Source organism: Arctopsyche grandis, chromosome 1 (genome assembly GCF_051622035.1).
Source record: "Arctopsyche grandis isolate Sample6627 chromosome 1, ASM5162203v2, whole genome shotgun sequence".
Classification (NCBI taxonomy): domain Eukaryota; kingdom Metazoa; phylum Arthropoda; class Insecta; order Trichoptera; family Hydropsychidae; genus Arctopsyche; species Arctopsyche grandis.
This window is the reverse complement of record NC_135355.1, coordinates 8944959-9017047: the sequence shown is the minus strand read 5'-3', so window position 1 is coordinate 9017047 and position 72089 is coordinate 8944959. Positions and strand designations below refer to the sequence as shown.

The following is a 72089-nucleotide window of genomic DNA, read 5'->3' as shown; positions in this document are numbered from 1 at the left end:
CCGGCTGTATCCCAATCCAATTTCCTGAAAACTCCCTCAAGCACCGCGTTGAATAACTTGGGCGAGATTGTATCTCCTTGTCTTACTCCTTTTCCTATGCTAAATCTATCTGTACCTGAAAAAATTTTAACTGAAGCTGTGGCATTCTTATATATTGTAGCTAACAGTCCCACATAGGGTTCCGGCACTCCCTGTGTTTTTAGAGCGTTAAGTACTGCATTATGACTAACTGTATCGAAGGCTTTCTCATAATCGACGAAACCTAGGCACAGTGGCCGTTGATATTCGTTGGCGCGCTCGATTAGTTCGCCAACTACTTGGAGGTGGTCCATTGTGCTGAAATTTGCCCTAAACCCTGCCTGCTCTATAGGTTGGTTCTCGTCGAGGATATTCTTCAGCCTTTCTGTAATAACCTTCGTGAAGAGCTTGTAGACCGCTGAAAGTAGACTAATGGGTCGGTAGTTCTTGATATCGCTTTTGTCGCCTTTTTTGTGTATTAAAATGATAGTTGCGTTATTCCATCCTTCTGGTATAGCTTGGTTCTGGATGCATTTGCTGAAAAGCCTAGCTAAGATATTAATTAGGGGGGGGCCGCCACATTTTAGTAAGTCGATGGGAATATTATCTTCCCCTGGGGTTTTACCATTCTTTGCAGTTTTTAGCGCGGCCTCTACTTCGCTAGGCAATACTGCAGGAACCCTTTGGCCGTGTGTCGATTCCAGAGTGGGGAATTGGCCGTTGTCGTTCTCGTATAGTTTTGCATAGAACGTGTAAACTCTGTCTATGATTTCTTCTCTATTCCTAATTATTACTCCGCTCTCTGATCTGATTGCGATCATTTGGTTTTTGCCTAAGAAAAGATCCTGTTTGCACTTTTTCAGGCTACGGTTATTCTTAATGGTATTTTCTATTAGCTTGCTGTTAAAATCCCTGACATCCCTGACTATTCTCTTCTTAATTTCCTTATTTACTAGATTGTATTCTTGCTTATTATTATCCCTATCTAAATTCCTTTTATGCTTAATTAGGTTTTTTGTTTCCGCTGAAATTTTGCTTAATTTAATCTGTTTCCTGAAACCACCTAATTTCTTACCTGTTGAGGTTAGAACCGAACTAATTACAGTGTTCAATTCCTCGATGTCTGCTTCTGGGTTTAATTTCCCGTATCGATTTCCAAGTTCGAGTTCGAATTCCTTTTTCCTAGACCTTAGTTGAGCGAAATCTGGAGAGTTACTGCATCCTTTTATTAATTTCCTACGTTCGCAATTTATATTAATGGCCATCTTGGCACGGACTAATCTGTGATCGCTGCCTATATCTACTTTACTTAAAACACTAACGTCTTTAACGGAGTGCAGGGCATTTGTTAGGATGAAATCGATCTCGTTTCTGTCTCCTTTAGGACTCTCCCAAGTCCACTTATTGTTGGTGTTTTTCCTGAAAAATGAATTAGTGATGAAGAGCCTGTTGTGTTCTGCGAATTCTATGAGGCGATCGCCTCTGTCGTTTCTTTGGCCGGTACCAAAATTGCCTACTGCTCTTTCTGTGTTTGCCTTTTGTCCTATTTTTGCGTTAAAGTCGCCCATGATTATTTTAAAGTGGTGGCGGCTATTATCGTATGCGCCCTGTAGTTTTTCGTAGAAGTCTTCTATTTCCTCGTCTGGGTGGCTAGATGTGGGGGCGTACACTTGGAAGATTTGACAAGTGTACCTGCTCGAGATTCTTAATACTACATAGCATATACGTTCCGATATGTCGTTTATTTCTATAATATTTCTTTCTATTCTCTTATTGATAAGAAACCCTACTCCTCCTATTCTACCATTTGGTAGCCCTCTCCAGTAGAGACAGTTACCACTTTTTAGGATTATTTGGTTTTCCTGTTTTCGTCTTACTTCGCTAAGTCCTACTAAATCCCATTTGATACTTTCTAGTTCATTCTCTAATGCAAGCACACTTCCTTCACTCGATAACGTTCTTACATTGTACGTGGCTAAATACAGGTTTCTATTAGCTAAGCTATCATCCATCGTCACTCTTACCTTGTTGGAGGTTTGGATATTATTTTTCTCGCATTTATCCAAGATGTGTTGAGAAAAAGGCGGTACTTGAGAGAGATTTCCATTCAAGGAGTGAGTTCTTACCGCCATAAACTCTTCTCTGTGGTCAGCTTTGACATATAGTCATCCTAGGTATCACTTGGATCACTTATGAGTTATTACATGCCATTTAACAGGGTTACTTTGTAAGTGAAAGTAGTTAGTTATGATAATAATAGATTAGCAATTGTTATACTACTTTTTTACAGATCTTTATCGTGAGACGCCTCTTTGGAGACAACGGATTTATATATGTGAGTGCGGTTTGCAATTTAATATTTTAATAATAACTTTAGTAAAGTATATAAAATTACACGAATTACTTTAATATAATTTAAATATGAAAAAGAACTGATAGACAGTTGGGAAACACCGTTTCTGTTTGCTATTATTCTATTAAGTAAAGTTCGTTAAAGATTTTTGGCTGGAAGCAATTATGTGGAAGATTTATTGCTTCTGTGGGACCGACTTGGCTGGCGAAGGACCCTTTTTTTGTATTCAGGTAGGGAGATGTATCTCGTTTGACACCGATTTGACACAAAAATTAGCACAAAATTTTTCGAAATAACTGATATAAAACCGCTTTTTACGACCGATTTGCTGTTTATTTTTACACATAAATTATACTAGGATGCAATTAGTAAAATAAGTGATTAGATGGTTAAGTTAAATTTCGTGCAATAGCCGGGTTTAAGCGAGTAATAGCGGGAGGAACGCAGAAGCACGTCCTCCTCACATGACACGAAAGACCGAACTCCATATATATATATATATATATATATATATATCATCATCATCATTTACAGCCATTCGCCATCCACTGCTGGATGAAGGCCTCTCCAACACGCTTCCACTCGTCTCTGTTTTGCGCAACACTCATCCATCTCATTCCGCACATTTTCCTAATTTCGTTCACCCATCTTCCTTGCGGTCTTCCTTTTACTCTTTTGCCTTCTCTCGGGTACCATTCAAGCACTTCTTTTGTCCACCTTTCGTCCATCCTCCTAGCTACGTGACCCGCCCATTGCCATTTCAATCTCTTCACTCTATCCACTATGTCCACTACCCTTGTCATATTTCTCACCCACGTGTTCCGCTTCCTGTCTTTCCTCGTTATGCCAAGCATACAGCGTTCCATACTTCTTTGAGTGCATTGGATTTTATTTTGCATCTTGGCGTTCAGTGTCCAAGTTTCACATCCATACGTCATCACTGGCAAAACGCATTGATCAAAGATGAGTGGCATTTTTGATTTAAAAACAGCATTCATCCGTCCAAATGCACTCCACCCCAATTTCATACGTCTCTTTATCTCTTCATTTTTACTACCAGACATGTCAATTATTTGACCTAAATATAAATAATTATTTACTACTTCTACTGGTTTATCATCTAAGGGGATGCTATCAGGCATGCAATAACTATTGAACATTAGTTTAGTCTTATCTACGTTAATTTTTAATCCTACTTTTCTACTTTCCCTGTCCAGCTGTGTTAGTCTGATAAGTAGGTCAGCTGAATCACGAGCTACTAAAACTATATCGTCTGCGAACCGAAGGTGACTCAAAAAGCGACCATTGATGCTTACTCCGGCTGTATCCCAATCCAATTTCCTGAAAACTCCCTCAAGCACCGCGTTGAATAACTTGGGCGAGATTGTATCTCCTTGTCTTACTCCTTTTCCTATGCTAAATCTATCTGTACCTGAAAAAATTTTAACTGAAGCTGTGGCATTCTTATATATTGTAGCTAACAGTCCCACATAGGGTTCCGGCACTCCCTGTGTTTTTAGAGCGTTAAGTACTGCATTATGACTAACTGTATCGAAGGCTTTCTCATAATCGACGAAACCTAGGCACAGTGGCCGTTGATATTCGTTGGCGCGCTCGATTAGTTCGCCAACTACTTGGAGGTGGTCCATTGTGCTGAAATTTGCCCTAAACCCTGCCTGCTCTATAGGTTGGTTCTCGTCGAGGATATTCTTCAGCCTTTCTGTAATAACCTTCGTGAAGAGCTTGTAGACCGCTGAAAGTAGACTAATGGGTCGGTAGTTCTTGATATCGCTTTTGTCGCCTTTTTTGTGTATTAAAATGATAGTTGCGTTATTCCATCCTTCTGGTATAGCTTGGTTCTGGATGCATTTGCTGAAAAGCCTAGCTAAGATATTAATTAGGGGGGGGCCGCCACATTTTAGTAAGTCGATGGGAATATTATCTTCCCCTGGGGTTTTACCATTCTTTGCAGTTTTTAGCGCGGCCTCTACTTCGCTAGGCAATACTGCAGGAACCCTTTGGCCGTGTGTCGATTCCAGAGTGGGGAATTGGCCGTTGTCGTTCTCGTATAGTTTTGCATAGAACGTGTAAACTCTGTCTATGATTTCTTCTCTATTCCTAATTATTACTCCGCTCTCTGATCTGATTGCGATCATTTGGTTTTTGCCTAAGAAAAGATCCTGTTTGCACTTTTTCAGGCTACGGTTATTCTTAATGGTATTTTCTATTAGCTTGCTGTTAAAATCCCTGACATCCCTGACTATTCTCTTCTTAATTTCCTTATTTACTAGATTGTATTCTTGCTTATTATTATCCCTATCTAAATTCCTTTTATGCTTAATTAGGTTTTTTGTTTCCGCTGAAATTTTGCTTAATTTAATCTGTTTCCTGAAACCACCTAATTTCTTACCTGTTGAGGTTAGAACCGAACTAATTACAGTGTTCAATTCCTCGATGTCTGCTTCTGGGTTTAATTTCCCGTATCGATTTCCAAGTTCGAGTTCGAATTCCTTTTTCCTAGACCTTAGTTGAGCGAAATCTGGAGAGTTACTGCATCCTTTTATTAATTTCCTACGTTCGCAATTTATATTAATGGCCATCTTGGCACGGACTAATCTGTGATCGCTGCCTATATCTACTTTACTTAAAACACTAACGTCTTTAACGGAGTGCAGGGCATTTGTTAGGATGAAATCGATCTCGTTTCTGTCTCCTTTAGGACTCTCCCAAGTCCACTTATTGTTGGTGTTTTTCCTGAAAAATGAATTAGTGATGAAGAGCCTGTTGTGTTCTGCGAATTCTATGAGGCGATCGCCTCTGTCGTTTCTTTGGCCGGTACCAAAATTGCCTACTGCTCTTTCTGTGTTTGCCTTTTGTCCTATTTTTGCGTTAAAGTCGCCCATGATTATTTTAAAGTGGTGGCGGCTATTATCGTATGCGCCCTGTAGTTTTTCGTAGAAGTCTTCTATTTCCTCGTCTGGGTGGCTAGATGTGGGGGCGTACACTTGGAAGATTTGACAAGTGTACCTGCTCGAGATTCTTAATACTACATAGCATATACGTTCCGATATGTCGTTTATTTCTATAATATTTCTTTCTATTCTCTTATTGATAAGAAACCCTACTCCTCCTATTCTACCATTTGGTAGCCCTCTCCAGTAGAGACAGTTACCACTTTTTAGGATTATTTGGTTTTCCTGTTTTCGTCTTACTTCGCTAAGTCCTACTAAATCCCATTTGATACTTTCTAGTTCATTCTCTAATGCAAGCACACTTCCTTCACTCGATAACGTTCTTACATTGTACGTGGCTAAATACAGGTTTCTATTAGCTAAGCTATCATCCATCGTCACTCTTACCTTGTTGGAGGTTTGGATATTATTTTTCTCGCATTTATCCAAGATGTGTTGAGAAAAAGGCGGTACTTGAGAGAGATTTCCATTCAAGGAGTGAGTTCTTACCGCCATAAACTCTTCTCTGTGGTCAGCTTTGACATATAGTCATCCTAGGTATCACTTGGATCACTTATGAGTTATTACATGCCATTTAACAGGGTTACTTTGTAAGTGAAAGTAGTTAGTTATGATAATAATAGATTAGCAATTGTTATACTACTTTTTTACAGATCTTTATCGTGAGACGCCTCTTTGGAGACAACGGATTTATATATGTGAGTGCGGTTTGCAATTTAATATTTTAATAATAACTTTAGTAAAGTATATAAAATTACACGAATTACTTTAATATAATTTAAATATGAAAAAGAACTGATAGACAGTTGGGAAACACCGTTTCTGTTTGCTATTATTCTATTAAGTAAAGTTCGTTAAAGATTTTTGGCTGGAAGCAATTATGTGGAAGATTTATTGCTTCTGTGGGACCGACTTGGCTGGCGAAGGACCCTTTTTTTGTATTCAGGTAGGGAGATGTATCTCGTTTGACACCGATTTGACACAAAAATTAGCACAAAATTTTTCGAAATAACTGATATAAAACCGCTTTTTACGACCGATTTGCTGTTTATTTTTACACTTAAATTATACTAGGATGCAATTAGTAAAATAAGTGATTAGATGGTTAAGTTAAATTTCGTGCAATAGCCGGGTTTAAGCGAGTAATAGCGGGAGGAACGCAGAAGCACGTCCTCCTCACATGACACGAAAGACCGAACTCGTCATATATATATATATATATATATATATATATATATATATATATATATATATATATATATATATATATATATATATATATATATATATATATATATATATATATATATATATATATATATATATATATATATATATATATATATATATATATATATATATATATATATATATATATATATATATATATATATATATATATATATATATATATATATATATATATATATATATATATATATATATATATATATATATATATATATATATATATATATATATATATATATATATATATATATATATATATATATATATATATATATATATATATATATATATATATATATATATAATATATATATATATATATATATATATATATATATATATATATATATATATATATATATATATATATATATATATATATATATATATATATATATATATATATATATATATATATATATATATATATATATATATATATATATATATATATATATATATATATATATATATATATATATATATATATATATATATATATATATATATATATATATATATATATATATATATATATATATATATATATATAATATATATATATATATATATATATATATATATATATATATATATATATATATATATATATATATATATATATATATATATATATATATATATATATATATATATATATATATATATATATATATATATATATATATATATATATATATATATATATATATATATATATATATATATATATATATATATATATATATATATATATATATATATATATATATATATATATATATATATATATATATATATATATATATATATATATATATATATATATATATATATATATATATATATATATATATATATATATATATATATATATATATATATATATATATATATATATATATATATATATATATATATATATATATATATATATATATATATATATATATATATATATATATATATATATAATATATATATATATATATATATATATATATATTATATATATATATTATATATATATATATATATATATATATATATATATATATATATATATATATATATATATATATATATATATATATATATATATATATATATATATATATATATATATATATATATATATATATATATATATATATATATATATATATATATATATATATATATATACAGTGGCGGACTGGGACTGAAATCAGTGCATGCCAGGAGTCAAAGGGCATATAACAAAATTTTCTTCTTTCCACCACGTCAGGGACGTCATTTCAGCTTTTTCTTGGGGGGGGGGGGCAGGCAAAGATTGGTCAAATTGAATTTTTTTTTCAAAAAATCTTTTTTATATCGGAATAAAAATGGAAAATATTCTTTGAATACACCTAATTGAGTTATAAAATATGAAAAAAATAAGCTTATTTTTGAAAAAGTAATTATAAAAAAATATTATGTAAAGAGAAAAAAGCGCCGCAGGCGAAAATTTTTTTCCACAAATCTTCACATGGTCAACATTAATCGACCATCAAACTGAGTCATCAATTAACTTAATTTCTACCAACTGTCTTTTCACTTTATCTATGTACATGTACGTAATAACAATAGATAAAGTTTTGTTTTGTTTCTCTTCAAAGCACATAGCAGCGATTATTTTATTAGTTACCCTAAAGTAACATACATAAGAAATAAACGTAGCATTCATAGATCCGTAGTATCTCATTAATCATTAAATTCATAATATTTTCTAAATTCACACTATTCCTTAGTTTAGAGGGGCGAGTGCCCCCCTATGGCAACCCCAAATTACGTCCCTGAAAAAAATGCATAATATTTTCAATGAATGTTAATCGAAAATCGGGATTTTGGGGAGGGGGCCCCTATCCTATATTTCTATTTACATGAATGTGTCTAAATTAGGAATAGATTTTATATTCGGAAACTGTTTAAAATTGTGTATTTAAATCTTACTATATCATCGAAGTATAATCAAATGTTATTTTGAAAGTATGAAGTAAATTTAAATCGCTGGTTGATGATGAATCGTCCTATCAAAATTGTTTTATGCAATTATGTTTATATTTTTCACGAAAATTTGTTTATTCCCATTTTTATTTCAGTAGTTAGTTGTTACATAGGTATTGGTATATACATAATATTGAGGTTGGAAATGGGCCCGGCAAAAGGGCCCACGCAAATGTTGAAACTTACATTTCGAGCCTAATAAAAAAAGTTAACCGATCCTTGGGCTGTTAAAGCAGGTATTAGTTGTTTGTGTATATCGTAAGAAATTTGTTTTGTTGAAATACCCAAACTTTAGGTCCCAAAGTTGCAATATCCTATAAATAGTTAAAAAGTTATTTAATTTTACTGAGGGCCCATATTTTCTAACAGATAGTGGGGCCCACATGCCATCGGGCATGTTCGCTTGTATGGCCAGTCCGCCACTGTATATATATATATATATATATCATCATCATATATATATATATATATATATATATATATATATATATATATATATATATATATATATATGTGTATGTATGTATATATGTATGTACATAAGTATCTATCATATTATAATATAATACTTGAGCTGAAATATGCTTTCCGTTTTAAACTTTAATTTTTGATCCCTGGTGTAATATTATAATTATTTTAATAATTAAAAATATTAATTATCAGTAGTTCTTAATCATTATTATTATTTAAATCAGTTATTATTGTTGTCTTATATCAATCTTTACATGTATTAAATGAAAAATTTATTACTCAATTCCGTAATAAATTCGATAATTTATTATTAATATAATATGAATTAGTATTTTTATTATCTACATTTTACAACTAGGAATTGAGAATTTAAATATCCAAATGACAAATGAATAATTTGTTTGGATGCATAATTAACAGTTATAAAAACATAATAATGTCATATAATATCAAATGACATTTTCAATGATTTACCGTCAATAAACATCGTTATTTAAATAATAATTATTTGCTATACTTACATACATACCTTATAATTTTTTAATCATATTTAGTACTCGATCTTGAATGCGCTTACTCATCATTTTCCCATGAAAATGCAACTTCACACTGTCAGTACAAACCACATCAACTCTCATTCAAATATTAACATTTAATTTTAAATTGCTTTAAAATTAGAATAACGTCCTTAACATTCAATCGCAACATTGAAAATATTTGCAAACGATATGTATTTTTTTATATACAAAATGAGAAAAATTTATGGCGGTCTCATTTGTCGAGAGAATGTCAAGAAGCCCGTGGACAAGACGATGATTATTTTATTATTATGACGAGTCATAACTATTACGAAGTGTGCCAGTAATTGGCCGGGACATCTGCATTGACTGCTGCTCGTTCATATGTCGAAATTCGAAAGGTCATTTGTACTTGCAGACCATAAGCCAAAATGACCCATCGATCATTGTATGTCAGAGTCGTGATTTGTATGCGCTCCCCGCGATGCAATTTGAATGGTGATTTGATCCGTTAAAGACTGATGCTAAGTCTGATTCTCGAGCTCAAATCAATGCTAATGAATGTCAGCTAGGTAAGTAGTACAAGTAGATGTTGTGTTACCCATCGATTCGAATGATTGGTCATTGTTGTATAAATGGCAAAATATACCTACATATCTTTTCGTACAGTGTCGATTCGGTCCGTTTAAACTTTAAATGCAATGCTGAATTGTATAATTTAATAATATGTAATTAGGAACGGTCCATTGGGGAATTATAAAGAAAAAATACATACATACATATATGTATATTATCATCATTATTCACAGCCATTCACCGGCCATGTCACCCCACACATTTTTCTAATTTCATCAACTCATCTTCCTTACTGCCTTCATTTCACCCTTTTACAATCTCTCTGGTACCATTCTAGCTCTTGAATATACGACTCGTGTCACTTCTCACCCACGTTTTCCGTTTACTATCTCTTCTCGTTATGCCGAGAATACAGCACTCCATACTTATTTATTAAAATCTCGACGTTCTTATTACATATGTATACATATTTAACGTTTATTTATTTAAAGTTTAACGTTTTTGACCATTGTGGCATTACAGGAAGAACCTAATGCGCCACAATGGCCTACATAATAAAATATTAAAATAAGAGAGGGAGAAAGAAAAAAAATTAACAGATAAAATAAAAAGCAAAAGCAAAAAATTACAAAAAAAAGAAAAGTAAAAAATAATACAGCATTTAACACAATCATAAAAACCTTTATAGTATTAAGTAAAAATACAAAGAAGGGAATGTCTTGCACCTCCAGCCTGCTCCGATAAATAAGAACAAGCTACAAATACAAAACATCCCTGCGAGGCCCAAATGGAAGAGAGTAAATTAAGATTCCACACATACATCACATTCAAATTAAGAGAATAATGATGAGCGTAGGTTACCAGATAAATATGTTAAAATAATATCCGAAAATCTACGCGCACTTAAGTGGAAAATATTGCATTCAGGCACGGCAGCAACGATTTCATTGAGAAGTTGAATAGCTCTTGGAATAGGAGCCATTCGAAAAAGAGCTGTGCGAGCAGGAGGTACAACCATCAAATGATGATGTCTACCACGTACATAGTTATTGTATAATATTCGGTTCGGTGATTATTTCGCACAAAGCGATCTCGCGCACGTCACTAAAATCTCGATCACGGAACGTCTGGCACCCAAAAACTCTATTCATCGAGAGCTACCCACGCGAACTATCATAGTAACGAGGATTCTAGTTCCAGATATTCCGTATTCGCGCTTTTCATGGCAACGAATGTCGTGTGCGCTATCACAATGTGCGAAATAATCCGTTTACCATAATATTCCAATAAGTAATACGTACACACTTGCATGGTTCTTGGTATTTGAGCGTGGGTACTTGGGTTTTAAGCAAACAGTATTTTTATTAAATTAACACATTTTGATCGTATACTTCGGGTGCGAAAACTATTAACAATATAAATAAGTAGTTTTAATATGAAAAAATAGCATAAAATATTGAATTGAACGACCGTGGATAGTTCGTGATTACATACATAAAGTAATGTGTTATACATATGTTAATATTATGAGTATGACTTTATTTATTTATATTTTTAAATTTAAAAATGATCAGGTTAATTTCGGGATTAATTATCGTGGAAAATCGTTCAATTTTTCATTTAAATAATTATAAAAGTAAACAAATTTTAAGTGATTTTCGAGATTTTCATATCTGTTGTGCCAAATTTAAAAATCATTTGTTTCTATGATTGCAGATTTGCGTAGGTATTTTATACACGAAAATCCTATCAATATCTCGAATTCTGTTATTTATTTTCCTCTCACTTATTCAACATGAATGTGTGTGTAATACATTATATTGTACTTCATGTCGTTGACCTGAATATTTTGAAATTGCAATTCGAGGAATAAGAAAGATGTGGCATTTAAAATATGGCCGTTAAAGATGCTCCAATCATCTTTTAAATAACCGATTATTATTGTTGCGAATGAAAAAAACGAACTCGATCTTTCATAAATTCAACCTTGCGATTTCTTCATCGGGAACGATTCGTAGCAATCGACAAAATAATATTAATTGTGTTTGAGTACATTATATATGAGTGTTGTATTTTTTTAATAAATTAAATCAATTGCGTGTTTTTATTTCAATGAAGATTGCCTTTTGGAATGCATTATCTCATACGTTAAACAAATTATAAAAGTACACTTATGTATGCATGTTAGTTGTTTTTTTTTTAAATAAATCAAAAAAAATTGGTTTGTTTCATCAAATGCAATTAAATTAATGTAAAATTGCATGTTTTATTCGATAAAAAATCATTTGTCTGTATATCACGATTGCTAAAAATTTGAAAGAATTTAATGATAATCGTGATTTATTGAAAAAACAACGTATTCAATCAAAATCTTTTCATTTAATTGATTTATTTCTTATTATGGAAACGTTGTTTGTTGATTGAAACCATTGAAGTAAGCACAATGGAGTTTAATTCTAACACACATTTTTATTACAATATTTTTTATTTCATTAAATTAAAAAAAAAAAAACTAAATAGAACAAATTTAACCAATAGGTTATATGTACTTTTACCTTTGAACTTTGTAGGATTGGTCACTTGTGCACACTTTATGAGATTCTTCAACCAGGATTTTTTTTTCACAGTGACCTTGATTTTCACTTGGAAGCACATCCTTCTCGACCAGTGATGTAAGATCCATAGTTCCCATTGAGGACTTATTTTTTGTCGAATTTTATGATTAAACTTGCGACCTCGAGGGACGCACTTGTGAGGTAACTTCTTTGACCGGTACCTCAAGGTTCAATACAACAATAAATCAACAACGATAAATAAAATCGAAAATTTCCCACAATAACACATCCGATGTCAAAATATCTCCAAAACATTTATTTGAATAAGTGATATTGGCAAAGTAGGTTAACAGTATTCTAATAACTTTTTTGTCACATAAATTTAGATACACGCTATGCGTGTTTTTATTACAAGTAAAAAGTCATGATATCTCAATAAGCTAAGGCGTCATTTTGAACACCCATGTACTATTCATAATTATTACAGGCATATTTTTAAGGTACTAGCATTTGACATTTGACCTATTAGCTTCACGACAGATTATGATTTTCAACAGTACGCATAAGAAACAAAGACTCGTTTATAATTATTACAGGCATATTTTTAAGGTACTAGCATTTGACATTTGACCTATTAGCTTCACGACAGATTATGATTTTCAACAGTACGCATAAGAAACAAAGACTCGTTTATAATTGAATGGGCTGGTTGGTAGATCATGACACCTATGACTATTATGATAATGATGATGGCATCGATATCCTCTCACACCACTTCGGACAGGACCTTGACTCCATGACACGATTGTACCACAGTCGACAAAATAATAAAAAACATATATATTTAACCATCTTTTAATCTGAGGTGCAACAGGATGTCTTTTTTTAATTCGAAATTTCTTAATGGTCCACTCGAGATCTCGACATCGTGTTTTTGATTTTAAAATAAAATATGTTCGAAAATTTATCGATGCGATATAAACAAAAACAATTACCTTTACGATCCATCAATGTGTTCACATTGTGCTAAAATTGATTTAATGTGTACAATTAGTCAATGATAAATATTTGAACGTCTGTATCGAAATACGCGGATATTTCAAAGACAAACATCTATTCTTACTCTGGCTAGTTTTATTATTTGCTTTGTATCGAAACGAAAATTATCATAAACATGCGATTGAAATTATAATGGAAAATATGATTTTGCGAAATTCGTGTTTCGAAGCATCGTTATTGAGACATAAATTTTTCACTACATATTTTAAACAAACTTAAAAAAGTTATGATCATTCAGAAGCTTCAAAAATTTAACCATGTTATTAAATAATATATGTATGTATGTATATACTCAAGCTTTTTTTTATACATACATATGTAGGAAAATGAACTAAATAAAGTAAATCGTTATATTTTGTTCATTTGAAAAAGGTTAGTATGTATTTTGTTTTGTTCACAACTCTTTTTTGAACTTCGATTGCATACATATTAATTGTAATATATTTAAATTATTTTTATTTGCGATATCGTTTTGACCTTATATGCAGTCATCAGTAATGACATTTGCATATTGTTATAGTCGTCATTCATAAAGGCCAGGACTTGTGCGCACTTTCTACCACAAAATCTACTTGTATGTTTATAATAGTTATTTTCGCAGACCGGTAAAGGTCAAAATTAAACTCGATAATAAAAGATTACATCTTTTTGTAACACCTTTTTATTCAAAATTATATCAATAAATAATTAATTTCTTGAATTATATAGCACTGGAAGGAGTACCCCACATTTTGTTATATCTATATTATAATATATCTAATAAGATATATTATAATAAGTATAATATATATATATAAGGCCATCCAGTTCCTTAATGTGATTGATGGGCATTTGGACCTGTTTAATTGTCAAGTTGATGAGCTGGTTAGTTTCTTGAGACTATTTGAATGAGATGAGTGATTGAAATTTGTATTGTTTTTATTTTGTTATTTTTTTTCTTTTGTTTTGTAAATCTGGTGTGACGCTTTGGGACAACCTCTCAGGTCACACTGGTCATTTTATTGTTATTATTATTATAAATAAATAAATATCAGTAAAAGATGCAAAACAAAGTATGTACATACTAAGATGCAAATGCAAGTGCAAAACTTGATATTGCTGAAAAGATCTAATGCTCGCGGATAAGTATGAAAATTATCTTTTGAGTAATAGAGAAATATTATGAATTCAAAATAAGGTAGACCAAAGAACGATACCATTCACCGTCATGACCCAATCCTCGGTAGTTTTTTTTTTTTACTATAAGTATTTATAATGACGGTGGACCTTGGTATTTAAAGGGTTATTTGTGACATTGCTTTTCGTTTTCTAACGGCAGTAGTTGAAAAAAGTATCCCAATGAAGATTGTAGTTACTTTGTGTGTAAATAATCGATTAAAATACTAATGAAACTACATAAATCCTTGAATTAACTAGTGAGTAATGTACGCCGTTATCTACAATAACACCATAAACATTAATCGAACGTGAGAGACTGCGCGTTGTTCAGGACTAATTGGAACTATGTAGTTAATTCTTAACCGTATTGTTGAACCTATTAAAACGTGGAAAAATTCAAAACGGCATTGAGAATCTGACTAAAGTCTAATTTGGTCTAAATTACCTAAAAACACACAGCCAAACGTACTCACGCATACACATATCTGTACGACAATGACCGAAATCGTGGCGTTTTCCCACAAGAATTAACACGATATCCATGCACCATCGGCGTAATTCGGTTTTGCGTATTGCACAACGTTCACAAACGCTGGCAGATAAAAAAAATCGCCAACATTTTCCACTTATGTAAATTAAATTAAATTGAACTGTTAATTACGACGCTTGCATCATTACATGAATCCCTAGTGACGCTGCATTTACTATATGTACAATAGCTTGTCGAAAGTAAACCAATTTTAAATTGATTGATTATAATTAGTATTATGCTAATATTATAATGATTCTGTTCATCATTTTTAATAAGTACGATATAGCACATGTCAAGCAATATTGTCTTTATCAAATTTAATCATGACAGTTATTACCGTCGATTGTGTTAGAAATTTGAAATAATAATTGTATTTACGCCAGTCTTTTTCGATTGTTATCCGTGTGCAAAATATAAGTCTCACACTACGGAAAAAAAAAAATGTCGAAGAAAGTTATCTTATATTTACACAACTTAACATCGAATTCATAGTTCATCGACCGTCCATGAATTATGAATAAACTGACGCAAAATAATAACAAAAAAATGTCATAAATTTCAAAGCTTAAGATGTGAAAGTTACATTCTCAAAATCGTAACGAATTTTGCGTTTAAATGTACTTTGAAATCAATACTACATGTTATTATATTATAAATGAAAGAAAATAAATAATTTTAATGAGCATTTAAATTTTTGAATTTGTAATAAAGCTTGCCTAGTGGCGTATATAAATAACTTTTTACAAAATAAAAATCACCAAAACCGTAGACAAAATATCATTGATTTTGAGAATTGCAATAAAAGTCTAGTTATTTTATTATAAATTGATTAAATATTAAATATTGTTTATATGCAATTTCATAATGTATAGATATTAAATGAAATAAAATATTTGTAAGCCTTAATGTTCATGTTAGAATGGCATCAGAATGAGGTATATGGGTTAATGATTAGATTTATTGTCTTCAGTTAAAAATCTTCGACAATAAACTTGTCATTTTGTCACATCAAAGTAGACAAAGGCGAATCCCCTAGTATGGAATAAACGTTTATCGATCCACAGTGGGTTCGTCATGCTTATGTATGTATGTTAATTTCGCGTCCATGTTCTAAATCGCCCTTTATGTCTATAAAAAAATGAGATAAATCTCATTTTTTTTATTAATTATGGGCGTAATATACATATTAACGTGATTGCATATTTTATAATAATTTGTCGGCAAAATTATGATCCATCGCGAAAATGGCAGTAACGTCGATGATTAAACATTGCCGCCAAATAAACGGAATATGTTGATGTAACGGCAACGTTATGAAATTTTGATTTGCAATTAGCACTGACCTCTCACATTATAATGTAGAATTTACGTAACAGTGACTACTCTTCTTATTTTTGAACTGGAAAAATATAAAAGCCACTAATTTGCATACACAAAATCAAAACAGCAAAACAATATGAAAAAAATTATGTGTAGATCTTGTTTTAATAAATTAATTTTTACACAAGTTAACCATTCATTATGAGTAATAAAATATCGCGTACAACGTTCTTAATTATTTGAAATTTGCACGTTTTAAATTTGAAATCAATGATAATTGATTCATTCATTCAATGAATCTTGAGATACGTGAGAACTCGATAAGACGCTTTTTTACTATTTGTCTTGTAATTCAAATTAAATATTACGAAATATTAGTGAAATTTGTGCTTGCTGAAGACTACGGCTACTGACGTATCAAAAACATATAAATCTCGAGATAATTCTATCGCGTTTTTCGTTGTGAAACGCAATGACGTTTACAATTACGACCATCATTACATGTAATAAATAATCGTATGTAATATAACCTATGTATAATCCATTATTTTGAATAATTCTCATTGGACAAAGCCAACAAGCTCTTATATGTATGTATATGTACATATGTACATATTGTAATATCTGTATTAATAAATCCACGCAATATTGATGGTAGGTTAATATCTCAATGCTTTAAATCCATTATTTTAACTGATTATAAAGGATACATATAATTACATTTTTTTCCGACGTAATGATCACATTATATTATTTATTATTACGAAAGCGCTGACTAATTATAGTAAACGATGTGTGAATATAACGAGGAAATTAGCCGTCGTATTAAATAATCGATTGTATGGTAGGAATTATCTTCAGTCTCAGACAGTTTCCCAAATATAATATTACATATACATACACATACATAAGATAACAACAAAGCAACCATCAGGAATGTAACACAATAGGTCACGGGTCAAAACTTTTGAGAAATAATAGTTTATACACGTTGCAAAATTAATTCAGAATAATAAGAATGTTGTGCATTCACGTTTACACGAAAACTCATAAATATACCCGTATTGAACATGGTTATTTTGGAATTTCCCAATTTTCACCTACGATCACGAACCCCTTCTTTCACTTAATTGATCAACGATGGCCACAGTATTTCATGTGTGTACCTCTATTTTATTTATTCAGTCATTATTATTCCCATATCTCCAACTATTCAAATATTTTCTTGTTTGTTTTTATTTTATTTCATCGTTTAGGAATATCATGTTTTTTTTCCAAATATGCGCTTATTTCAAATATATCGGAATTGTATGTTAGTTCTTAGCTTCATATTAATATTTATCGATATTCAATATTCTCGTTATAATAGATTATTATTTAATAACAGCCCTTTGCATCAGTATGTAGTTGTATATACAAACATATATATAAATGTACGTTGTCATGGAACTGTAATATATTGTTGAGGTCATAAGAAAATTATCGATTTAAGTGAATATGAGGATGAATAATATTCATAGGATATTCGCAACCGGATGACTACACAATGTATATGTATACATACATATGTATTAATTAAATTGTTTGAAGTTATATTGTGAAACTTGAGAATTCACAAGCTATGATTATTATCTGATTTAATCGAATTTGTTGCATACATAAATTTATGATATCCGTGAGATGACAAGTATGAGAATACCATTTGATATTTTATATTTATATTTGTATTTTATACCATTTTATATTTATATTTGTGAAGAAGAGCACATATAGATATTTTAATTTTAGAAGAAGGTCTCAGTTTTAAATACTATCTTTATATAGTATTTTCTATGTCAAGTTTATCTCTGTTACAACCCTTTCCTGTTTGACCTTTGAAAATTGGAGTTCAGTGTGCAGATTTGAATTTTCGGACATTAAAAAAAAAATCTAATCTAAAATTTTGGTTATCAGAAATTTTGGTTAATCGATTAAACCAGTTCTAGTCAAAACTGTCTAGACTGGTCAAAAATCAGTCATCAAAAATCAACAATCAAAAAACTTTTTACACTGAACCACTGCTTTTATCATTACAATACAGAATTTTTAGTCAATTAAATTTTTTTTTTGTCCACATGTACCTCGACATGTTATTAAAAATCAATATACATATTTAGTAAGCAATATACATATTTATATAGATATATATTTTTTTTATTAGGAAACTATAGCATAGTGCAGGGGCTCCCAACCTACGGCCAGCGGGCCGGAACGGCCCGCTATTCTATTCGCTTCACTATTTTGGTAGAAGATATGGCTTTCGGGGTTCCGGGTAGTTTTGCGCGAATCCAAAATGACCCTTGGGATTCTCTTAATTTAGTATAAAAAAAGGTACATGGATAATTTCGCACATTGCGATCGCGCAAACGATAATCTTTGCCACAAAAATCGCGAATACGGATTATCTATTTTCGATTGGAATTGATCGATCTTCAAGCAAAAGATAGCTTGAAATCATTATTTAAAATTGAACTTTAATCAAATTACACGCTAAATAAATAAAAGCATTAAAAATAATTATATCAATTGTTGGTATTACGTCCATACGCGAATAGATGTTTTCCAAAATTAAATTTACTAATACGATATATCGATCATGCTTAACCAATTTTATTTACATGAACGTCAAAATTTCAAACTATATAGATATTAAAAAAAAAAATTATTTAAAACAAGCGCAAACAATATAAAATCTACGCACACGTTCCATCAATATTAAAGATATGTAAGCAGTGGCGGACTGGCCATACAAGCGAACATGCCCGATGGCATGTGGGCCCCACAATCTGTTAGAAAATATGGGCCCTCAGTAAAATTAAATAACTTTTTAACTATTTCACGTGTGTAAAAATTTATAGGATATTGCACTTTAGGTATTTCAACAAACGAAATTTCTTACGATATACACAAACAACTACCTGCTTTAACAACCCAAGGATCGGTTAACTTTTTTTATTAGGCTCGAAATGTAAGTTTCAACATTTGCGTGGGCCCTTTTGCCGGGCCCATTTCCAACCTCAATATTATGTATATACCAATACCTATGTAACAACTTCCTACTGAAATAAAAATGGGAATAAACAAATTTCCGTGAATAATATAAACTGAATTGCTTAGAACAATTTTGATGGGACGATTCATCATCAACCAGCGATTTAAATTTACTTCATACTTTCAAAATAACATTTGATTATACTTCGACGGTATAGTAAGATTTAAATACACAAATTTAAACAGTTTCAGAATATAAAATCTATTCCTAATCTAGACACATCCATGTACATATATAGAAGTATAGGATAGGGGGCCCCCTCCCCAAAATCCCGATTTTCGATTAACATTTATTGAAAATATTATACATTTTTTTCAGGAACGTAATTTGAGGGGGGCACTCACCCCCCTAAATTAAGGAATAGTGTGAATTTAGAAAATATTATGAATTTAATGATTAATGAGATATTATGGATCTATGAATGCTACGTTTATTTCTTATGTATGTAACTTTTGGGTAACTAATAAAATAATCGCTGCTATGTGATTTGAAAGAAAAAGATTTTATTATTTCGAAGCAAGTACATTTTGGTTTTTAAGTGAAAAGACTGTCGGTATAAATTAAGTTAATTCATAGTTTTTTAGTGACTCAGCTTGATGGTCGATTTTTGTTGACCATGTGAAGATTTTTGGAAAAAAAATTTCGCTTTTTTCACTTTTTATATAATATTTTTTCAAAAATAAGTTGATTTTTTTCATATTTTAAAACTCAATGAGGTGTATACAAAGAATATTTTCCATTTTTATTCCGATATAAAAAAGATTTTTTGAAAAATAAATTCAATTTGACCAATCTTTGCCTGCCCCCTCCCCAAGAAAAAGCTGAAATGACGTCCCTGATTGTTTTCTACCGAAAGTAAAAGCCGCTTTTATGCCGCATTATTTTATGATGCATTCTATTTACCTAGGACAAGGGTTAAAACGAAATATACAATGTAATTTATGGATCTATTTTGATTTTGCCATTTTTCTTGTATCTAAATTTGTTTATTCCCATTTTTGAAAAATTTATTTATTTTTTACCCTTGATTTTTAGCGTGATGGAAAGAAGAAAATGATCTTATATGGGGGGGAGGGACAAAATTTTTTTTACCCTGGGTGGGCCCCCATTGACTCCTGGCATGCACTAATTTCAATCCCAGTCCGCCACTGTATGTAAGTATGTATGTAAGTACATAAGCTCCGTTTTTTTTTTTGAAAAAAATTACGTTTTCCTTTTCAAAACCGATCAAAATACAAAGTGGTTTGAAAAAAAAATGTAGTAGAAGTGAGAAACAATGTTAATGTTGATTGGTAATGGACTGGAGACGCGCCGATACTAGCTTTTAAGGTACGCTGGACAAAGTTTCAGATTATTGTATACCTTAGCAATGTGAAAAAAAATCCCACATAAGATTTTTTTAATATGAAATCATCTCGTTTATATTATAAGGGCGAATAAAAAAATTAAAACTAATAAAGCGGTGTTTAAGTTAGAAAAAACATTCGAAAATCAGTAAAAAAGACGATTTTCACACACTTTAATGGGCTGGCGGTAGTGCAAATCATTTTTACAGAATTTTTATATTATTTTTTACGGATTTTCCATGATACAGACCGTCTCTTTCAACATAAGCTGTTTCCAAATTCCTAAACTCGGCTTTTGATATACACATTAGGTATAAATTCCTGCAAAATTATTACACTTGTGCAATTTTTTTCAAACTGAATTCCAATATGATTTTTATATCATCTGGCCTAACATAAATTTTGAAATTCAGATCTGGCTCATTTCCCAAAAAGGTTGGGGACCCCTGGCTTAATGCACTGTCTCTGTGGTCAGCAGACGTTAGACTACAACCCGACTCGAAATGAATCTGGTCTGCGAAATGTATCGGAAATATACCTTTTCATATTTTCAGCTATAATTGTCTTCCTCTTTCTCACGTGTACAAATATTTAAAAAAAAACTTTACATGTAATCAAGCACGTAAAAAAATAAAATCGAGCTTTATAATTGGTATGCATTAAGTAAAATATAGATAATCTACAAAAATGTTATCAAACCGTGTCGAGAATGCGAACCCGGAAAAGTTTCTTATCTTGTTGGGTTTATTGCACCACTAGAGCTTCCGAGCAGATGCGCACTAATGCTCCTTATATGTAAGTAAATCTATGTATCTATATGGTTTAGCAATAAACTATTATGTCATATGCCAAGAAACAAAAAAAAAAATACTCGCGTAAAATCTCAGCAAAGATCAAACACTCATCTTACTAACTGGATAACCTTATTCCGATTGATATACGCGACCGTTCAATATCTGTGTCGTTCGATCTCGTATATTGCAAAAATTGCATTCGACGACTTTTGTACGCTTGTTTTTCGAATTATCGACTTTGGGAGAAAGCTATTAGAATTCTTGGGTAACATTGAGCAATATAATATGTAGGCACGCATCGGATCAGTAGAGTACGCGGCAAACGCGATGGCTTAATTTGCATGTGTATGTACATACATACATACATTATACATATGTATGTAGGTATTACAGATCTTCGCTCGGGTCAGATTTAATTGAATCGACATGTGAAGTCACGAAAACACGATGATATTTTGAACTATAAAGTACATCGTCGGCATCAATGAACAACTAACGAGAAACAATGGTCCACACCATGACCCATTGACATGCCGCGTAAATGGCGAACACCGAAATTTTGAACTGAGAAGATTATTTAATCACAACCCAAGGCTGCATCGCGTTGACCTTTGGGCTTCGTGATACAAACACCATTATAATCTTAAGACGTTTTCATATGTGCAGATTTTGGTGTTGATTGATATGTGATTCAATTTGTACATTTTTAACGCTACAGGAAATAAATAGTACATACATATATGCCGGAATGGTCTCGTGATAAATAATACGTTAAATGGCAAATTCGTACGTGAAAAAAGTGTTGACCTAAGGTAAAAGAGGATACACTGCCTGAGCTAAAAAAATTGAACAATGCTCATTGATAATAATTTGGCTTATCAAGGTCGCGCATGATTGATTGAACTCTAATATTTTCACGGTATTATATAGTAGGTCAATAGGTATATTTTTACGTGTGCTTTATGAATATCTTTTGTTGAATATGATAGACGCTAAAATGCTTAACCCTATAATTAATCAGGTACTCGACACATACACTAAAAAATATCAAATGCGAATCTAAGAAATATGTATGTACATATGTACATATATACTTCAGTATTCTTGGTTGTGGTACAGGGACGTCATTTCAGCTTTTTCTTAGGGGGGGGGGGGCAGGCAAAAATTGGTCAAATTGAATTTTTTTCAATTTTGTTTTTATATCGGAATAAAAATGGAAAATATTCTTTGCATACACCTTATTGAATTCTAAAATATAAAAAACAAAAAGATTATTTAAAAAAAAAAATTATAAAAAAATTATGTTAAAAGTCAAAAAAGCGCCGCAGACTAAAATTTTTTTCCAAAAATCTTCACATAGTCAACAAAAATCGTCCATCAAACTGTGTCACTAAAAAACTAACAATTAACTTAATTTCTACCGAGTGTCTTTTTACTTTATCTATGTAGGTACACAATATGTACATAATAACAATTGATGAAGTTTTGAGATCATGCAAAAATTCGAACTCAGAATTGATCATATATCACGTTTTCATAATCTAGAAAATTGTGTGTGACTGAGTGTGTGTTTTTGTGTGTTTCTGATTGTCTCTTTATTATTTTTATAATTTTATAGATGTATTTTTATAATTTTATATATCATCATCATCATCATCATTTACAGCCATTCGCCACCCACTGCTGGATGAAGGCCTCTCCAACACGCTTCCACTCGTCTCTGTTTTGCGCAACACTCATCCATCTCATTCCGCACATTTTCCTAATTTCGTTCACCCATCTTCCTTGCGGTCTTCCTTTTACTCTTTTGCCTTCTCTCGGGTACCATTCAAGCACTTCTTTTGTCCACCTTTCGTCCATCCTCCTAGCTACGTGACCCGCCCATTGCCATTTCAATCTCTTCACTCTATCCACTATGTCCACTACCCTTGTCATACTTCTCATCCACGTGTTCCGCTTTCTGTCTTTCCTCGTTATGCCAAGCATACAGCGTTCCATACTTCTTTGAGTGCATTGGATTTTATTTAGCATCTTGGCGTTCAGTGTCCAAGTTTCACATCCATACGTCATCACTGGCAAAACGCATTGATCAAAGATCCTTTTCTTCAGGCAGAGTGGCATTTTTGATTTAAAAACAGCATTCATCCGTCCAAATGCACTCCATCCTAATTTCATACGTCTCTTTATCACTTCATCTTTACTACAAGACATGTCAATTATTTGACCTAAATATAAATAATTATTTACTACTTCTACTGGTTTATCATCTAATGGGATGCCATCAGGCATGCAATAACTATTGAACATTAGTTTGGTCTTATCTACGTTAATCTTTAATCCTACTTTTCTACTTTCCCTGTCCAGCTGTGTTAGTCTGTTAAGTAGGTCAGCTGAATCACGAGCTACTAAAACTATATCGTCTGCGAACCGAAGGTGACTCAAGAAGCGACCATTGATGCTTACTCCGGCTGTATCCCAATCCAATTTCCTGAAAACTCCCTCAAGCACCGCATTGAATAACTTGGGCGAGATTGTATCTCCTTGTCTTACTCTTTTTCCTATGCTAAATCTATCTGTACCTGAAAAAATTTTAACCGAAGCTGTGGCATTCTTATATATTGCAGCTAACAGTCCCACATAGGGTTCCGGCACTCCCTGTGTTTGTAGAGCGTTAAGTACTGCATTATGACTAACTGTATCGAAGGCTTTCTCATAATCGACGAAACCTAGGCACAATGGCCGTTGATATTCGTTGGCGCGCTCGATTAGTTCGCCAACTACTTGGAGGTGGTCCATTGTGCTGAAATTTTCCCTAAACCCTGCCTGCTCTATAGGTTGGTTCTCGTCGAGGATATTCTTCAGCCTTTCTGTAATAACCTTCGTAAAGAGCTTGTAGACCGCTGAAAGTAAACTAATGGGTCGGTAGTTCTTGATATCGCTTTTGTCTTTTTTGTGTATTAAAATGATAGTTGCGTTATTCCATCCTTCTGGTATAGCTTGGTTCTGGATGCATTTGCTGAAAAGCCTAGCTAAGATATTAATTAGGGGGGGGCCGCCACATTTTAGTAAGTCAATGGGAATATTATCTTCCCCTGGGGTTTTACCGTTCTTTGCAGTTTTTAGCGCGGCCTCTACTTCGCTAGGCAATACTGCAGGAACCCTTTGGCCGTGTGTCGATTCCGGAGCGGGAAATTGACCGTTGTTGTTCTCGTAAATTTTATATATATAAATATAAAATTATTTTTATCTCAACTGGAAGTAGTATTTTTACCCTATAAGGGCCTCAGCACACTTGCCGGATCGTCCGGTGCGGCCCGTAAGCTGCAGGTAGCCGTTCCGGACGATCGCGGCCGCATTGAGGGGGGAAACCGCAATCCGCCTCGATCGTAACAATTTTTAAAATTTCGTCCCATGCTCGTCTCTTTGCCGTCCTATCACTGTAGCTTTTGTCTTTCAAGTCCCAAAGGCATACTCTACTTTGGACTTCTAAATGAATCTACCGGTGTCGAACATCGTGTAGTACTCAAGCTATACACGAATGCGCGTGCCGACGAACGACTGACAACCGCACGCGGAATTATAACATCCGCAGAGGCTTGCAGTTCGCACTACGGGCTTGCGGGTGGTCCGCATAGTGTGGCGGCTATCGCTCATTTATATGAAAACGGACGTACTGGCGTACGCAACGGGATAACCGCACCGGACGATCCGACAAGTGTGCTGAGGCCCTAAGATCGAAGCTTTTTACTTTATCTATGTTTATGTTTTTCTCGGAAACTTTTCGGCGTATTGAACTGACATTTCATATCTAGTATTATAAACTTAATGCCAAGTTATATATAAAAATTCGTGAACACCCGTTAAGTGGCAGTTTACGGATTTGGCAGTTTACAGTTCACCGAAGGTGATGAAAATATAATAAAAAAATCATTAAATTTAATTAACCAGAAGTGGGATTTTTTCCTTTTAGAAAAGTCAAAAATGTTGTGAACACACGTTTTTTTTCACCACACCCCTGAACGTGTCAAGCTGAAATTTTTTATTTGTATTCTTTATGTACTAACTTTGATAAGGTTTTGGTCAGAAAGCAATTTTATTAAATAACTAAACCTTTTTTCGGACTGAATTCGTTACACATGAAGATTAAATCCATCTCATTCGTTGTTTTTTGTGAGAATGGACGTCTGCAAATAAAAATACGAGAAATAAAATCATTTGTGATTGAACCGATTCAGTAAAATATTAATTTAAAACTTTTATTGAAAACAAGAAATAAATACGAACTTTCGGAAAAATAAACGTTACCCGTCTGTTTTTGCGACAAAATAAAGTAAAGGAGACCTTTCTAACGATTCGCTCCATAGGATGAACAATTTCTAAGAATTTTACCACTTCAAAACCAAAATATACTTGCTTCGAAATAATAAAATCTTTCTTTTATTCAAAGCACGTAGAGCGATTATTTTATTAGTTACTAAGCTACCCAAAATTAACATAAGAAATAAATGTAGCATTCATAGATCCATAGTATCTCCATAGATCATAGTATTAATCATTAAATTCAAAATATTTTCTAAATTCATACTATTCCTAAATTTAGGGGGGGGGGCGAGTGCCCCCCCACGCTCCCCCCAAATGACGTCCCTGGAAAATTGCAGATTAACAGTGGGAATACCATCGTTGACTTTCACTTAAAGTAAATCTTCTTGCAGTTGTATTTTTGGTTCGGAAATAATAAACAAACGACCGTTTCAGTTATATGTAAATAAAATAAGGTGAACCTTTCTAACAATTCGTTCCACTGGTCGAACAATTTCTAAGAATTTTACGTAAGGAATACCATTTTACTTTTTTACATAGCTTTATTACAGCGATTCTATTTCTGGCCTAGTCCATGCTACTCAAAAGTAACATTAGAAATAACCGACTTCATTTGAATTTATAGATCGTACTATTTCATTAATCGTTAAATTCTTACTATTTTCTAATTTCACACTATCCCAAAACTAAGGGGAGGCAACTGCCCCCTCCCCATGCCCCCCCCCCAAATGACATCCCTGTTCTGGTAATTATCCTGAAAAATGGAAATTATCTAGAGTCATTCCTATTCATAAAAGTGGCTCTAAAAATGAGGGTGAAAATTACAGACCTATTGCTATCAGCTCGGCTATTCCCAAAATTTTTGATAACATCCTTCACCGTTTGATTCTTATGCAGTTCAAAAGATTGTTGTGTGATGAGCAGCATGGTTTTTCACCATGTCGTTCCACTACCACTAATCTTGCCTGCTTTTCAAATTATACCATGTCTAAAGTTGACGGTGGTTAGCAAGTTGATGTAGCCTACTTTGACTTTCGTAAAGCATTTGATCATGTCAATGATGACGCTCTTCTGATCAGATTAGCTGAAGTGGGATTTTCTTCACATCTTCTTAAACTCTTTGCCTCTTATCTTAAGCAATTTGTTAGATGTGGTATTTATGAATCTCCTTCATTTTTTACGCGATCTGGTGTAACTCAGGGGCCCACTTTAGGCCCCTTACTATTTATAGGTACAATAGTTATTAACAACCTCCCTAGAGTGTTACGCAATGATTCATGTATCTTGTACGCTAAATACGAAAAATCAGTTTAATGTAATGTAGAAATTCCTCGAACTTTCCCATGACTACCAGCCTCTCCAGACTCTCTACATTCTTCCTGGCCATATAGCCAAAGTATGAAATAACTCTTTTTCTACATATTGTGAAGTCTCTCTGAGACTTCCAGCTCTTTGAGGATGGAGATGTTCGTGCGTCTTGCGGTCCATGATATGCGCAGCATCCGTCTCCAGCACCAATTTGGAATGAATCTAGAATGTCCCTTTTTCTCTTTTTCAGTATCCATTGAGGAATATGAGAAGTATAAAAAACAAAATTCGATAAAGCCGCACACATACATCTCCACACATACCGACTATGAAAGCATTTTCGATACAAGTTTGAGCGCTAATGTAGGGAGACTCAAACAAGACAAAAGTTCTACTTCCGGTTGCTAGATTTTTTTTTAAACTTTTTATTATACAATATCACCATACATTAAATTAAAAAGTATACAATATCAAGAAGAGAGAAATATTTTAAAAGCTCAAAATAAAATAATGAAACATTTTTAAAAAATAATACTACTTCCGGTTTAGGAATTCTAACCAAAACCTTGACAAGTTAGTACATAAATAATAGAAATATAAATTTTCAGCTCAATACCCTCAGTGGTGTTGAAAGAATCATGTGGTCAAAACATTTTTGACTTTTCTCAGAGGAAAAAATCACACTTCCAGTTTATCAAATTTGTTTTTTTTTATTTACATGAAAATTGATACTGGAATTGTTTGGTGATGAACACACATATTTAAGGGTCGAAAAAAATAATGGAAGAAAAATCAAACAAGAGTAAACTGCCACTTAAGGTTTTGTATATTATTAATTTGTATATTATTAATATTGTATATTACTCAATATTAATCTTAAACTTGTAGATATGAAATTTGAGTTCAATACACTGAATGGTTTTGGAGAAAAACCTCGATTCTCTAAAGTAAAAGTACATATACTATGTACATATATGTACATACATATCAACTTCCAGTTGAGGTAAAAATATTTGTGTATGAAATTTATCATTTGAATTACATGTAAAATGTTTTAGTCTGATCCGTTGAGCGGCTTAGGCGATAGTTGAATCAAAATTAAATAAAAAGAGCACCCCACTTCCGGTCAACTTAAAAAATTAAAAAAAAAAATTACGTCGTATAAATAAGCATTTCAGTAACCAATACTATGTAAGTTTCAGTTTGATTAGACTAACAGTGTTAAACCATGAAAGCGTGATCGATTCTTTGTCAAAATTTCGAGTTCGAATTTTCGCATGATTACAAAACTTCATCTATTGTTACTACGTGTACGTATGTACGTATATACGTACATAGATGGGAATATTTACTAGTAAATTTAATAAACCAGTAACGGACTACCTAATACATTTGTATTTTAAAATATTAAATTGTAAATTAAATTGTCTGATCTTCTTGGAAATATAACCGCAAAATAACTTTGGGAAAACTTTATGATGAACTTTATGGGAATTTCACATACACATCATGTCTCTTTCATATATGTATATGTATATGCACATGCATACATACATAATCCTAAACTATGGACAGATGTGGTTGACCTTGTGCAGATCGGCTTGGTGCTAGCGTGATAATTTGACATAATAAACGAATTTCACAATAATTTTTATTTTGCTTTTTTAAATTTGAATCAAAATTAAAATTAAATCTTGATTATTTAGCTCTAGTTTGAAAAATAAACCCAAAACAAAATAAATTTCGGGTAAAAAAATGCGATATTAAGAATATATTAAAAATACATTTATTGAAACAGGTTTACGTATATCGATGAAAATTAATAGGTACAACAATATGCCATGATTTATAATTAAATATAATACAAAACAATCTGAACACTGCCAAATGATAATACTATCTCGATAAATTTTGGACGTCGAAAATGCAATAAATTTGCGTAATTAGTAAATGAATACGTATGATTATTTGATTTAAGTTGAGATTATACATATACATGCGCATGTACATACATACATATGTACATGCGCATTATCAAAAGCGGGAAAATTAACACGGATTCGTCACGTACATATAACACAATAATACAAATTTTCCTTTCACTAATAAACACAAATTGTCATAAAATACGTTAAAGTTCAAACGCAGCCATCAACTTTACATTACGATTAATTATTTTTTTATCGTGCGTCATGACACTATTCAACTTTAAATTACTGCCACATAAAACAGACATGAAATTTTAAAACATATATTACAAAATTTAATGAAATTTCAACCGTTTAAAAATCCATACATACATTGTAAATAATAAAATTAAAAAAAGTCAATAGAAAAATTTACATAATAATGCGATGCACCTAAACCAGTCATGGATTTAGCGACTTTTCATGCATTTCAATAGATACTTAAGAATTCCTTCATCTTCAATGTTAATTTTATTGTTTTAAATTTTTAATTTTTAATACTATTATATTGTACATATGTATGTACACATATGTACATACATATATAGTACATATATCCATAGAAAATCTGTTTTGGTTTAATTACTATTTTGATTAATGTCACTAATACTGTAATTAATACAATAATCAAATTAGCATACCATAAGACTAATAAATTTATATATTTTAACAGTGCTTAATTATTACAATTTAAAATAAAGTTAAAAAATCGTACCTATTTTTATCGATTTCAATATTCATTCGCATCGTTCGATTAGATATAAACAGTTACAGTAATAAATTTGACCGAAATATGTAATACAATTTTTTCACAAGCCTCTGAGATTCTTATTATCAGATCATAAAATGGCATATTGCATTTGGGGACAAATTCTCAGCCAAAACGATATTGAACCCGGTGTTACAACGGGTTGCACCATTATTTCGCAGTTCTTGCACTACCACAAGTACGATATGAGGTAATTCATAAAAATGCAAATAATTTATATGTTAATAAGCTCGTGTGAACATTCATAGTATGAGAGTAAAAACAGCACGTTTTTATGATTGCACGTATTAGAATAATTAAATTGTGCATTGTAAAGGTTATCGTGCTTTACCGACTCACTTAATTAAAAAGTGTTTTATTACATTCATAATATTTAATTACGCGACGAAATTTTTAAATGAAATCATATATTTTTTAAATAGCTTTACAATTTTTTTATATATAAATTTAATATGTACACGATCAAACCTGGAAATAAAAATATTTGCAAGTACATATTAACTGCATACATACATATGTATGTCCCTATGTCGTCACGTATAAAATATCATACTGGAGTCAATGTTGATAGGTCAAGGTTCAAAGTTTTATATATTACAAAGTCACGAAACCATAGCCAATGCACGGTTTAATTGTAATGAAAATTACGTACATACTTATTTTTTTTTCAACAACTTCATTACATTTCAAATTAAACGATGCTTTTCGTTTAATCAAACGCTTCCATGGGACCTCTGAACTACAGCTAAACGTTTTCCTTATTACGTAGCAAAAATTTAAATATACATACACTCAACAGTATTTCAAATTGCGAAAAATAAACAAATTAGTCATAAAATTACTCGTGGGTGTTGGCGTTTTGTCACATCAGATTAACGTCACAATTTCATATGAAAACCTCGTGTAAAAGTGTGCCATTGCATTATTTTTACTTTATTTGACTAAACATTGAGAATATGTACGTCACAAAAAGACGAACGCGTACAAAGTTATATTGTTTTGAATTAAACCTTAGATGATCTTTAAAACTCTCAGTTTATATTTTTTCTCGGTACTTAGCTAGGTGAGACATAATTTATACTTTATACAGCATGTCTTATGTTTATAACAGTCATCGGTTACCTATGTATGTATGCCCCGCGAGTTACCAAGTGACTCATTTAACAATTTCAAGTCTGTTAATCGGTTAAGCCTTAACCGACATACATTGGTTAAGGGTAGAATTTTTTTTCGTATATAAGTAATTACTAAAAAATTACATATATTAAAGAATATGCGTCGGTTTTAACCCGTCCGATTTTGATCGGCAGCCAAAAAAGGTTGCCGATACGTGGTTTAGACATTTACATTTAACTATGACTTGTATGTATGTACGGACTTTAATTGCATGTCTTCGCTTACACAAAAATGATCTACATACATACATACATATGTATGCACTTTAAATAAATAATCGGTAACCAAGTTTTTCTCTAAATCAATTGAATTAATTCTAATTTTTCATATTTCACTCAATCCTACTGTAACAACTACATGTGTATACATATATGTACAGTGTTTTAGTCGGGGCCCTGTGGCACTTCTTTTTGAGCCAGGTCGCCGCCCTGGAACTTTGATTGATATGAAAATTGTTTTATGAGTATAATTAAAAAATATTTTGGCTAATATTTCATATAAAATTTTGTATACAAATATTGTGAGCAGACTCTCGTTATAACATTTGGTGACCACAAAAAGTAATCTGATCATGTTCAAAACGTATGTGCTTTTTTATCAAAATCCACACAAAACGCACATACGCACTTGAAGATAGATACAATAAGGGAAATAAAACAAAAACAAAAAATAATACTCACAAAAACGGGTTTGCAAAATCGAATATGTTGAAGAGGATGCCGTATGGAACTACCAATATTTTGAACTACCAATATTAGGATACATATTTTTTAAGTAACGAAAAAAGTAAGGAAGGGGGGTTGTAAAAATGACACACCACCCTGGTACTTTTTTATTTAGCTCTACACTACTGTGTATGCAGTGGCGGACTGGCCATACAAGCGTACATGCCCGATGGCATGTGGGCCCCACTATCCGTTAGAAAATATGGGCCCTCAGTAAAATTAAATAACTTTTTAACTATTTCACGTGTGTAAAACTTTATAGGATATTGCACTTTGGGACCTAGAGTTTGGGTATTTCAACAAAACAAATTTCTTACGATATACACAAACAACTAATACCTGCTTTAACAGCCCAAGGATCGGTTAACTTTTTTTATTAGGCTCGAAATGTAAGTTTCAACATTTGCGTGGGCCCTTTTACCGGGCCCATTTCCAATCTCAAGGTTATTTAATATTTCCAACCTATGTAACAACTACCTAATGAAATAAAAATGGGAATAAACAAATTTCCGTGAATAATATAAACTGAATTGCTTAAAACAATTTTGATAGGACGATTCATCATCAACCAGCGATTTAAATTTACTTCATACATACTTTCAAAATAACATTTGATTATACTTCGACGATATAGTAAGATTTAAATACACAATTTTAAACAGTTTCCGAATATAAAATCTATTCCTAATCTAGACACATCCATGTATATAGAAACATAGGATAGGGGCCCCTCCCCAAAATCTCGATTTTCGATTAACATTAATTGAAAATATTATGCATTTTTTGTTTTCAGGGACGTAATTTGGGGGGGGCACTCGCCCCCCTAAATTAAGGAATAGGTGAATTTAGAAAATATTATGAATTTAATGATTAATGAGATACTATGGATCTATGAATGCTGCGTTTATTTCTTATATTATGTTACTTTTGTGTAACTAATAAAATAATCGCTGCTATGTGCTTTGAAAAAAAAAGATTTTATTATTTTGAAGCAAATATATTTTGGTTTTTAAGTGGTATGCCTTGGGTAACATTCTTAGAAACTGTTTATCCCATTGAGCGAATCGTTAGAAAGGTCGCCTTTACTTTATTTTGTCTCAAATGTGTATCGTTTATTTTTCCGAAAGTTTGTATATTTTTTTTATATACTGATACATTTTGATGGTCGACTTTTGTTTTGCGACCATGTGAAGATTTTTGGAAAAAAATTTTCGCCTGCGGCGCTTTTTTGGCTTTTTACATAAAATATTTTTATATATATTTTTTCAAAAATAAGCTTATTTTTTCATATTGTATATTTTCAATTTTTATTCCGATATAAAAAAGATTTTTTGAAAAAAAATTCAATTTGACCAATCTTTGCCTGCCCCCCAGGCAAAAGCTGAAATGACGTCCCTGATTGTTTTCTACCGAAAGTAAAAGCCGCTTTTATGCCGCATTCTTTTATGATGCATTCTATTTACCTAGGACAAGGATTAAAACGAAATATACAATGTAATTTATGGATCTACATATATTGCTTTTGCCATTTTTCTTGTACCTAAATTTGTTTATTCCCATTTTTGAAAATTTTATTTATTTTTTGCCCTTGATTTTTAGCGTGATGGAAAGAAGAAAATTTTGTTATATGTGGGGGGGGGACAATTTTTTTTAACCCTGGGTGGGGCCCCCTTTGACTCCTGGCATGCACTGATTTCAGTCCCAGTCCGCCACTGTGTGTATGTATATATATAAATATGGATTTATCTCTTGTATTGTCATTAACATATAATACAATAGTATCGGAGACCGGAGTGAAAAATCAAAATTTTGTATTTCTTACGATGAACGCAGAATAAATCTTGTAAAAGAACTTGCGCCGCGACGCACTCTTGTACGTTTACAAAAATAGGTGGAATTAAATGGTTTGATTTAAATTTTTCTATCGCACTGTAACCGAGTTTTGCGAGATGCATCACAAAATTGACAATGTGGAACGCGTTAAATTTATACTGTCTTGATAGCCCTTGTGCTCTTTGTTGTTTAAAAAGATTGGTTTAAAATGAAAAAAAATCCAAATACATACATTCTAAGTCTCAAGTTGAGACATATGTAGAATGTATGTACATATGTTGAAACTCTCGACATACATATACATATACATATGTACATATATCTGTACCAATTTAAGCATCAATTGTTTGATTCGTATTTTTGGTTAGTATTAACCAGATATCTGAGTTAATAATAAGCAAATTATTATTTTTGTCTAAAGGAAAACTTTGAGTTTAAATGGTCACGAAAGGGTTCACATACTTCGGATTTCCATTCCATTCGCATACTTCGGATTCGGACTTCAATAAAAAACGATACAGTGCTTATTCTTACTAATAACTTTTTACCATTTTAAATGTAATAATTATTATAATTCATTACGAATATATCCTTTAAATTTGTCCATTGTTTTAAGTATTTAAGATACATATAAGTGTATTCTATATTGAAGATTCTGCCGTTCATAAGTCTGAGACCTGAGTAGCTTTTGTATTCATTCGAAATCATTTATAACTATAAATAACACACTTGCACGAAGATAAAAAATACCGGAAAATTACATTCGCGTGGTCTAAAATATATTCGAATTAAAAATCTTATTTTAGCGATATTCGATATATTATACATATGTACAAATTTACTATATACAAATTTATATGGTAACAGACATTTTAGCAATATTTTCATAGCACTAAAATACAAAATCTCCACTAATTCGTACTCAATGATCACAATAATTCATAAATCATGATACTAATTATTACTTTATTTTTTATTCGATCACATATTTTTGAGAGAAAAAATGAATTTATTATTTGTTTGTATTTCAAAACCGTTAGTATATAAAAAAATAAGCATCATATTCGTAACCAGTGGGCTTGAATTAGGAAATATTGTGAGTTTTAGCCTATTCAAATAAAAAAAAGCTAATTTTTTTTGAGTGCTTTAGTTAATAAAATTTATTACTTGTTATTATTACCATTTTTATTATTATTTTGTAGACACCATTATCATATGATAAATATACGTTTGATAAAAATTAGTCGTCATGTTTCCTTCTACTCATTGTATGTACATATGTATATTGATTGGACGCATTCTATTTTTTGGACCAGTGTGCGACGCGTCGTATCAAGATGATGTTTTTACTGCATTGTTTTTTTTTAAACAATATGTATGTACATATGTATAAATTTAGCCACAATGACACATTGGGACAACCTGTTATGTCACTGTGGTATTAATTTTTTTGTAAATAAATTTATCTTCTTTTTGAAAATCGTTTATATTATTAAATAGGAGATAAATAAGCGCTTAAGAGTCTTCACATAGTAAGTATGTACCTATAAAAAAATCTTTTTTTCATTAACCCTAGAGAATCGAGAAAAAAATTCGTGTTTTAATAAATTAGTGCTATTTAATATAATACATTATTTTTATACAAAACTAGCTGAACCCGGCATGCGTTGCAATGCCACAATAACGCATGCAATTCCCGTTTCCGTTCCTGTTCCAATTTGTCGGAAAAACGCAGGCGGCGAACACATTTGAAACTATTCAATTGTTTGTTCATTTCTCCCTTACAACGCAGGTCGCGACGCGAAAACGTTTGAAATGATTGCCTTGCAATGACACTCATTTCCGTTTTTCCCGTTTTCGTTCCCGTTTTTGGGCAATTTTACAAAAACCATCGCGGACATGCATACAACAAATCCTGAAAGTTTCATCATAATCGGTTGAGTGATTTAGGATCTTATACGAGACAGACAGACAAACAGACATTCAATTATATATATAGATAGACTATATTATGTGTATAATCTAATATATAATTTCGAAAGAGACTTTGTAACTATAGTTGGATGGGAACTTTGAATACAAACAAATTCGATTTTTTTTTCGATTCAAAGGATTTGAAGGCCCCCGGCCCGAAGTCCCCGGAGGCGAAGGCTCCCGGGGCAAAGTGTCCGAGGGCGAATTCCCCGAGGGCGAAGTCCTCGGAGGCGAAGGACCCGGGAACGAAGTCCTCGGAGGCGAAGGCCCCCGGGAGCGAAGTCCTTGGAGGCGAAGGCCCCGGTGCTAGCACCGGGATTTCAAATGTATAAGAAAAAAAGTTCAATTGCATGTTTTCATATTTCATAAACGTTCAATTGCATTTTGCAAACTCTCCCGATGTTTCACGCAAAAAATACTCCCATATAGGCGTACTAATTTTGAGAGTTTGGCTACATTTTTTAAATTTTCGGTTCGCATCCATAAATTTCTAAGATTAAATAAAACATCCGAAAATATAATTAAATAAAGTACTTCTGGTTGACGGATGCTTACCAACTTTTATACATAACTTGGTAAAATTTCAGTTCATTAAATTAAAGGATTTCTTAGAAAAACCTTGATTATCTAAATTAAAAGTACTACTTTCGGTTTAGGAAAAAATATTGGGGTATAATATTAATAATTTCTATTACAAGTAAGAAATTTCAGTCCGATTTGATGAGTGGTTTGGGAGATAATTTAATTCAAAAACTTAAAAAGAAAGAGGACACCTATAAGGGGAGGTACCATTTACGATCAACTTAAAAATTTGAAAAAAAATTACGGTGTATCGATAAAAATTTCAGTAACCATTACTAAGTTTCAGTTCTATAGAACGAACAGTGTTCAAAAAATCCCCAAAATACACAGACACACAATAAACATACAGACACTCACATTACATACAACACAGGTGCACACAGATTTTTTCTAGATCACGAAAACGGGATCAGTGGTCGATTATGAGTTCGAATCAGTTAAAATATGCTTCAAATATCATTGCAGTTGATCAAAATATCTGCGACACAATACAGGCCGTTCATACCATTTCGTGGAAACGGCAAGCCGGCGTCGAAACTTGTGGCAAACAAATGGACTATGACTGTCTATGATTATGGACTATGATTGCTCGTCCCACCATCGTTCATTACATAATGTTGTTTTATGTTTTTTTCCATATTATTTTTGTAAAAATAATATTTTTAAAGAAATTTCTGCCAGCACCGTAATCCCGGTATTCAGACTAGTTTCAGCACCGGGATCCCGGGATTGGAAGCCTTATTCTTGACCATTATTTTCCGGCATTGAACATTTTTTTCTTCAATAATTTTAACATTGTAGAATACTTTATAATTAAATAAATTGGAAAACTTCCCTGAATGCTTGTTTACAGCTGAAAAATAATTTCAACCAAAAATAATTTGTTTTGATTTGAAGCAATCAATCAACCGGCGATCTTTAGCACCTAATGCATAACTGTATACAGAGGGAAGTCCACACTACAATTGCATATACATTTGTATATCGAAAAGTGAATCGTACCGGGTGTAAGGTGAAGGTGAACGGTCATCAATGAGCCGAAAATCGGTGGGGGTGAGGGCGTATGCTGCGTCTGCGGATAACAATCGCAAGACGAGTCAGTCAGTGTGTTACGTATAAATACTTTCACTGAATGTCGACGGTGAACATTCGCACGATGATCGCGGGCCCGGTGACACACACCGGTTAGGGTGCCCGCTAATGCACATTGACATCTAATACTACATAGAGAATCGTTGTATAGTGTCCCGGTATATTGCGGTGACCACGCGCCGGTTCTAGTGTTAGTGCAAACGAGAGTCGAAAGCTTCTTGCGCGAGGAGCTTTCGAGAGCTTTCGCAAACTCGCGCGATTGCCGATACTGTGAATTCGTACTTTTAAATACGTGGTAAGTGATTTTCAGTGACGATCCAAATTGCGTTTTAACTCAGTGATATCTTAATTAATAATCGTGCTATATATATGTAGAATAATTCGTAGTATTAAGATATTAGAGCGAATCTTGAATTAAATATGTTCTTTACTTACTTTGAATTTTATGCTTTTTTACCGCGAACAATCCAAATTATGTAATCTGAGGGTTCAATTTGGAACCAATTTTTGAAATTTCTCAATAGATAAATTAAAGTTCCTTAGTAGCTTATACATATGTAAATATGTACATACATATATTTATTTATGGTGTAGTTGTCTTATTTATTACACATACCAATCTTTTTAATGTTATATGATTGAACTATAAATTTGGATTTGAAAATTCAGTTTGAAAATTTTTTATTTTATTGTTATATGAATTAAAATTCATCAAATTTTGTTGTTGTCAAGTTAACGTATGTACATATATGTACCTATACATACGGATGTAACACTGTTTTTTGGAACTAGGTACGTATTTACTTATGTATGTATATACACACTACATGGCAACAGTCTGCCAAGTAAACTCTATATATCTGTTTCAAGAATACCTTATTTTAATTTAATAAGAAAAATTAGCTAGTTACCACTATTTATATTTATACTATAGTCCTTCCGCTCTAGGAATACACTTAGGTAAAACGCACTGCTGTCCCTTACATCCCAACCAATAGCATTTTGCACATACAATGATTTATTGTCAGCATTGTATGTGCAAATTGCATTGTGCATTCCTAAGTGTCTTATTACAGCGGACCAACTATAGCAAAACATAAATAAACCGCTCTAACAATTTTTTTACAAATTTTTAATTCGTCTTGCACAAAATGGACTTAAAATTTTTCTATAGAAAAATGTACATATAGTACATACATGCATACATATATCCATTATATTTTCATATGTTTGATATACATATTAGAGTGTCCCCTCATTTTGAAGAGTACATTTGATTTTATTGATATTACAATAAGTATGTTTGATGTATTAGTTTAAAGATATGTTTGCGTTAATACATGAATTAAATTTCATATTTGGGGTGTATAAGAAAAAAATAAGATTAAAAAATAAATGTATAATATAAAATAATAAAAACACTTTAACAATTTATCTATTAAACAAAATTTCTTAATACATGTATTAAATAAAATTTCTCTTAAAAATAAGGGCCACTCTTAATATATGTACATACTGTAATTATTTCATATATAGGTAGTCTGTACACAAATGTACGAAAAAAAATTATGATCGATATTTGTGCTATGAATTTTAGCGGTCTCCGTCACGGGCCCGAATTTGAAACGCCCGATAACGCAAATATCAGAAGGCAAAGATCGAAAATCGAAAGATCTTAAGTCGAAAGATAAAAAAAGGGGGCATGGTAAACGGTACATACTCACTTAATATTGGCGAGCAGGATACTACAGGAACAAGAGGAACATGCTTTTCCTCCCGTATTAATGTGCGCGCGTAAAATACGGGAGGAAAAGCCTGTTCCTCTTGTTCCTGTTGTATCCTGCTCGGGCAAATTAAGTGAGTATGTACCGTTTACCATGCACCCTTTTTTATCTTTCAACTTAAGATCTTTCGATTTTCGATCTTTGCCTTCCGATATTTGCGTTTTCGAGCGTCTCACATTCGGGCCCGTGAGGTAGACCCGAATTTAAGATTTATATTATACATTTATGTAGTAATTCTATTAATACATACATATGTATTTTACGCGTTTATCAAATTATTTTTTATAATATTTGCTTGTATATATGTACATATATATTATAATAGTTGCTAATATAGTTAACTTTATATAAATCTTATGTTGCAATGATACCATAACACTTTCAAATTTAAAAAATTGAAAGTGAAAACATTGAAAAAATTTAGGTAAGAGTTTCTAAATACATATAGTAAGATGCGTCTTCTTTGTACATATTGGAAATAAGAATAACTGTCAAAAAACATTTAGAAATCAATTTCCCACACGAATTCAGTTTAAATTGTACGTCAAATAATAAGAAAAATGTTAGTAAATAGGTTCGTGCATTTAAGAGGTGGGCATCCATCAACTTGATTGATTTTTCTGCGTGCTACGCCAAGCACTATGACTTTTCATATTGAAAACGGTCGACTCTGAACCGCACAATCATTAAAGTAGAGGAAAATACCAACGCAAACATCCTTTCGACTTTGGATTGTGTAAAAAATAAGCCCCGGGGGCTTTTAACGGAAAGCCCACATGTGCGAAATGTCGATGAGTTTGAAAGAGGTCACTGAAATCGGTCCTCTTCCGTTGTGCAATCATCTCGTTCGCTCACGTTGCACAATACAATCATTATCGAGCTGGAGAAAGACGTTATAGATGGCGAAAGATAAGAGAGAATTGCCGGCCCAAAAATTTCTCATCTCGATTATTATGCGACAGTGTCGCAACCGCTTGAATGAGTCGAGACAACAGTTGAGAAGCTGTGGGTCAAGGTTCGATTCTTCGACTTTCTTCTACTGAATATACTATTTTTTTATTTTGCTATTGAAACACTTTCAATTTCAATTGAATGGATTGATGGCGACACGTAATTTTTTTTGATTTGTTGTTTCTTAAATAAATTGACTAATTCATGAATGTAATATTTGGTTTGAAAAAATGAACTCTCTTGATATTGTCATCTTTTAAAAAATATTTTTATAAATGAATATTAAATGTAAAATTCATTGAATTGTCAAAAACAATCAATAATCTATTGAACTACGAGATGATAGTTAGTACCTTTATTAAATACTTATTCTTCAAGTTTGTCGTATTTTTCCGCATTCCACGTTTTTCTTAGTTTTTAAAACAGCTCATCAAAATCAGTTATTTATAATAAAATCATATAAAAGAATACAATAAAAATTTATAGACAACCTTCGAAATTATTGTTGGAAATTTGAAAAAGAAAAATCTAAATTCAAATTACACTAATTTGTTTATTCATATTGACATTGACTTCGAATAGTGTTTCTCAAACGGTAAGCGCAGACAATGTTTAATTCATCTTATGTATGTAAGTATGTATGTACATATATGCATATTGGTATACTATTCAGTGCTTTTTGTGAACAGAGGAATTAGTGAATATTATTCATAAACAGTTGACAAACTTTATATTTAATATAGCAATGAATATTTTACATACCTATAAGATGGACAAAATTAAGTGAATAAATTAAAAAAATACATATCTACCTGTTATTAGAAAACTTTACATATACTTATCAACGTACATATAAAATTACCTATTTGGCAATATTTTCCCGTGTCCTGATTAATTTTAATTAAAAAATCATTTAATTTACCTTTATAGTTGTTTGTACCTATTTTTCATTTCTGAATTTTTTTTTATTTATTATAAAAAAAAATTATTTATTATAATATGGTATTTAATATTCACAGTCGATTTGTGTGAAATAATATTTTAATATTAATTTGCAATGCGCTTAATAATAACTACGTCACGGTATTTTTTGGGTTGCGCTCACAGCTGCGCGTTCATGTTTCTAATAACACAGCTAACACCATGCATAGGGAAACGCAAAATAAAATTTAAAAAATGAATATAAAAACGAGGAAAATTTTGCAATTTTCACACGGCTCAGTGAACGTCCAACCTTCAGTTACTAACAGTCACTTTTTGAGACAACATTCTGATAGAATTTTCGAAGTGCTCTTAGGGAAGAAATCGCTTACGCACTCTTAACAGACGATGTCTAATTACTCCGTCAGGTACATACATACATATATGTAGTTGTAAATAACTATAGTTACGCAAAACTCCAACTGTAAATTTCTAACTTGCTTTTTTTTTTGCTTTTATTTAAAGATTTGTATTGGAAATTAATGGAGACCTAAGTATGTACATATGTACATATATTGGTGCTTGCACAATCTATTCCCTAATAATGCGTGAAGGTTTTTCCAAAAAGCTTTTAGCTATTAATAACATATTTAATGAAAATTTCGACAATTTTGAAACATCCTTTTTTATGTTAACTATTTAACAGTACTATGATAGCCTAACCTATACTACCCCTTAAATAATACCAACCGTAACAATCTAATCTTAAATGAATAAAACCAATCCTATGATAGATTGAATTGAATACATATGTCACAATGAAATTATATTTATACTGACTTTTCAGTGAAATCATATCCAGTTACAGTCAGGATTGGTTTTATTCATTTAAGATTCTGAAAACCAATCCTGAAAATGTAACTGGATATGATTTCACTGAAAAGTCAGTATAAATATAATTTCATTGTGACATATGCATACAATTCAATCTATCATAGGATTGGTTTTATTCATTTAAGATTAGATTGTTACGGTTGGTATTATTTAAGGGGTAGTATATGTAGGTTAGGTTAAGTAAGGGTTGGCCCTATTAATTTAAGATTGGGTTGTTAGGGCTAAATTTATATAGTTAAACATTGTAAATTCATTTTTTGATACATTTTCACCGCTTGAATTGGTGAAAATATATTTTCACTAGTGAAAATATATTTTCACTTGAAATATGCTTTCACTGCAACATGTAGGTAATTTGGTAATTATGTACATATGTAGGTAATGCATATTTCTCAAAAAAAATAAATCTTATTTATAATATATAAAACATTATGTGGCTGTTTTCACAAGCTATCATGTTAATACCTAAAGTTAAGAACATCGTTCTATTCGAGATTATTCAATTTTAGTGCATTGATAGTTTGAATGCATTTTTTTGTGTATGTATAGTATATTTTACTCCGTGATTCGACTTTTAAATTTCAATATTTTAAAGATTATTTTTTAGGTTAATCTTTGTACCATATTTTTCCAAATATTTTACCACCGACGCAGCAGATAAGCAAATGATGAAACGATTTATTGACTACTATGTCAAAGAAATAGTTAAGCGTGTATATCCAACAAATTATTGAACGTTTCAACACTTGTTCACGGGTGTTTAGCAGTGCGGATGTACATATGTACATACATATACATACATACATTACCCAATGTTTCGCCTCGATATATATGTACGTAACCGATCGCAATAGTTTTGACCGCTTAACATTTGACACGATACCAGAGATCATAGCGTGGACATGTGCAATTTGTCGTACGAAAACGAGACAATTGTTGTTCGACCTGAGTGAAATTTTCGCAACAAAAAAAATTTCGTACACTCTTACGCGTGATATAACGAAGAGATGCGCAGATAATAAATTCGAGTAAAAAACTTCGCACGGTACCAATTGTTCCGGTCATGCAATTGTGCTGTATTAAATGTTGGTTGAGTTACATCATTATCCGTCTTTTCAAATACGACAAAATGCGTAATTTTGTTTACATTCGATTTTTCACGATTGATATTTCACCACCTTGAGTTTCGTGGATAATAAGTTGTTCAATCTTGAACTCTAAATTGTAACTGTAATATGTGTTTTACAATGTCAAAATTTCCCAATAAATTTGATTATAAACACATTTAATTTGTAGCAGTATTTTATAATTCAGTTAGCAGCCTATTTATTAAAAAAAATCAATATATGAATGTAATATACATATAATAAATATGTATTATACATATTTACACCGTGTGCCTAAATCAAAAACTCTGTAGAACATTTTTATTAAGAAAATTCCCTATAGAAATATGCTAATTCTCAGAATTCATATTTAAAAATATGGTTATAATAAACTTAGAGTGTACATAAAATAATTCCCGAAAAGCAACATAATTTTTTTTAATTAAAAAGTATCGTGAATGTATGCACATATAATCAACACACATATATTTGTATCTACATACATTGTACATATGTACATATGTACATATGTACATATGTACATATGTAGATGTAAAAAACTAAAAACCTATATTTTTACTTCACAGTTTATTTGATTCTAATAATTGCTTAAATCTATGTATCGTTAATATTTATTTTTCATTTCAACCTGCAATAAATTTGTGTACCATTATTGTGTCTCATCATAAAGGTGTGGCTTTAGCGGATCGCACAGGTGGATTTTTCAATACCATTATATTATTATGTCATATGACACAAACACTTTTAATACAAGATGTGACATAGTATAATATTTCGCTGTGACATTCGAACTCGGCGGTTAAAATACGTACTTTTCGGAATAACGAGCTCGGCTAGTGTTGTTGTGCGCGATTAAATGACGAAATTACACACGTAGAACAAAAATTTACAGCATCTCTCTTTCTCTCCGTCGTTCAAAGATTCCTCGCCGTCGATATTTATGTGTGCTATTACAAGGTAGATTGAGCAATAGTTAGGCACATAATCATCTTGTATATTTAATGAAGTGCACGGCGGAAAGCCCATATTGCATCATCGACCTAAAGGTTTATGCTCTATGTCCTAAAAACTCATACACTGGTACTAATCGTAAGGAAAGGCATTTATACGGTTACGATGATAATGTTGATGATAATTATACCCACTATATGTACATATAACGTATGCCTTTTTACTATGAATTATGAAATTAAATATCAACTTAAATATTGTACTATATAAATATGCATTAATAAAAATAATTTACTTAAATGCTGAACATTACAGATAATTTTTGTATGTATATAATAGAATTTAGAAATTAGCACTTGAAGCACTTAATTTCTCTTTTATCGACATTGAAGTTTAATGTGACTGTTTTAATTATTTTTATAAAAGGTCATAAGATCAAAGAACTAAAAAATTCAAAACGCTTTCCAAAATATTTTGTATATATGTACATATGTACGTACTAGTCATTTAATTCGAGGAAGCTTAAGATAAAATTAAAGCTACTGACAGAATTACGTTTATTGTACTAATCTCAAAAAAATTTGCATTAAAAAAAATCAGTCAAAATCTCGAGGTCAAAATTTATACTATTGTCACTACGTACATACATATGTAAATAGATAGAGTAGTAAACTTCTAAAGTAGTCTTAGTAGTTGTACATATATCGATTATCTATTGGTAACAGAAACTAAAATATATAAAATTCAATGCATAAATATGTTATAAACTTTAAAAATATATTTCGATTATTTTTGTTCATGTAACATGTTCTCTCCAGAAGTATAATAAACAGCGAACAGCTGAAGTGAACTCTTGGTGAATCTACAATGGAATAGTATCAATTTACATAACGTAAATACATAATCAAAGTTACTTAAGCTAATATCTGCTTTTTCAATAATATAATACTTTTTTGTAATTGGTTTCTCCACTAAATTAAATGATATCTAATTAGTTACTTGTGTGAAATCCTCTCATGTCTCATAGTAATTTTAGAGTTTCCGACCACATGCTTACTATACTAAATGAGTGTCATTGTCTAGCAAAAGATTAAAAGAACCGTATCAATAGGAAAAAGTGGTTGTGGCGAATTCGTGTTCAATGGCGAAATTATCATCGGCGATTGCACCGCGCAAAAGTGAAACCGCATTATACGAATACTAGTGAAGATTCATCTTAACGCCCTTTTGTCTGTGACGATCTCGCAGACGAGAGTAGCATTTTTTAAACAGCGAATGCGGTAGGTGACGTGCGTCAGACACTTTCACTCGCCATACGTCTTCTTCGTCGACGGTGATGACCTTTGCCAAAAGACCATGTAAACATTACAATTTTGTGTGTATGTGCAATTGCAATATATCATTTTTTGCGGACGACAGGTGTTTAAAAGAGTTCAATCGATCGATCGGTTCATGGACCACACCCAGTCGCAGGTCACAGGTCAATCCGATACTAGTTGTAAAATATACTTAATTATGTGAATACATAGTCATTTCAATTTGGACATAAATTATACGAACACACAGGATTGCGCACTGAGAAATGTTTTGAACTTGTGACCTTACGCTAACGATCTAGGAAATTGTAATAATTGCAAAGTCGGTTAATTGAAAGTCGGCCGTTAATTTTATCTTAGCGTGTGAATTATGTTATTAATGAGCGATTTCTTGTAATAAAATGTGTATATTAAATATATATCTATATATATTATATTTAATGTATATGTAAAATAATGGTTTTCTCAGTAAGCGATGCAATTTTATTATTTTTTATTATTATTTTATTTATATTTATTTATTTTTATTATTTTATTATCAAACGTGAGACACTTCATTAATATTTCTCACTTTTCAAGGATACCGGTATATTTTATTTTTAACTATTTTCTTATCAAATATAGATGAAATTAGCATTCAATAAATTATTATGTATGTAGGAAAATACATTTTTATATATAATTTATGAATGTATGTACTCTTATAAAATTTGTGGTATTTCTAGGTACATATTTCAATTACATTTAATAAACGTTTTCTATCAATATTGTATGAACGTGAATATCCAAGTATGATGTCAAAATGCTAATCAAATATATTTAATATAAGTGAATTACGATTGAGAGGGAAACCAAGGTCATTTCAATACAAAAATATTTGTCTTCGTTCAGTGATCGTGACTTATTTTTTTTTCTACCAAAAGTACTTGGCTTTTTTTTCAGCAAAGAAAATATCGAGGAAATACTCGTCTAACAAAAATTATGGATAAATTTGTTAACTATATTTGAGTATTTTTTTTATCACGCATTTGTCAATTGTTAAATTTACGATTGCGAATTACAATAGCCGGTTTATTTTTTTACTAACATTTAAAAATCATCAAACCAATAAATTGTCGACTGCATAATCATCCACTATGAACGTTATAAATGGCTATTAAAAAATAATATTTCATAACACATCTTTTTTCTTTTGAAAAAATGGATAATGAATATGAATAGATGGATAAATCATACGAAAACGTGCTTGAAATGCTGATTATTCTGATCCAAAGAAATATAATATTTGCTTTGTTGCTTTATTTCTACATATATGCATTCTATTTTTTTTTCCAGAATCACCCAGCATTGGATATGCGGATGAAGCTTCTGTACGCCATCGTCGCTCTGGTAAATAAAAATTGTACAAATATTATTTTAATTTATTGCTTTCGTCACACTTTTACGACGAATATCATAATGCACGTTTCCTCGGTGAAAACCGCAATTGTGCAATGAAAATGAAGTAAAACGACAATATGTTAAAGCGCAAACGTTAAGGTCGTAGGTCGAAAACGTTCCATTGTAAATTTGATAAATTAACATAAATCCCATTTTTCTGAGTTGAAGTGATGTAATAACCTCTTCAAATTACGCAAAAACAATACAATAACTGAAAATGCCGTAGTGAAACACAATTTTTTTCGTTTTTTTAAAGTTATATTGAGCATATATTATAAATACATATGTATGTATGTACTTAAATACATAATGAAGCAATGAACTTGACCGTAGACCGAAATACGTTGTAATTTATTATAGTATTACATTTATGTATTTAGATCACATTTGATGAATCTTCTATTGGCCAATATCTGAATGATACTTTCACCAAATAAACGTAATTGGTGATGTCTTTGTCTTGTATACTTGTATACAAGACAAAGACATCACCGAAAAATTTTGAAACAGATAATTACAGTTCAAGCTATATTACAATGTTATATTACGAAATATCGCGTGAGAAAGCATTGCTCTTATATATATTTATTATGATTTTATTCGTAATCCATGTGCGTGCAAAGTATTTGAATTTTATAATGATTGATTTCTGAAATTTTGTATTTTGAAACCATTTTTTTTTAAATCTGCATCAATTTTTTTATGAACTGCATTTATGTGAATATTATAAAATTTCTATAACGGACTATACATATGTATGTAGGTGTAAAATATGTTTTATAACTAATCTTCGAAAAATTTCCAAAACAATTTTCAGACGACATTTTTATTTACGAATTTTATGCCTATTATCTAGAGGTAAATATTTACGTTTAAACTTGCAAAAATAAAATAATTGAATAATTATGCAACTTTATCGTGTTTTTACGGTAAACTGCTATTGTATGAATATACCTAGGAATTTTATCGCGCATCGAGATCAAGAAAAATCACATTTATAATCTTAAAAAAGGAATGGAAAAAAATATAATTCCATGGGAAAATATTTAATGAGCATTGCGACACTAATTCAAATGGTGGGCGATTTTAAATTAATAACCAAACGAAACTTATTTATAGCTGTTTCATACCAATTGTTATTCAATTTCAAAGTCATTTCACTTTCTACGATTTTAAGCGACAGGAAAATGGCAATAATTTACATACTATTATCCAATATGGACGAATACGAATACAACTCATTTCATTTCGACGAATACATCTTGACTTTTTTCATCTTTAGCATAAGTCAACGGCACACTGTGAACTCTAAACTGCTTTCGTAAATGTGAAACTCTCTCTGTCTGTCTCTCTCTCTCCTCTTTGTGAACAATGCAAACACATTGATGTTTACAAATTCGACTGAAGAAAAACAGAACATACAAAAACTAATAGCATACAATTTACATCACAAAGACAATAAACGTTAAGTGTGAACTATGAAATTTTGAATATTTTAAATGCTTTTAAATCTTAAAAGAAGAAGAAATTGTAATTAAAAACCGTTGATTATCATCAACACAGACGCTTCTTTTATTATACATATTACATATGTATGTATGTACATATATTTACAAATTATTTAATAAACAAGTAAAAACGCTCAAAATGAAAAGTCATTTAGCTGCAATAAAACGTAAAGCCAACATTAAGTATCTCAGTGTTTATATAATAATATAATATAATACTCATAATATCTTTAAGATCATTTTTTCTTACCCCATGTTTGCTTTAAATATGTTGATTGCATATTTAAATCGAGTTGAAAATTTTACATTGCAATCGGTTTAATTATTATTTTTATTTTATAATTGTACATACATTTATTTTATAATTGTAATAATTAATTTTCCATTTTTTAGTATTATTTTTATGATGCCTGCTAAATACACGCGTAATTTGCTGGGAAAATACAAAATAGTTCGTCCAGTGGATTATTACATATCCGGACAAGATTTTGCAATAACGGAACAATGCAACATTATGTAAACATTTCTTCAAGGAAAGCTAAAATTAATTGTATGGAGAGAATTTTTAGAATTATGGTTTCTGTAAAAATTATATAAAAATTGTTTTAACTAATTGTTTTATAAGTGATCCATATATAAAATCTAAATCCATACACATACAAATACGCATTATATAGCTAATTTTACTGGTCATTTTTTGTTCCTATTTCACAAAAAATTATTATTATTATGAAAAATTAATAATACGTACTAATTTAATATTTTCCGAACATTATATTAGATAAATCCATGAGGATTTTCTATTCTATGTATCATGAAAATTAAAATTTAGCAGCTTTTAATGATACAATATTTGTCTTCACTTGTATATGTACTTACATACATACATACATATGTTTACGTACCACTCAACCAAAAGTGTACGAATCGTTTTTTAACCATGATACATATACAGATAAATAATTGAAGAGGTTCACGTAACTATTACTCATTCAATTCTAACAGACACGCAGACATTTTGGTGTTGAGAATTAATTATTCAAATATTTACACAAGGCACGCATTCCACCCATTGAAACGCTAACAATAATATATGTATTATATTATACAAAATGATTGTATGAATTAGGGATAATAGCTTTTTTTCAAGTTGCATAACGTCTCGAACATAATAGAAAGACACTTTCACAAATTACTTATAGACTTATTATACTATAGATTTACTAGTGTTATGCCCGTTGATTTCAACGGGTAAATTGACACACGAATTAAAATAAAGTTATATGTTACAGATGTATATATACATACATATATATAAATATAGTGTAAGGTCATTTATGGGCGCGCGCGTGAATTTATTAATAGTAAAAAGTCGAGCTTTCATTAAACGGTACCCGCGTCGAAATGATGAATGAATGTTTGTGTGTGTGTGTGTGTGTGTGTGTGTGTGTGTGTGTGTGTGTGTGTGTGTGTGTGTGTATGATGTGTGTACGCTCCCGTACACCTGACGCTGACGTCAACCGTTTCATCGTAAGTGATCAGTATCAGGAGCACATGTCAAACGCTCAGGTCCTCACTTCCCCGCTTCCCCGCGTCTTCTCGACACGACCGGTCGTCACGCCACATCCCTATGCAGAATGTATACTCCTGGTATTCTAAAATGTTTTTTTTTTTTAAATCTCCATACTTCTCCACGCATTCGCCCATACATACATACATCCCGTCCGTTTTTATATAAATTTTAAACAAAATGATTTTAAATTCAATAATAAAGCTTAAAAGATCAAATACAATTCTGGTGTTATAATATCTATAAATAATCCTCGGCCATTTTATGGAACAATTCATTGGTAAATACTGTGACAAACAAACATGGTAATCAAATAAATACATTACATCAATGTATTATTGAATAAAATTAAAGAATACAAACATTGGAATAGGTACATATATGTAGGTACGATGAAAATAAAACATCCTCATGCAAAACAATACTAGATATATACAATACTAGATTCAATGACATATACAATACTAGAATATAGTAAATTGTATATGTCATTGAATTCCCTTCATAAATTTGAAATAATCGAAGAGAAAACCGACCTTAATAAAAATAACTAATTAGAAATACCTTCTTCTTTAAATGATGAATAAAATCACAAACCAAATGACGCGTACATTCAATGTGAAAATTTAAAATTACTTTTGTCAAATTTCAAAAGGGGCTATTTAATTTGGAAATTTATAAACATAAAGTGAAAATGGTTTAATGAACCTCAGATAATATTAATGTCAAGGAGTTTTTAAACTGTCATTCAATTTAAATTTGCAAACGAAAAATAGGCAATGTTTGTTTATTGAAATATTTCAATAGTCCAAATATTTCAATAGAACAAGTGTTGAGAAACGACAATGAGTGACTATCGAGTTTACGCAGCATGTGGTTCAAGGCGGTACAGCTGGTTGCTCATCTAAACAACTGTATGTAGAGGCTCATCGCATCAATTACAATAGAATTTTATTATATAATTTAAAACGGCCACCGAACGAGTGCGAAGATCTCTGATCGGGTATGGACCTCATAACACTTTCACAAAGACAATTTAAACAAAGGTTGAAGTTTAAATTTCGAATCTGTACGACTGAACTTATGACCCGACAAGTTCAGCGGTCGAAAGCTTTGTCTTGTACCTGTTATATTGAACATGTGTGCAAAATACATAAGTATGTATACAAGTAAGTACATATGTATATGTATGTGCTAAAATAGACACACAATCGAAATTAAGCGTACCTATTGGGGGTGGTCAAAGTACTAATATTTAGAAATAACAAATAGATAACCTTCCACCTAACGTTTAGCTAATCCAGAAGTTTTATTATTCCATCCTTCCATATTGTAATAGTATTCTATAATATTGCACGAATAGGCCATAAATGTGTGTACATACATATGTATGTATGTATATGTATATATGTATATATGTACATACGATTTTTTTTTTCTTTTCGTTTTGAATATTTTTTAGAATTTCGTGGTGAATGTGGCGTGGTGACTTACTCAAAATAAATTATAAATAAATTAAAAAAAAATCAAAATAAATTATAAACAAATTCTTTAAGGAATATTATAATACAATTACATATGTAGTTATGTTAATTGATGGGGTATTTAAATTCGTGTAAGGGATAGTATTTAAATTCGTGTTGGGAGAATGATCGTGCATTTATAGTAAAGTAAACCTATAATTATAATGTATACAAAACTGTTAAACTTTCACGTTTTCGGTATTGCAAAGTGTCTTCTTTCTCCGACATTCGACATTCAAGAAAATAATGTGCAACAAGTTCAAAATCGTGATCAAGAGGTCAACTATCCCTTGCGTCGCGTGAATATATATATATATATATATATATATATATATATATATATATATATATATATATATATATATATATATATATATATATATATATATATATATATATATTTATAAAGGTATTTATTTGATTACCAAGTATATACATATATGAAAGGAAGATAATAAAGTTTTCAATAATATAGTATGTATGTACATATGTATGTCCTTATTCAGTACAATTTTTAGTGAGCTTTTATGGCAAATTTAATAACTATGTACTATTAGTTCGGTCAAATTAGACCAAAAAATAGCAGTGAAGGTACATAAATTCACAACAAGCTGAAAGTGAGTAAAATTGTTCAAAACATAATTATAAATGACGAATAGCAGACTTCTGTGTTTTACGCATCCCGATGTCATCAAACAAAGATAAAGGGTAGGGAGCCAATTCATATTCAAAATATTTCTCTATTTCATCTTGAAATGCTGCAGTAATACTCATGCGTTGGAATATACGTGGCGTACTTTTGCGTATTATGACGATTACAACTTTTACAATTTTTGAATCGTTATACCTCAGAAACAGTGGCTCTTAGGAAAAAAAGTATTGATACATTTTTTATAGATAATTTTATGATCTACAATTTTTGTCTGAAGTAATTTTATGATAAAACTTACCGTTTTGCTGAAAATCGCGAAAAACCCATATTTTCGACCTTTGACCTCAGGTAAAATTTTTTCCAGGTATTAGAACGATGAGGAGTTTTGACATGTCATTTATAATTATGTTTTGAACAATTTTACTGACTTTCAGCTTATTGTGAATTTATGTATCCTTGAATGTCTAATTTGACCGAACTATATGTACATACATATGTGAATGCTTAATTTGTATCATCAAAGACGAAAAAATCTACTCAACGGCAATGTTGATGCTTATAAGGCAATAGAAAGTTCGCACACAACGTACGAAGGAAATTACCATGTTATGTACATACATACATATGTGTGTATATATACACAAATAACACGTATCGACATATTACTAGATAATTTTATACTATTGGGATTTTGCAATACGACCATGAGTCACGTAAACTTATTGAAACGGATTTAGAAGTCAAAAATCTTCAAAGGTCAAGTAGTTCACAATTATATTTTCCCATGGCTTTTACTCTTCGGGCGTCTGACGCAGTAATTAGTTTCATTGACCGCGCGCTCGTTACACAGTCAAACTTTTCGATAAAAAAAGAAAAAATCACTAAACACGAAAAAAAGTTTTTTAAGAATATATTTTAAATGTCAAGGTTTTCGATGGACACGTCGTGAACATCTCGCAACACATTGTAAATTTGAAAAGTAAAAACCGGCAGAAGTGCTTACCTACTGAACAACACGCCCCAGGGTCAAAAGATCAAGGAGTCGAATCGATATATGTATATACAGGATGTTTGGTAACTAAGTGCAAAGCCAATTTTTTAAAATGTTTAATTTTATTAAAAAATCACAATAAAGCCTCGACTCTAAGAGCTGGTTTAAAATTTAGCATTAGATCGTTTCGACCAGCGGTCGCCAACTTTTCAGATCTCTCTGACCACTAAATTCATAATTATAAATGACGCCGACTACTTTTATGAATTTTTGAAAATTATGTAAAACATTTGTAAAATAATGATCAGAAAACTTCTATTTTATGTATAAATGCACTCAGTGGCATATGAAATGCACTCAGTGGCGTATCATCAACATTGTGAGTCCTGGTGCAATATTGGCCCCCTATTATCTTAATTTTAAATATAATAATAAATTTTACCGGTATGAAATCATTTGTAGGTAATTTTTATGAATTATTTAACTAAAATACGTTTAATCATTAGCGACTCGCGACTTGAGAATATTGAAATTTTCAAATTTTACGAAAAATCCGAAACGGTTCAAAAATAGAAAATTCGGGTATTAATAAAAATAAGTACCAATTTAATTCTCAAACTCAAATTTATAAAAAATATGGTCAGAAAATAATAATTTTATTTTTATTTTTATTTTTTATTTAAATTAGCATACATGCAGAATAAAATATAAAAGTAAGTATTACAGTGAGACAAAAAAGATAAATATATAAATGAAAATATTATATTCCAAGTACAGTTTCTTCATATTCCACATGGTAATATGAAGAAAACAAAAAAGAAAAATTACAAAAACATATTCAAAATAATAAGTAATGAACGTCAAGTAGCAAATCAACCACAGATTTACTTCTTCACCTTAGCCCTAATAGTAATGAAAGAGTCAGCAAAAAGGTCAGGGCAATCATCCATACCATCGTAAAGACGACATATCCGTGCGATTGCACTATTAAATGATGTGTTGTTATGACAAATTGGTGGATAGAAAAGATTTCTACACCTGGTGAATCGGGCATTAACTTTATTGTACTTGGCTAATTTAATTGGATGTTCTTAATTCTTGAAATTTCATTGCATATTTGCTGGTGCATTCACTTTCATTTTACCATTAGAAAAATGCTATCTACTGAGCTTTTGGCCATAAAATAATATAACGTGAAGTATATACATAGTTAACACATAAATTAAAAGTAATCAAATGATATTCTTAATACATTTTTAATCAAAGCGCTCGTTGATTTTCAATTATCCTTGAACTGCGTAATTGGAACGCTCCAAATTAAAAACTAAATATTCTTCTTCTTTTTTATTCCTCTCCTCGTAGGAGGTTGGAAATCATGATATACATATATCTTCTCTCTATCCATGGTTGCCCTGCTTCGTACATTGTTCGGACGTTCCATGTTGCTAATTTCATGATTGACCCGGAGATTCTTAGCACCCTCTGACCATCTAAGGCCTGCCGGGGACAGAGGGCCGAGGCTTTATTTTTGTCAATCATGATATTTACTTGGAACATTTAATGTGGTGGTTTTCCGTTGCCTTCCCAAATACTAAAAACTAAATATAAATGCTTATTTTATTATCAAAAAACCGTAAATTATAATTACAAATATAATATAAAACCGTAAATATAATTAAATTACAAAATATTTAGAAGTCAGCCAAAAAAACGACCTGTTGGAAAACCCTATAGATAAATGTCTTCACATTTCCTTACACATTATACATATATTGTGTGTATTGTACTATGGGAACATTGCATTGCAAATAACATAATGAAGTTTTATTATGAGTGCAGAATGACGTTTCCATTTTTATGTCATCTAATCTTTAATATAATACGTATAAATATGTACATACGATTTTAAATAATTGCTACATATTAATTATTATATTGGACTAAACTGTCTTTTCGGTATAAAATCGGTTAAAAGCAACAATTATGATGTTAAACGGATTATACGTGTAGAAAAGGGTAGGATTTTAGTTTTCAGTAAGAGATTTACGCATTTGTCAATGTTGACTTTAACTTTATTCTTGAAGACGATGGTGTTGTTAAGCAATGTAACTTGGACAGGTTTCTTTTAACTCATCTTTTACTGCCATCTAATTGTAGTAATTGTTATACAGGATTTAAATCAAAGGTTGACGATTTGCAATTTATAGTAGATATGTCAAGTATATTGTAATACCTATTCGTATTGTACCTACATAAATACATACATATACATACGTACTTATGTATGTTCAAACATATAATATATACGTATGTAGGTAAATACATATATTAATCATAAACAACGGTTGTTCATCTTCAAACAACTTTCGATTTCTCATCCGCTATAAAACGGCACAGCATCTCTTCACGTTCATTATCATGGAATGTTTTTCGTATTTAAACATGTCTCATAAACAGACTTCGGCTTTGGCTTGATGCTCGTTAAATAACAATTGACCTCTCCATTGCCGTACAAAGCAAGGAAGCAAAAAATATGGTTGACAACAGTAATTGACAATAGTGAACCATTTTTTTTTTGTATAAAGAAACGCCCTTTACTCATAAAGATATTTCTCATTATTTTCATTATAAATAAGACCTCATTCTGGTTTCAATTACGGTTATATAATTGATGATCATTTGAAAATGCATGCAAAATATGTGTGTCGACAATAGTCGTGACTTTTATTAGGACTAATCGATGATTGTGAATTATGATTCATTGAGGTCATATCATCTATACAAAAATCATGTGTTAATCTTGTTGAATAGAAAAATACTCATAAAATATTGAAACAATAATATTTTACAATAGATAATGTAAATATTGTATGTCATTATAAAAATTGTAACGATTAGTAAAATATACCATCATTTACGTTCAAAAGGAAAATTCAGCAAATGAACTTTAAAATGGAGATATTTAGTAAAGTATATTCCCATTGTCTATCGATTTTCACATTACGTAGATCCATCTGTTTAAGAGAATTGCGACCGCACTTCCTTGCGCAATTACTGTGCAATGCTGCTATTTTCTTTGCTTCATTGCTGAATATAATAACAACTGATATGACATGACACACATTGTTTAGAAATATTACTAATTGTAAACGTTTGACACATAAAACTAAATGCTACGTGTGTTTTGTAAATATTATTTAATATTGATTATATCTGTTATTCGTCTAGTCATATCATAGTGAAAATACTAAAGCTACAGTTTTTTATGAAACTTTTTTCATTTTCAGCTGTCCATTGCGTCAGTGGTTGCTGACAACGATGTACTTACGGCTCAACAGTTGAATAGCGAACTTTCCGGAAATGGGTCGCCACTATTTTCTTTGGAAGACGATCTCAGTGAAGGAGTCACCTTCGTGAGGGGACCAAGACAATTAAGACAAACAAATATAGGTCACACACATATCGATAACATCGATGTAAAATGTGGCGAAAGAGGTATGGATGTCACCATCGAGTTTGCAGAGCCATTCGGTGGTGTCATATACAGCAAAGGTTATTTCAACGATCCCAAATGCAAGTGAGGAAACACATTTAACTTTTTAATGATATTTTAAGAATATTTTCTAAAATTCTTAAAAACTTTCAGATACGTATCATACGGCGGGAGTCAAACGACTTATTCGTTTTCAGTTCCGAAGAAAGGATGTGGTTCAAGACCAGTCTGTAAAGCGTGTGGAACCATAGATAATATTCTGATTATCCAAGCTGATGATACTGTCCAAGAAATCTGGGATACGGCTCGAAAAATATCGTGTGCCGACGGTGATCTTAAAGACACAACAGTCCATTTCAAACCATTCGTAGTTGACATGTTAGAGGTTGTTAATGTGCCAACTACTCAAGGAATGGTAGAATGTTGGATGGATATTCAGAAAGGAGTATACCCAAATGTATACTTATATATAAATTAAATTTTCTATATTAATATATTCAATTTATTCTTACATACATACATATTGGAAAATTTATCCAGATATCTCCTCTGTCAGATGTAATTAAAATTGGGGAAGATCTATCTATTCTAGTCTATCTGAAGGATCCTAAAGGACAATATGACCTGAGAATAAGAGATTGCTGGGCATACGATAATGATGATTATGATTCATCTAAAACCAATAAACTACAACTAACAGATAAAGAAGGTTGTCCAAGGTATGTCAAAAAGCATTTATCTTATTATGTAATGTGCAATTGTATATTTAATAAGATACATAGTTAAACAATAAAACAAATAACACTAAAATACCTTGATATATTGATAAACAATGACATTATATATATATATATATATATATATATATATATATATATATATATATATATATATATATATATATATATATATATATATATATTGATAAAACAGGAAGAAAAAGCTTGTACAGTATTGGCAAACAACAAATAATGCAGGTAATTCTGGAGCGACACTTGTAGCATGGAATAAAATAAACGCATTTAAATTTCCAGATAAGGATCAAGTATATTTGACGTGCAATATAGAGGTAAAAAATCATTCAAACTTTTATATATTTATATCCTATAAACAAAAACACACGAAAAAATTTACAATTTATAGATATGTTCTGGGCCATGTCAAGGAAAATGCGTGGGTGATCAAACAACTAACATAGAAATAGTCACAACTCGTCCTATAAATCCATCTCCGCCGGGGCCTATTTGTTATCTCGGAGCAACGGATTCTCGCTGCCCAAAACCACAAAAACCATCCACTGAACCTACATTACAATGTTACCCTGGATCATCAGATCCCAGATGTCTGCAACAAAGTACAACATTACTTCCTAATTGCCGCCCTGGATCCAATGATCCTCGATGTACCAGACCGCAGACTCCAGCTCCACCAAATTGTTATCTAGGAGCAACCGATCCACGATGTCCTAAACCAACGACACAAGCGCCACCAAATTGTTATCCAGGAGCTACCGATCCTCGCTGTCCAAGACCACTGACTCCAGCTCCACCTAATTGCTATACTGGATCAACTGACCCCAGGTGTCCTAAGCAACCAACCTCCACAACTCCCGCGCCATTGAAATGCTATGTCGAATCCACAGATCCTCGCTGTCCCAGGCCACAGACTCCACCTCCACCAAATTGTTATCCAGGGGCTACCGATCCACGTTGTCCAAAACCGACGACTGCGGCTCCACCTAGTTGCTATCCTGGATCAAATAATCCCAAATGTCCGAGGCCTCCAATAACCACCACAAATACACCACCAACATACTTACCTCCCACAACAACACTTAAGTGCCTACCCGGATCGAATGATCCCCGTTGTCCAAGACCGCCAACCCCAACAACTCCCGCGTCATTAAAATGCTATGAAGGATCCACAGATCCTCGCTGTCCCAGGCCGCAGACTAAACCTCCGCCAAATTGTTATCCAGGAGCTACCGATCCCCGATGTCCTAAACCAACGACACAAGCACCACCAAATTGTTATCCAGGAGCCACAGATCCTCGCTGTCCCAAACCACAAACTCCATCTCCACCAAATTGCTATCCTGGATCAACTGACCCCAGGTGTCCCAAGCCGCAAACTCCAGCTCCACCAAATTGTTATCCAGGAGCTACCGATTCCCGCTGTCCCAAGCCACAAACTCCAGCTCCACCAAATTGTTATTCAGGAGCTACTGATCCACGTTGTTCTAAACCGACGTCTCCAGCTCCACCAAATTGCTATCCTGGATCAACTGACCCAAGGTGTCCTAAACAACCAACCACCACAACTATCGCGCCATTAAAATGCTACGCGGGATCCACAGATCCTCGCTGTCCCAGACCACAGACTCCAGCTCCACCAAATTGTTATCCAGGAGCTACCGATTCCCGTTGTCCTAAACCAACAACACAAGCTCCACCAAATTGTTATCCAGGTGCCACCGATCCACGTTGTCCAAAACCGACGACTGCTGCTCCACCTAGCTGCTATCCCGGATCCAATAATCCCAGGTGTCCAAGGCCTCCAATAACCACCACAAATACACCACCAACATACTTACCTCCCACAACAACACTGAAGTGCCTCCCCGGATCGAACGATCCCCGTTGCCCAAGACCGCCAACCCTAACAACTCCCACGCCATTAAAATGCTATGAAGGATCCACAGATCCTCGCTGTCCCAGGCCGCAGACTAAACCACCGCCAAATTGTTATCCAGGAGCTACCGATCCCCGTTGTCCTAAACCAACGACACAAGCGCCACCAAATTGTTATCCAGGAGCCACAGATCCTCGCTGTCCCAAATCACAAACTCCAGCTCCACCAAATTGCTATCCTGGAGCAACTGACCCCAGATGTCCCAAGCCGCAAACTCCAGCTCCGCCAAATTGTTATCCAGGAGCTACCGACTCCCGTTGTCCTAAAACAACGACACAAGCGCCACCAAATTGTTATCCAGGAGCCACAGATCCTCGCTGTCCCAGACCACAAACTCCAGCTCCACCAAATTGTTATCCAGGAGCTACCGATTCTCGCTGTCCCAAGCCGCAAACTCCAACTGCACCAAATTGTTATCCTGGAGCTACCGATCCACGTTGTCCAAAACCGACGACTGCGGCTCCACCTAGTTGCTATCCTGGATCAAATAATCCCAAATGTCCGAGGCCTCCAATAACCACCACAAATACACCACCAACATACTTACCTCCCACAACAACACTTAAGTGCCTACCCGGATCGAATGATCCCCGTTGTCCAAGACCGCCAACCCCAACAACTCCCGCGTCATTAAAATGCTATGAAGGATCCACAGATCCTCGCTGTCCCAGGCCGCAGACTAAACCTCCGCCAAATTGTTATCCAGGAGCTACCGATCCCCGATGTCCTAAACCAACGACACAAGCACCACCAAATTGTTATCCAGGAGCCACAGATCCTCGCTGTCCCACACCACAAACTCCATCTCCACCAAATTGCTATCCTGGATCAACTGACCCCAGGTGTCCCAAGCCGCAAACTCCAGCTCCACCAAATTGTTATCCAGGAGCTACCGATTCCCGCTGTCCCAAGCCACAAACTCCAGCTCCACCAAATTGTTATTCAGGAGCTACTGATCCACGTTGTTCTAAACCGACGTCTCCAGCTCCACCAAATTGCTATCCTGGATCAACTGACCCAAGGTGTCCTAAACAACCAACCACCACAACTATCGCGCCATTAAAATGCTACGCGGGATCCACAGATCCTCGCTGTCCCAGACCACAGACTCCAGCTCCACCAAATTGTTATCCAGGAGCTACCGATTCCCGTTGTCCTAAACCAACAACACAAGCTCCACCAAATTGTTATCCAGGTGCCACTGATCCACGTTGTCCAAAACCGACGACTGCTGCTCCACCTAGCTGCTATCCCGGATCCAATAATCCCAGGTGTCCAAGGCCTCCAATAACAACCACAAATACACCACCCACATACCTACCTCCAAAAACAACACTGAAGTGCCTACCCGGATCGGATGATCCCCGTTGCCCAAGACCGCCAACCCCAACAACTCCCACGCCATTAAAATGCTATGAAGGATCCACAGATCCTCGCTGTCCCAGGCCGCAGACTAAACCTCCACCAAATTGTTATCCAGGAGCTACCGATCCCCGTTGTCCTAAACCGACGACTCCAGCTCCACCAAATTGTTATCCAGGAGCCACAGATCCTCGCTGTCCTAGACCACAAACTCCAGCTCCACCAAATTGTTATCCAGGAGCCACAGATCCTCGCTGTCCTAGACCACAAACTCCAGCTCCACCAAATTGTTATCCAGGAGCGACAGATCGACGTTGTCCTAAACCAACGTCTCCATCTCCACCAAATTGCTATCCTGGATCAAATGACCCCAGGTGTCCTAAGAAACCAACCACCACAACTATCGCTCCATTAAAATGCTATGCGGGATCCACAGATCCTCGCTGTCCCAGACCACAGACTCCAGCTCCACCAAATTGTTATCCAGGAGCTACCGATTCCCGTTGTCCTAAACCAACGACACAAACGCCACCAAATTGTTACCCAGGAGCCACAGATCCTCGCTGTCCCAAACCACAGACTCCAGCTCCACCAAATTGTTATCCAGGATCTACCGATTCTCGCTGTCCCAAGCCGCAAACTCCAGCTCCACCAAATTGTTATCCAGGAGCGACTGATCCACGTTGTCCTAAACCGACGACTTCATCTCCACCAAATTGTTATCCAGGTGCTACCGATCCACGTTGTCCAAAACCGACGACTGCTGCTCCACCTAGCTGCTATCCTGGATCGAATAATCCTAGGTGTCCAAGGCCTCCAATAACAACCACAAATACACCACCCACATACTTACCTCCCAAAACAACACTGAAGTGCCTCCCCGGATCGAACGATCCCCGTTGCCCAAGACCGCCAACCCCAACAACTCCCGCGCCATTAAAATGCTATGAAGGATCCACAGATCCTCGCTGTCCCAGACCACAGACTCCAGCTCCACCAAATTGTTATCCAGGAGCTACCGATTCCCGTTGTCCTAAACCAACGACACAAGCCCCACCAAATTGTTACCCAGGAGCTACAGATCCTCGCTGTCCCAAACCTCAGACTCCAGCTCCACCAAATTGTTATCCAGGAGCTACCGATTCTCGCTGTCCCAAGCCGCAAACTCCAGCTCCACCAAATTGTTATCCAGGAGCAACTGATCCACGTTGTCCTAAACCAACGTCTCCAGCTCCACCAAATTGCTATCCTGGATCAAATGACCCCAGGTGTCCTAAGCAACCAACCACCACAACTATCGCGCCATTAAAATGCTATGCGGGATCCACAGATCCTCGCTGTCCCAGACCACAGACTCCAGCTCCACCAAATTGTTATCCAGGAGCTACGGATTCCCGTTGTCCTAAACCAACGACACAAGCGCCACCAAATTGTTACCCAGGAGCCACAGATCCGCGTTGTCCCAAACCACAGACTCCAGCTCCACCAAATTGTTATCCAGGAGCGACAGATCCACGTTGTCCTAAACCAACGTCTCCATCTCCACTAAATTGCTATCCTGGATCAAATGACCCCAGGTGTCCTAAGAAACCAACCACCACAACTATCGCTCCATTAAAATGCTATGCGGGATCCACAGATCCTCGCTGTCCCAGACCACAGACTCCAGCTCCACCAAATTGTTATCCAGGAGCTACCGATTCCCGTTGTCCTAAACCAACGACACAAGCCCCACCAAATTGTTACCCAGGAGCCACAGATCCTCGCTGTCCCAAACCTCAGACTCCAGCTCCACCAAATTGTTATCCAGGAGCTACCGATTCTCGCTGTCCCAAGCCGCAAACTCCAGCTCCACCAAATTGTTATCCAGGAGCGACTGATCCACGTTGTCCTAAACCAACGTCTCCAGCTCCACCAAATTGCTATCCTGGATCAAATGACCCCAGGTGTCCTAAGCAACCAACCACCACAACTATCGCGCCATTAAAATGCTATGCGGGATCCACAGATCCTCGCTGTCCCAGACCACAGACTCCAGCTCCACCAAATTGTTATCCAGGAGCTACGGATTCCCGTTGTCTTAAACCAACGACACAAGCGCCACCAAATTGTTACCCAGGAGCCACAGATCCGCGTTGTCCCAAACCACAGACTCCAGCTCCACCAAATTGTTATCCAGGAGCGACTGATCCACGTTGTCCTAAACCGACGACTCCAGCTCCACCAAATTGTTATCCAGGTGCTACCGATCCACGTTGTCCAAAACCGACGACTGCTGCTCCACCTAGCTGCTATCCTGGATCGAATAATCCTAGGTGTCCAAGGCCTCCAATAACAACCACAAATACACCACCCACATACTTACCTCCCAAAACAACACTGAAGTGCCTCCCCGGATCGAACGATCCCCGTTGCCCAAGACCGCCAACCCCAACAACTCCCGCGCCATTAAAATGCTATGAAGGATCCACAGATCCTCGCTGTCCCAGGCCGCAGACTAAACCTCCACCAAATTGTTATCCAGGAGCTACCGATCCCCGTTGTCCTAAACCGACGACTCCAGCTCCACCAAATTGTTATCCAGGAGCCACAGATCCTCGCTGTCCTAGACCACAAACTCCAGCTCCACCAAATTGTTATCCAGGAGCGACAGATCCACGTTGTCCTAAACCGACGACTTCAGCTCCACCAAATTGTTATCCAGGAGCGACAGATCCACGTTGTCCTAAAACAACGTCTCCATCTCCACCAAATTGCTATCCTGGATCAAATGACCCCAGGTGTCCTAAGAAACCAACCACCACAACTATCGCTCCATTAAAATGCTATGCGGGATCCACAGATCCTCGCTGTCCCAGACCACAGACTCCAGCTCCACCAAATTGTTATCCAGGAGCTACCGATTCCCGTTGTCCTAAACCAACGACACAAGCGCCACCAAATTGTTACCCAGGAGCCACAGATCCTCGCTGTCCCAAACCACAGACTCCAGCTCCACCAAATTGTTATCCAGGAGCTACCGATTCTCGCTGTCCCAAGCCGCAAACTCCAGCTCCACCAAATTGTTATCCAGGAGCGACTGATCCACGTTGTCCTAAACCAACGTCTCCAGCTCCACCAAATTGCTATCCTGGATCAAATGACCCCAGGTGTCCTAAGCAACCAACCACCACAACTATCGCGCCATTAAAATGCTATGCGGGATCCACAGATCCTCGCTGTCCCAGACCACAGACTCCAGCTCCACCAAATTGTTATCCAGGAGCTACCGATTCCCGTTGTCCTAAACCAACGACACAAGCGCCACCAAATTGTTACCCAGGAGCCACAGATCCGCGTTGTCCCAAACCACAGACTCCAGCTCCACCAAATTGTTATCCTGGAGCGACTGATCCACGTTGTCCTAAACCGACGACTCCAGCTCCACCAAATTGTTATCCAGGTGCTACCGATCCACGTTGTCCAAAACCGACGACTGCTGCTCCACCTAGCTGCTATCCTGGATCGAATAATCCTAGGTGTCCAAGGCCTCCAATAACAACCACAAATACACCACCCACATACTTACCTCCCAAAACAACACTGAAGTGCCTCCCCGGATCGAACGATCCCCGTTGCCCAAGACCGCCAACCCCAACAACTCCCGCGCCATTAAAATGCTATGAAGGATCCACAGATCCTCGCTGTCCCAGGCCGCAGACTAAACCTCCACCAAATTGTTATCCAGGAGCTACCGATCCCCGTTGTCCTAAACCAACGACACAAGCCCCACCAAATTGTTACCCAGGAGCCACAGATCCTCGCTGTCCCAAACCTCAGACTCCAGCTCCACCAAATTGTTATCCAGGAGCTACCGATTCTCGCTGTCCCAAGCCGCAAACTCCAGCTCCACCAAATTGTTATCCAGGAGCGACTGATCCACGTTGTCCTAAACCAACGTCTCCAGCTCCACCAAATTGCTATCCTGGATCAAATGACCCCAGGTGTCCTAAGCAACCAACCACCACAACTATCGCTCCATTAAAATGCTATGCGGGATCCACAGATCCTCGCTGTCCCAGGCCGCAGACTAAACCTCCACCAAATTGTTATCCAGGAGCTACCGATCCCCGTTGTCCTAAACCGACGACTCCAGCTCCACCAAATTGTTATCCAGGAGCCACAGATCCTCGCTGTCCCAGACCACAGACTCCAGCTCCACCAAATTGTTATCCAGGATCTACCGATTCTCGCTGTCCCAAGCCGCAAACTCCAGCTCCACCAAATTGTTATCCAGGAGCGACTGATCCACGTTGTCCGAAACCGACGACTGCTGCTCCACCTAGCTGCTATCCCGGATCCAATAATCCCAGGTGTCCAAGGCCTCCAATAACAACCACAAATACACCACCCACATACCTACCTCCAAAAACAACACTGAAGTGCCTACCCGGATCGGACGATCCCCGTTGCCCAAGACCGCCAACCCCAACAACTCCCGCGCCATTAAAATGCTATGAAGGATCCACAGATCCTCGCTGTCCCAGGCCGCAGACTAAACCTCCACCAAATTGTTATCCAGGAGCTACCGATCCCCGTTGTCCTAAACCAACGACACAAGCCCCACCAAATTGTTACCCAGGAGCCACAGATCCTCGCTGTCCCAAACCTCAGACTCCAGCTCCACCAAATTGTTATCCAGGAGCTACCGATTCTCGCTGTCCCAAGCCGCAAACTCCAGCTCCACCAAATTGTTATCCAGGAGCGACTGATCCACGTTGTCCTAAACCAACGTCTCCAGCTCCACCAAATTGCTATCCTGGATCAAATGACCCCAGGTGTCCTAAGCAACCAACCACCACAACTATCGCTCCATTAAAATGCTATGCGGGATCCACAGATCCTCGCTGTCCCAGGCCGCAGACTAAACCTCCACCAAATTGTTATCCAGGAGCTACCGATCCCCGTTGTCCTAAACCGACGACTCCAGCTCCACCAAATTGTTATCCAGGAGCCACAGATCCTCGCTGTCCCAGACCACAGACTCCAGCTCCACCAAATTGTTATCCAGGAGCTACCGATTCCCGTTGTCCTAAACCAACGACACAAGCGCCACCAAATTGCTACCCAGGAGCCACAGATCCTCGCTGTCCCAAACCACAGACTCCAGCTCCACCAAATTGTTATCCAGGAGCGACTGATCCACGTTGTCCGAAACCGACGACTCCAGCTCCACCAAATTGTTATCCAGGTGCTACCGATCCACGTTGTCCAAAACCGACGACTGCTGCTCCACCTAGCTGCTATCCTGGATCGAATAATCCTAGGTGTCCAAGGCCTCCAATAACAACCACAAATACACCACCCACATACTTACCTCCCAAAACAACACTGAAGTGCCTCCCCGGATCGAACGATCCCCGTTGCCCAAGACCGCCAACCCCAACAACTCCCGCGACATTAAAATGCTATGAAGGATCCACAGATCCTCGCTGTCCCAGGCCACAGACTAAACCTCCTCCAAATTGTTATCCAGGAGCTACCGATCCCCGTTGTCCTAAGCCAACGACACAAGCGCCACTAAATTGTTATCCAGGAGCCACAGATCCTCGCTGTCCCAGACCACAGACTCCAGCCCCACCAAATTGTTATCCAGGAGCTAGCGATCCACGTTGTCCTAAGCCAACGACTTCGGCTCCACCTAACTGCTATCCTGGTTCAAATGACCCCAGGTGTCCGAGCTCTTGTTATCCGGGATCAAGAGATCGCAATTGTCCACAACCTTTCGCTCCATCCAGTACAAATCCACCAGCTACATATTTACCACCATTTCCCTCTGGTAGTGAAAGGTATTCAAATTTAATTTGAAGATCATAAGGTCAGATCATCGCCGATCATTTTGATACTAAAACCAAGATTACAGTCGATTTATTGGTAATATTGATGCATAATGACATATCACATAAAACGTTACATTCTAGTATATACAGGCAATCCGCTGTAGGTTGACATTTACCTTATAGGTAAAACGTACCTTTACGCCCCATTTCGACCAATAGCATTTTGCGCGTAGAATGTTCTACTGTCTGCACGAATTACATTCTATTGGTTGAGAGGCGGTGTAACAGCATGTATGTTTTTCCCAAGTCTCTTCCTACAGCAGTATAACTATAATAGTGAAGTAGATCACGTATGTAAATACATATACTTTTTCAAATATTTTATTTTACTTATTTTATAACAATAAAGCGAACATTTTCTGAAAAAGTTTAATCGGCTAAAATTAGACAAAATTAAATTAGAAGAAACCATAAAATTTTAAGAGATATTACCACTCCAAATTTGAACGCATCTTAAAATAATACGTAACGCACTAGTATGTATTCGTACGTTAACGGGATGAAAATCTTATGTCGTCAAAATGATTAGTTTTATTATTATATTTGGACACCATATATTGTAAACCAAATATTAAATAAAAATTTATTTATTTTTAAATTTTCGTATTAATTGTTTGAATTCATAAAATTACAGAGACTATCCACTCTGTTTCCATATATTTATTTTTTTTTATAATTTTTAAACTTCACATAAATACTGTTTATATTGTATATGATAAACGTAAAAAAAATGTTGTGCCATAAGTTTTTACTTTTTTTCTTCGTTACTTGAAATTGATTATATAAGTTTTTCTTTTTATTATGATGTAATATTTATAAACACTCGAAGAAACACTGCCCTACATTATGTATGTAAAATTATATCGAATTATCATATAAATTTGTCGATTGAAATAAATATTTATGTATAGAAACACTTACAGAACTGCATATTGTAGTTCTACATATGTGCTTTACTATGTATTGTAAAATTATATTACGATGAATAAAAATATATATTTTTTTAATTTGTTGTTACTAAAATTCAAAGCTAATTTCTTTCATTGTTTTTAAAGTATCACGACAAAATCAGCGACGCAGTGTTGATAGGCGAATGTTTTTGTTTTGTTTAATTAAAAATCAATCAACAACAAAAAAAAGAAAAACTGTTTTAATTTAATTTAATCAGTTCATTTTCAGTTGTGAGATGTGAGAAAAAATGATGACTAAACCCGGGTTTAACCAGGGCTATTGCCTTTTGGGTCGGGAAAAGTTGTTATATAAAAGTAACATATACATATAAATTAAATAATATCTAAAAGCTACCGTAATATAACAAACAACGTTCACTGAGCAACAAAAAAAATACCGGAGCCCATACTAGTCAATCTTTACTAGGTTTAACTTACCGAATTCGAATATGACAATGATTGTTGTTAGCTTGCTCTCGTTTAAACGTTTATAAAACGTTTATGAACGTTTAAAAAAATGGGCAATTTAATTCAAAATCTAGTATTGATGTGTCTTAACCACGTTTATAAGAATTGGTTTTTATCGAATGTTTTATCGAAACGTAGAGTTCGTTCACCGAGAAAGAAAAATTGGTTTAATATGTGTGCTCGTAGGGGTTCCAAAAAACCGCCCGAAATAAAAAGCCGGTTTGCCGGCTTTCATCGATTTTAGAAAATTAAGATTTTTAAAAAAAAAATTGTAAATATATATTATATTTTGCAAAAAAATAGTTTTTCATGAATTAAATTGAGTTATAAACATTATGAACTTTCATAAGATCATTATTTTATATTATTATTACAAATATTATAAATAATACCATTTGTATAATATATCACAGCCGTAAAATGGCAGATCCTAAATACGCACAAATAATTAAATGATTTAAATAAGCTACTATCAAGAATATATTATTAAAAAAAATAATGTGTAACCTCGCAGAAAAACTGTAATTGTGGAATCGTGAATAGATATTAAGAACTGCCGAGATTCAAAGATATAGATAAAGAGATATCAAAGATAAAGACATTTCGAAGCTGTTTATACGCATTTGTTTTAGCTTAAAAATCCAAAAACAAACCGTTACAAATGTCGGAAACAAATTCGTTAGAAACGGCATATTACGAATATTTTAAATCCACAATAAAATAAGGTATGTGGCTTCAATATTTAAAGGGCTTCCAATTCCTTCGAAGAAAAATCAATTATATTTCGGAAATTCCTATGCATTTTGCCATAAATCATTTGAGTTTATGACTACTGTTTTGTTGTTGACAAGTATGTACAAGGATTTAAGATAGTAACGTTTTCTATACCTGAAGTTGGGTAGGTCATTGAAACTACATACTTTCAATAATATTTTATTGGTCTTCGTCCATTACTAAATCTCAAAGAAACCGCTCAAGAAAGAATGAACTGTACCTTTTTTTTGTTCAAAGAAATATACGCCTATTACCTAAGAGAGTTTATTTTATTTTATTGTTACAATCAATATAAACTCGTCATTACAGATCACTCCAATGCGACGAGTGTACGATAACGGTCAGAAATACAATAATATATATATACAATCAGAATACATAGCATATAACAATTAATCAGTACAGAAATAATAATCATAGAGACATCTATGGATTATTTTTAGATTTTTTGTGTACAATTATTATTACAATTTTTATAGATATAATAAACATGAAATTATAGAGATGTCTATAGAGATATCTATAGATTTCAGATTACTGTGCATAATTTTTACAAATTATACACACAGATTTTGTGACAACAGGAAATGATCTAATACCAATTTTCAGGAACCGTTTCAACAATGATCAGATAAAATTGGCAAACTCTGATAGAGAAACGATAGATTTGGAGTCACAAAACCCCCAAACCTAACCAGCAGTTTGACGAGGACACTTTTATTATAATCTTTTATAGAAATTTGAAATTCATAATTGTTAATTTTGAGGAAAAAAACATTAATTAAAGAAAACCTTAAAAATCCGGTTGATCAAGCCAAAAAGCCAGTTTTCGGTTTTTTGATAAATGGTCAAAAAGCTGGCTTTTCGGTTTCGGTTTAAACCGGCTTGGAAGCCATCAGTTTTTATTTTATTTTTATTTTTTTATTTTATTTTATTTATTGAAAAATCAACAGACAACAGGATGTACATAGATATATATAAAAAACAAATAGTAAATATATAATATATGTAACATCCGAGTCCAATAACAGATTTTTACAAAAATTATAAAAAAAATGAAAAAGATAAATATAAGGAAAACAAATGAAAAAGAAAAGAATAAAGGCTATAACATAACAAAATATATAGAACATTGCATAATTAAACTATAGTATTAAAATATTGGAAAAAGGTTATAAAATAGAATATAAGAAGAAATTGAAATTTACAAATATAAAACAAATGAAAAGGAAAAGAATGAAAGCTATAATATGATTAAATAGCACATTACATAATTAAACTAAAGTATAAAAATATTGGAAATATTGGAAAAAGGTTATAAAATAGAGAAGGAGAAGAAATGAATCAATAGGTCAAGATTCTCTTGATGTTAGACCTGAATTGATGTAGGGAAATACCAAATAGATCAACCGCATTCATCTCTCCGTTAAACATACGATAAACGCGCTGCAGATAAGAATATTTTTGGGAATTAGTATTGAAAGGATCAAGTGAAAAGAGTGCAACGCGTCTAGAGTACCGAACTGGGATTCTGAAATTAACCTTATTCAGTAAATCAGAACAATCAAGGAAACCATTTATGAGCTTAAAGAAGAATATAGCATCAGTATGTCGTCGCCTGACAGAAAGATTGTTAAAAGAAAGGATTTTTAAAATGTCGGAAACAGTAGAATGGGTATAGGTAGGAAAAAGGTAGCGTAAGGATTTAATAAATTTAAGTTGAACTTTCTCAATACAATTAATATGGGATAAATAAAAAGGTGACCAGATAATTGAGGCAAATTCAAGGTGAGACCTTACAAAGGAAAAATAAAGTAATTTAAGTACATAAGGATCATTAAAGGTTTTGTTGAGCGGAGTAGGAATCTAAGAGATTTAAATGCTTTGTTGGTAATAAAAGAAATATGTTCAGAGAAATCTAGTTTACTATTGAGTATTACACCAAGATCCTTAATAGAAGATGACGTGTTAAGGTTGCGGTTTTGCTGCGGCCGTCGAGGTGAATTCACGCCTTTTTATGACAAACCTCCTTTACGTTTCACACGGTCTTCGTTAAGACGTCATTTTTTATATCTCTTATCTCTTATCCGATCGTTTTCATACTTAGCCATATTGCTCATTTTAGTCATCAATATAAGTTAAGGTATCATCCGCCATTACGATGGTGAAAAAATATCGTATTAGACACGTTTGAAAATACTGCATCGTATTACACGGTGACGTTTATTTGCTAATTTTTAGAGGCGTGGCTTGAAGTGAGAGTGTGGTTACGAAATTCCCGAGATTTTCCCGAAATTATAAATAATAAATGGTAGTTATTTTAATAAGTTAATCATAATAGTTCGACCGTATATCGTATAATATATCTACTTTTTTAAAAACACTTTTTAGATAAATGGAGAGACCATCCAAAGTCGGAACAGGCAAAGCTTTCAATGCCAAGCAAAACAATGAATATTAAATGTTTACATGTGGTGTGCACTTACACAAACATCTAATTCTTCGACGATTCCTGTCATTGATATACATAGCTGCAGAAGCCCTAAAAGTTTTCGAATCTTCATTAAGAGAAATTATTTATTTATTTATAGTTAGTTTTGGACCATTGCGGCATTACAGGAAGAACTTAATGCGCCACATGGCCTACATTATCAAATAAAACAAAGAGAACATATGTCTATCTTTTCCAACAACAAAAAAAACTTAGAGAAAACCCAAAATCCTATGTGGACGGTTTTGACGAAGACGTCATTAGGCGCACTATCCACAACTTTCATGTGACCGAATAAATTTTGCCAACGCTTTCTCGAACATTAGAAAAATTAAATCAATGCACATTTTATTTTAGGGAGAAAATGTGCATTGTTTTTAAAAGGATCACATTTTTAAGGTCGATAGCTCGATTTAGAGCAAAGGGTAGACCAATGGTGTATAACGATGAAACATACATACAGTATACTCTCGATTATCCGGGCTAATGCTGGGGAGGAAGGGCATGGATAATTGAAAAATACAGATAATCCGAATCATCAAATTTTGACTTGTTTTCGAATATAATA

The 72089-nt window shown here is 33.5% G+C and overlaps 1 protein-coding gene across 1 annotated transcript; it reads left to right on the top strand.

The window, feature by feature from the left end:
- Positions 1–37836: 37836 nt before the first annotated feature.
- On the top strand, positions 37837–67398 carry zye (zona pellucida domain-containing protein zye). Its single transcript, XM_077437887.1, has 15 exons — positions 37837–38080; positions 47065–47118; positions 56701–56990; positions 57060–57363; positions 57447–57625; positions 57840–57975; positions 58050–58519; positions 58649–59202; positions 59263–60103; positions 60269–60508; positions 60698–61335; positions 61510–62236; positions 62306–62578; positions 62681–64401; positions 64627–67398. The coding sequence occupies exons 2-15, from the start codon at positions 47083–47085 to the stop codon at positions 66804–66806; spliced, it is 8589 nt and encodes a 2862-aa protein (XP_077294013.1). The 5' UTR covers positions 37837–38080; positions 47065–47082; the 3' UTR covers positions 66807–67398.
- The last annotated feature ends 4691 nt before the right edge of the window (positions 67399–72089 follow it).

Excerpts from the sequence above, each read along its gene's own strand:
- zye (XM_077437887.1), top strand. The coding sequence starts at position 47,083 with ATGCGGATGAAGCTTCTGTACGCCATCGTCGCTCTG. Across the intron at positions 62,579-62,680 it reads ACAACTATCGCTCCATTAAA|GACACAAGCCCCACCAAATT; the intron begins ATGCTATGCGGG and ends TCCTAAACCAAC. Across the intron at positions 64,402-64,626 it reads TCCACCAAATTGTTATCCAG|GATCCACAGATCCTCGCTGT; the intron begins GTGCTACCGATC and ends AATGCTATGAAG.